Source organism: Cryptomeria japonica, chromosome 8 (assembly GCF_030272615.1).
Source record: "Cryptomeria japonica chromosome 8, Sugi_1.0, whole genome shotgun sequence".
NCBI lineage: Eukaryota > Viridiplantae > Streptophyta > Pinopsida > Cupressales > Cupressaceae > Cryptomeria > Cryptomeria japonica.
Window position 1 is genome coordinate 376,855,311 of NC_081412.1, and position 72,089 is coordinate 376,927,399.

General features: G+C 36.3%; 1 protein-coding gene across 2 annotated transcripts; it reads left to right on the forward strand.

Moving 5' to 3' along the window:
• The first annotated feature begins 2,732 nt into the window (after positions 1-2,732).
• Positions 2,733-45,253, forward strand: LOC131062653 (protein MANNAN SYNTHESIS-RELATED 1). Of its 2 annotated transcripts, none has more exons than XM_057996362.2 (6): positions 2,733-3,282; positions 3,357-3,486; positions 7,822-7,892; positions 23,622-23,707; positions 42,616-43,207; positions 44,838-45,253. In XM_057996362.2, the coding sequence occupies exons 1-6, from the start codon at positions 3,169-3,171 to the stop codon at positions 44,871-44,873; spliced, it is 1,029 nt and encodes a 342-aa protein (XP_057852345.1). In that variant the 5' UTR covers positions 2,733-3,168; the 3' UTR covers positions 44,874-45,253. The 2 variants fall into 2 exon arrangements, with proteins under 2 accessions (XP_057852345.1, XP_057852344.1); XM_057996361.2 differs by having other exon boundaries at positions 2,734-3,282; positions 44,717-45,253.
• Positions 45,254-72,089: the final 26,836 nt, after the last annotated feature.

The window sequence follows — 72,089 nt, forward strand, 5'->3', positions numbered from 1 at the left end:
TGAAGTTGTGACTACCAACCGGTAGTCATACAAAGCTTCCATGTGCCGGTTCCCATAACCACATGTCGGTTCACCTTAAGCAAACACACCGCTTCACTTTGGCACAAATGCCGGTTCACAGTGTTATACCAGTTCTCTCCTCTTCAGCATATTGACATCAATGACAACATACAATGTCATTATGTCCTCGTACTGGTTCACATAATACCAACAATGACAACATATTGAAACCAACCAATTGAGTGTCAATTTCCAACACCTTTTGTTGGCCATATACTTGTATTTTGAAGTGTTCCCTAGTTGGTCATACGTTATGTATTTTGCATTGAAATTTGTGTCAAGCTTCTAAAAATCATCAAGTGTTGGGTTGTCTGTATTCCCCATTATTGGGCTACCCTTCTAGGGTTAATTTTGAGGTTGTTTGCAAGTTCCAACTTTATTTAGAGGTGATGGTATTGTTGCAACAAGATGTACAAGCTTTTCTAAGGTTGGATGTGGGATCTTTTCCAACATATAAGCGTTGCTTTTTTGTCAATGGTACATGACTGAAACTTATTTTCAGATTTTTGGGTTGACTCTTTTGCTTTTGGAGATTGTTGTGAGAATTTAGAATTGTGTGAATGGCGTAATGCTTTGATGAGGTGTCTAACTCAAGGATGGAGTGTGATTGAGAGAGCAATTTCATTTTAGTATTCCACTTTCTAGACTTGTTGAGTGTGTTTGAAGGCCTTTATGTTAGAGTTGGGCATGATTTCTGCTTATTAACTTAGTGTAATAAGCTAAAATTTGTAGTTTCAAACCCACTAAGTGTGTTTGGAGACCTTTATGATAGAGATGGGCATATTTTCTACTTATTGACTTGGTGTAAAGAGCCAAAATTTGTTGTTTCAGACTTGTTATTCATTATTTCTATAGCTTGCAACATTTTTAGTGTAGTTAGGTGTGATTGGAAATTTGCTAGTGTTGGGTAAACTTCAAGTAGTTTGGTTTCATTTGGAGGTGAGTTTGATGTGGTCGGTGAAGTTGGGTGCATGTTCTGGCCTATAATATAATTGTGATATTTTTCATGTGTATTGGAAGAGTGAAATTGAAGGTAGTTTATTGATGTCATAACCTACGAGAATTGAAGCAACAAACTTGCACATTCTTCACCAACTTTATTTTAGTATATTTTCATGTTGTGTTTCATCTAATTAGCCATGCCATGTAATCAAGTAATTATTTTGAAACTCTAATCCTTAAAGAAACCTGTAACGTTAGACATATGCTTATTGAAAATTAATATCTAAACTAAATGAGAAGAAAGTTCCATTATTTGCAAGTTCTTGTGTGATTTCCATTAGCAAATAAATTGAAAAAAAGGGGTATACATTAAATACTGAATGAACACATACAATGTAATATTACTAACTTTGGACACACATAGATGTTTCCTCTTTCGATTATAAAAGAAGTGCAAAAATGTTTTACACATAAGGTTCAAAAACTTACGTATATAAAATATGCTTAATAATTAAAGAGGGCACACACACACACACACACACACACACACACACACACACACACAACAAAAGAGATACCCTCCCAAACATTTCAAATTAAAACTTGTGTTCAATGGGAAGAACGATCCATCTAAAATTTGATGCCTTAATACCATTGCAGGTAGTTGGAGTAATCAAATTGGTGAAAAGTATATGGCCATTAATCTTTAGTTTCCCGCTTTGTACATACCAATATTAGGTAGGTGAACTTGTTAGGCTATGGTAGTGTAGGAGGAGTGGTAGTTGGGTAGGAATGCCAAATGGTACTTGTGGATTAGAATTTGAAATGTATGAGTCAAGACTCTCACTCAATGTGCACCCTACATGAGTAACTACTTTGAAATGCTTAGAATATGCCATGGACACCAAGATTAAGCTATTGGGTGTCATTGCAGTTTAGAAACACCAAGGAGTAGTCTCGTGCCCCACAAACTATCAAATTAGATTCATCATAACAAGATCAATTGGTTCATGCTACTCCTAGAGAAATGTATTCTTCCTTTTCTCTTAAACTTTTGAGAGCATGTCAAGTGATCCCTTTATGCAGTAGGGTGCATTACTTGTTTGCGTTAGCATATTAGGAGAAAGTATCTAATAGTTGAGCAAGTTAAATAGTTGTGGGTGCATCAAGACACTTACAAATCATAAATTTAATACTATACAACTATTAGTTGTGACCTTAAAACTCATATTATTGATTATTATTATTAATTAAATGAAAACACTCTTTACAACAAGTCACATAAAAAATGTAACTAATCATGTGATACCATATAAGGATACTTTAAAAACATGACTTAATCTACAATTATTAGACTAGCTTTTTGACTTTATGACACCTCAACAAAAACACATTAATATGATATTTAATGATATGAATCTAAACTCTAAAATACAAAATTTAATAGTAATAAACTTTTGTAATTTTTTTTGGTTTTGATAGTGTGATATTTTGCATCAACTTTTCGATCACACTCTTAAAACCAGAAACATCTACAATAGCTATTATAGATTGTGAAAAATTAATACATTCAATAATAAACCTAACTTAAAAAAAATTCCCCCTCCCATGCCAAAATAACTAAAAACTAAATGGTAATTGGCATATGTTTCACTTAAATTCCATTTAATTCAATTTCTTGACACTTAATTTGCATTTAATTCAAACTTTTTTTCTATTCTTGTATGACTGGTTTTTAAAAATCTATTTTGATGACGGAAATTCCGTTGGCTGAATAGAACGTCGCACCTGAATAAAATAGCAGAAATTGCGGTTAATCAATCTCCCTTAAATGGAGCAAATCCTTAAAATGCAAGTTTGGAAATGCGGTCCTGAACCAGGACCGCTACGTCAGTCGAAAGCATTTCCTATGCGCTGACGTGGCATGCGAACTAATGTGAGTGGCCTTGGTATGATCGGAGTCGGGCGTTTTAGGGACAACAATGGCGTCGGCCCAGGTCCTTACTTGAAGCGCAACCTTAGAAGGTTGCCAATTTGACAATTTTATATTTGTGGCGCCATTTTTCCCTTACCACGGCCTTTGCGTGAACACGATGAGAACCTAGCTCTGGAAGAAGGCCGATCTGTAGACATCATTGTGCTTTTTAAATTTTTTTTAGGGGAATCATGATCGATTTGAAGCAGATAGTTGCAGCAGTTTTAACATTAGGAATGTTTGCAATGCTTATAAATATGATCAATAATGGACCGTTTCTTGACACAGATCAGCTATCATCCCAGGTATTTCCTTATTCATCTGCTTGTAATGTCTTTTTTTTGTGAGGGATACATTATAATAGATCTTTGCTTTGAAGGGAACTTATGTAAAAGAAGCAGACCTCCGCCGAAGTTCCAAGGCAAGTAACCGAACAGACTCGAGATTAAAGGAACTGTGGGGACGTCCTGGACCTGTTTTACAACCTTGCTGGGACAAGCACATTACTAGTAAGTAACTCCGTTTTTGAATATAAGCTTTTTAATATTTTAATCACATTGTGTATTCTGTTTCTGTTGTGGTGTTACTTTTTTTTTAAATGATTGGCAGAGGGATTCTATAGAGCCATCACCCTTTAAAAACACAAGCAACATACAAAAGATTGAACAGAAAAGGCATGTAGCCCATCAAGCATACAAAACCAAGGCCAAAAGAAAGGCCTTCCAATCACCACCCATTCAAATCACACAGCCGAAAAACCGAGCAAACCATAAAAAAGAATCAGTAAACAACACTGAGAGACTAAGGGAGGGAAGAAACACCCCAATGACCCAAGCCTCCGCTGCACCCGGGCGAGGAGCTCACGTTAGGGACCAACATAATCATCAAAATTTTCCCTTTTAAAGCCCGGTTTTCCAAACTTTGCAGATTGAGGAAAATTTACACCATTCAAACCTCCCTTTGGTGGACAGAGTGATGCGGCACACCATCAAAGAACGGTGGCAGGGAGCTTGCATTCGTCTCCTCAAAGGTTCCTTTCGAGTGAGTTACCAGAAGGTGCTCAAGGAGAGAATTGAAATCCAAACAGAATGTAGAAAATAGCTTAAACAAACTATAAGAACCCGAAGTTTTAATGAAATAACATTATTCATGAATCAACGTTTAATGACATTGTTGCATTAATCATTAATGGTAGCAACTTCATATTGATTACTAGAGGTTGAAGTTATAATAACAATGATCTTTTTTTAAATTCACCATGGTGGTCTGATGCCACATCCCCTGCCACAAAGGATTATGGCTATGACCAGACGCCTTCCACTTATGAGTCATGTTTCAACAAGTGAGCATTGATGTCAATTAATATGTTTAGGAGTAAGTATCATACCCATCAGCATGGTTGCAGAAATATTGATACTGTCTAGTTTTTAGTGTACACTGTTGAGGGAGATAAATCCCATGACTTTTGTTTTCAATTTTAATCACAAACTTAATATTGAGGGAAAAGAATCAGTACTTGTGTAGTTTATTGTCTCCAATGGATATTAGTGGAGAACAACTTTATTTGTAAGATTCGTTTGCATGGACAATAGAACGATTGAAAAATAGGTAGAATATGATTGCATAACAGTGGAAGATGCGAAATGAGAATTAAGAGTTTGTTAATTGAGTCTTCATTGTTTCATGTTGACAGTGCATCCATTTAATTATATAAGCTATCAGTATATTTCCAATAAGATATTTGACCTTCTCTGGAATTTGGCAAAAATATTCAAGTTCATTCCATCTCATTTTGTTTTGTTGAATCGGAAGCATTAAATAGTTTTGTAGCTAGCAAAACATTATAAAATCAACTGTTCCTTGTTAAAGAAAGAAAGTGAACTTGAGAAGACAATACCAACAAAGTGGTCATGGTTTATGTATTACAGCCTGAAGGCGGCTAGAGCCTATTTAGACCTATAGTTTGACCTTTCATTGAATTTTTAGTTAAAATGACTGTTAACAGGCAGATGGCAGATCACAATTGTTTGATCTTGGTATGGAAATAGAAGTAAACTATTAGATTCTCCAGTCATGTCCTCTGGTCTTATTACATCTACAACCATCAGCATAGTGGTATTACTTGAGATTTAGAAGCAACAGGAATACTTGATCAAATAATGTTACGGCTGGTCTAATTATGAGCTCTGACAGCATTTTGTCTTGTTTAATTTTTGCTTCTTTTAAAAAAAAGGTGGATATGATCTCCAGGGATGTTTGATAGTCCTTGAGACAGTCAAATGTTATACTGACATCCCAGTGAGAGCAGGATGTTCCCTGCATTGGCATTAGGATTGAGATTTTACTACTGGTCCAATTATGAGTTTTGATAGCGTTTCTCCTTGTTTATTTTTTTCTTTTTTTAAAACAAAAGGTGCATGTGATCTCCAGGGATGTTTCATAGTCCTTAAGACAGTCAAATGATATACAGACATACCGGGGACATGAGGATGTCTCTGTACTGGCTTTAGGATTGGGAGTTTTGACAGTTGGGGAACATCCTGTGGGTGTCTTGAGATTTCTGAAGGTGATTGGGGTGGAAAGGAGATGTTCTGTATCCATTTTCATATCCCATGGCATTGCAGATGTCCTGGATGCAAGGCTGGGCAAGGAGCCATGCTGTCTCCATGGTGTCAGTCTGAGTCACTGTCAGAAATGTTTTCGATGTCAGGCCGGCCTTGAGATGTGCACTCGTGGTAACTACTGTAAGCTATCGATGCACGCAATTAATTTAAAACTGGCCAACTGCTATACAAATTGCTTGACATGATGGATTTTTACATCATTAAAATTTCTGCTTATAAGGGTTTTGAGTACAACCTAAGCTCCCTAAATCTGAAAAGGGAATCATAATGCTCAAAAGAAGATCTGAAAGATCTCCAGATTCCTTTGCGACCATAGGATGAAAAACACATGGCACAAAGGCATTTGCGACAAATGTGTGACAGTGATCCCTTAGAAGCATTTCTGCCATTGGATCATGCTATCATAGAAGGAGATTGATGACAACTGCCGCTTGTGAAAAGTTATGAACCTATGCAGATGTACCATGTGTCACTCCCTTTGTCTTTCCTCTCAAGGATATATTCCTTTGTCGTGGATCCTTTATTCCATGCTATTAAGTCAGGTGCTAATTGATGCTGGGTTGAACTTTGGAGTTTTCTCAGAACTTTTTTCTTTTTCTTTGAAACCTTGAGGGAGTGATGTGTCATTAGGTGTGGTTATTCTTGGTAGTTGAGATGGTAAGTAAACCACCCACCTTGTACCATATGTACCTGTCTGTCATACATTGATTGATATTGTGGGTGAATGATGAAATTATAGAGATTGCTGCTGTTTTCATGATTATTTCTGTGTAGTGGTTCCATACAAACCTTTGAAGCTACACCTCTTGGAGTTTGTAACTTTGTATAAAGGATTATATCTTAAGTTTTGGTAATGTAAGTTGTGTTGGGGAGTGCGGAGTTGGAGGGAACTCTTTATATGTTTGATTCCTATTCCTTCATAGCTTTGTCTCTATTGTGGTCTTGTTTCTTCTTACTGCGAGAACATGTGTGACACCAAGTCAGGTTTACATGCTCAAGTGTGGAGATATTTTTATTTAATGAAATAAAATTCCTAATGAATGAGTTCAATCTCTTTTATACCATGCATTCTAATTTGATATTGCATATTTTAGATTCTTCCCTTATAAGATGAATATTCTCATTCGCTATCTTTTCATTCAAATATCTCTTAGGATCTGGATTCATCTTTGCAAACCAAATTTGCAAGTGCCTTCTCTGACAGAGGGAAAATGAAATTTGATTCAAAAGATGGGATGAAGCATTGTTTGAATGGGCATGCAAGAACAGTGTTATTTGAATACAAAAGTCAAATAGTTTGTCTTTTGATGCCAAATATTGCTTTGAATTCCACATTTGCAGTTGCCAGACCCTTTCTTATACCCATTTAAACATATATTCAACCACAGGTTGAGATGAGCCCGTGTTTAGTTATATGAACTATGAATACCATGTTCTCAAGTAAATTACCAACCATTTTTAGTGTCTTGTCTACCAGAAGTGTGGGGAGATGTTTTGAGCTTAACCCATAAGAGGTTCAGATAAAAATATGATGTGCAGTTAAATTCTAGAGACTATGGTTTAATTAATAAGCTAGATGTGGATGTGTAAAAGGCTTCTTCTAGATGTCAAGTCTGGATGAATGTTGAGTAGAGACTACAACTATATTTTCTGGAGGAAGGTCTCTTGTGAGAACTTAAAGAGTATTTTGCCCAAAAGAGTGGATGCCTTTTCAGAAGTTTGCCAGGAGAGGCTGAGGGAGGAGGTAAATCTTTTCCCACAGCATTAGTGATAACTCGGCAATCCAAAGATATGATAGGGAAAGTGGAATAGCATGCTGCCTATGGGGTAGGAAATAGAAAGCAGACTCCATAAGATGTTCATAGCTCATCAGGTATTTCTTTGTTTCTCACATACCATTTCCAAAAGGCACGATCAATAATAAAGCAGATGAGGGTTTTACTTTTTGTAGAAATATACAATCCAATATATTAGGCATGTGGGAAATGCAAGAGTGAGAAGCTACGTGTTACGTGAGTCAAAATTAATTTTTTACATCCCTTTAAGCATATTTTCTATTGAGGCTTATCATCAACAAGGAAATTCCTGTGTATTTGATTAAATTTTTGACAAGGAAATTTGACTTCTCTCAAATTTTTGTTTAATATGAGATTTTGCTACTTTGAAATTTGTCTATTTTGTGCATATGCCTCAGCATGATTAATTTAATGTTTTTGACAGATCTTAAGGGGAAAACATGGGGATATATTGGAGTCACGCTTTCCAATGGTGCACACTATCATCGAGTACAGGTAAATAGTGCCTTTTACACAAGTTTTCTTGGATGCAGGGTGATGTTTACGGTTTGGAAATCATTTTCATGTTGCTGTTACATTCATCTTTTAAAATCTTTTTATGTTTTTAAATTTTGTAGCTCAATGTAAAAGTTTGATCTGTTTGGAGTCTGTCTGCTTCTTGTTCACATGGTTGTAACTTGTCATGTTAATTGATGAATTGTAAAATGCTGGGACTCAAGGATGCTGACTCGATTTCTTAAGTTAATTCAACAAATTAATTTTGAGAAATGAAAATAGGAGTTGACTTCCTATTTGTGTCAAAATATAATAGTTGTTCTATAGTGTTTGCATTCAGCTAGAAACGACCAGAATTTGCTTGAAGAGTTTCATTCAAAAGCAAATCTATATTCCATTGACAGCACAGATACCTGATTTGACTGCTTTATATATACAAAGAGCATATTGTTATTTGAAAAAATCCTATACTTATTCAACAAAGTGCAAAAATAATGTGTTTGCTGGAGTGTACTCGTGCTTAAAATTTAATTTTGAGTGAAATATTTGACTAGCAATTTAGAGATTTTGAAACACAGATCTAGAAAGGAATTTATGATACATAAAAACAAACAAATATTATAGCACAAGTTGCAAAATACTTTTACATGGTGAATAAGATTGGCTTTCATATTAAACTGGTCTTATTTTTTCACGCAGAAGATATGCTTCCAAATGTCAGGTTTCTTTCATTCTGTGCAAGTAACACAAAGTAAGGTTTTAGGTTTTAATTTTGGATTACGTTTTGTACAGTAACAGAGAATTTAAGATTGCTCTGTTGTCCCAGATCTGAGTTAAGATTCATATTATGCTGTTCAAATTCTGATACTATAAAGTCAGGATTCATAGTTTCTACTAAATTTTGAAAATTTAATGATATGCAACTCAACATCTATCTATTAGCAAGTTCATTCTGATATCTTGACTTTCATCAACTATGTCAACCAGGTTATAAACTGTATGCATCTGGGGACAACCTGCAACAATTCCACAATTTTAATTAAGGGGGATTTTAAACTTTTAATTTGTAACTGTCACATGGGTAATCTTCTCAGGATTCCCGTTCATAATTGAGAAGCATCCCTCCAATTTATCTTAAACAATAAACAGATTTCTATGGACATGCTAAATTCTTAAGCTCAGGTTGTTTCCTAGTATAATTGTTCTTATGATGTACAAAGTTGATCTTTTCAATCTCTTTCACAAAATTGCTACTTTTCTTCAGTGTTCTTTTTTGATAGTAAAGTGGAGGTTGTAATGGGTACCTTGGCTATAAAAAGGCCAGTCAACAGGCAGCAAAAACAGAAAAAATTGAAATGACAATCTAACTGAATTTGCTGGATTGAACTACAGTTTTTACAAAAGATGCTGTTATGTTATTTTGGATGTTATTACATTGGAGGTAGAATCGCAAGAAAACTGCCAAAATATAGGACTAGATACCTAATTCAGTGGAGGTGATTGAGCACTCTCCCATGGTGCCAACAGCATTGCATTAGCCACGTACTAAAGACTACCCACCAACCTTGATTTAACAAAGTTGACAAACGATATTCAATAGACACCATTAACTTGAATACAAGGTCAAGCCAACATAACACCAATCCTCCCCTAAACAATTTATATAAACCAGTTAGTCAGAAAGATCAAATACCACAACATTGCTGAAAATTGTGAAAACGATAGTTGCTACCTGTTGTGACCTATTTCTCACATCGCCCCATTGCAAATGGGGACCCCCCTTTTTTTTAGCTTTTTAGCGTTTTGTTTTGGCTTCGCATCTGCTAATTGCTAGTCATTTTACAATGAGAGTTTAGAGTAGAGTTTTGAGGTCATCTGGACTAGATTGAGAATCTATGCTCAGAATTAAATTTGAATGCTGCCAAAGTGTTCAGAAGGTTTGAAGGACGAAAATCGCAATTGCTTTGAGCTATTTCTAACAACCTGCTATTTTTAGAAATTTTTGCTTTTTTCTGCTTTTTTTGCTTTTATAAAACTGACATCTTGGTTTTGTTTTTTGAGCTATTTTATTACTACCCATTTTGTCGGAATTTGAAAATCTCACCTCTAGATATAAAAAGTAGGGCTTCAAAAATTTTGCTTTTTTTTGAGATTAGGGTTTTGTTCTTTAGGTTATTCTGATCCTACCCATGTCTTCAGATTCAAAAAAAATTGCTTCTAAGTGTAAAAAGCAAGGGCTTGAAAATTTTGCTTTTTTCTGAGATTAGGGTTTTGATCCCCATGCCAAATTATTCCTACCCATGTTCTCAGATTTCAAAAATGAGGTCTCCAAGCGCAAAAAGCAAAATGGAAATCCAGATTAGGGTTTTTGTCTAGATGAACCAGCAAGGTATGAACATGGCATGAACACTGTTGACCAAGTCAAAAGAAGGCAAGTGGAATGGCACATCGAAAATTTCATCCAGGTTGAAGAAATAAAAATGGCAAACAAGTTCAACAAGGTTCAAGGGTAGAATGGCATACGATCAGTTAAAATGTGGAAGAAATTTGAGCAGGATCAATTTAAAAATTGTCCAAGGAAAAATGTCCGACAAATATTAAACTCTTACCGAGGGTTAATTAACTCATGGCAAGGGTTACTTAACTCCTGCCTAAGGTTAAGCTTATTCATGCACGAAAAATGTCTGACAATTTTTAAAGTGCACCTCATGTCCAAGCTAGAAATTCTTTCCAAGTCCATTTTAAAAACATGGCACAAGCTAGAAATTCTTTCCAAGTCCACTTTAAAAACATGGCATAAGGAAGATGTGCAAAATTCGCCAAAGCTTGAGAAAGAATGTAGGGCCCACTTGAAGATGGCATAGAATTAAAAAAAAAAAAATAAATTTTTTCTAGTTGGCAATAAAAGATGACTTGGCAATAAAAGATGATATGGCATTCCAAGAGAATTAAAAATGGCAAGTAAGATGACTTGCCAATGAAAGTCAAAGAAAACAAAAAAAAAAAATAAAAAAAATAGCACAAAGAAAAAATAAAAAATAAAAAATAAAAAATAAAAAATTGTGGCATGCCTTCCTCAAATTTGAATTTCTAGAAGGAGATATAAAACAAATAAAACTCTCTAAAACATGATGGAAGCTTCTAAGGATAAATTCCAACTTCTTAGAGGGAGGATAAAACAGTAAAACTTTCTAATTTTTGAGAATCTTCCAAGCTTCCTTCTAGAAGAAGGCAGAGGGTTTCAATTTTCTAAAGATAGAATAAAACACAAAGCTTCTAGAAATTGCTAAGAAGCTATAAAGACATGATGCCCATTCATTAATACTTTGTTTGCCAAGAAGAAGTTTGTATAGCAAAGAAGGAAGCATCAAAACTCTGTCAAAATTCGCTAAAGTTGAGAGAAGCTAGTAGCTTCAATGCATGATCAGATTATCCAACTTCATAATCTGCCATGTCTACAGGTTTGGAAATCAAAGTGAACAGCTCTCAGGCATAAAGATTATTAGATTCATGCCAAAATCTGATCATATTATCAGATTACCTTTGCAGAAGTAAAATAAATTCAAGGGTTTGAAAAAAAAAATTCAAATTCTTCAGAGGAAGCAGCTCCAAAATCCAACTAGATTATCAAATTTTCAGAAGAATTTGGATGAGAAATAAAGCAAAATCAAGGGTTTGGATAAAATAAGTTTGATATTCTCCTTAAATTCGCCATTGATAACAGTTTGAAGGAGAAAATTCTACCTTGAACATCTCCAAAGGAAGAATAAAGTAAAATCAAGGGTTTGGATAAAATAAGTTCGATATTCTCCTTAAATTTGCCATTGATAACAGTTTGAAGGAGAAAATTCTACCTTGAACATCTCCAAAAGGAAGAATAAAGAAGGTCCAAGGGTTTGAAAGGGACATTCAAAAGGTTCAAGTTCGCCATCACCAAGGTTTGCTGATAAAATTCTGAGTTCACCATTGATCATCCTTGAATCCACCTTGGGAAAAGAATTCAAATCTGCACATAGATTTCTCAGAAATCTTTCAAATCTGCCAAAAAATAAAATTCCTCCAAGATCGTCCAAGACAGCAAATTGAAACTGGACTTGCCCGAGGAAGAATAAATTTTGCCCTGTCAAAAAAAAGTAATTTAAATTTACATTGTCAAATTGCTGCTATCATGGTCAGCAAGGAAGTTCTAATCATTTCCAAACCCTCCTTGGAAGAGGAAGATTGTTTATATCCGATATACATGTGATAACCTTCCAAGTTTGAAGTGAAGCATCAACCAAAATCTGTCCAAAGATGTGGAAAGTCTGCCCTTTCATATCCAAGGAAGAAAGTCATCCAAAATTTGCTGAGGAATAAGACATGTCCAAAGAAACTAAGCACAAAATTTGAGCAAATAAAAAATTGTCCAAGGATATGTGAACTTCGCCCTGCAAAGAGGGAAGCCTTCGAGCATGACAAACAATCCAAAGCATGAAATTTTTCTTTCCAAGAATAAGATGGCCTGACAAATTGGAAGACAATTTGTCCGATCATACTTTTGAAGCTTGCCAAGATGACATGACAAAGAGCAAGACAAATTGTCTGATTATAATTCCGAAATGTGCCAAAGACAAGAGGACATGTGACTGTCAGAACTTTTCCGATCCATAAAAAATGAAGGATGATTGTCCAAGAATATTCCAAGTCCGAGGACAAGCCAATTGACATGAAGCATGCCAAGACATAAAGACTGACACAAATTTGTTCCAAGACACAAACCTTAATATGTCAGACACATTCAAGTTCTTGGTTTAAGACAACCTAAGAGGGAGAAAAATAAATTGGCACATTCACAGTCAGGACATAAGACAAGATTGAAAATTGTCCAAGCCTTTGTCCAACCAGGTTGATCAAACTCAGACATGAATTTGTCCAGGGCATAAATGAAATATGTGAAGATGTCGGATCAGGGACCTCAAATTTGATCCATTAGACAAGAAGACCATCAAGCTGGCATGCCATGAGGAAAGACAAATTTTGACAAATTCACATGAAATCAGACCAGCAATCGAGCAGGAAAATAAATTTGACAAGCACATGAAATCAAGGGTCAATCAAACGAACGGGTGGATAAAGGTTTGATACATGAAAAATGGTTGTGTGGAATTTTCCACAACCAAAAGAATAATTCTTCTCCAAATTCAAGGCACCTGAAAGAGTCTTCGGGCATCAAGAAAGAAAAGTCTTCAGACTCGGCGAAAGTATGGAAAGAAATTCCAGATTTCTTGAAGGATTTCATTTTTGAAGAGTCAAAGACAAGCTCCCACGTGCAACATAAATTGGTGGCAAGAAGAGTATTCTAGACAAATTTCCATACTTAGGCAAATTTTTTGATACAAATTGGGGAATTCAAGTCAACATGTCCAGGTTCATTGAACACACTACCTCTCAGCAGAAGAAGGGGGTGCAATCCTAAAAGATAGCATCTTGTGCCACTTGTCTCTCATCCGACGGATATTTGATATTGTAAAGCGAAAAAATCGAACCCTAGTTGTTCTCCCCTCCCCAACTCCAAGGAGAGAGAAGGGAGAGTCACTAGGGTTGATGGTTTTCACTTAGGAGGGACTTTACATTCAAAAGAGGGGTTGAAACCCACAAGATCTAATCCCACGCAATGCAAGATTGGATTCTAAATGAGTTTCAAGGGTTAAGACATCAAGGATACCCTCTTTTGTAAAGAAATGTAGATAGAATGATTGAACTAGGAATGCATGTAAAGTAGGAAAGATTCGCTTATAAACGGAGATAGGGATATGGGATGAAGCTGCGGACCTGGAATTAGCAGTAAAATGTCGAGACGATGCTGTTCTGCAAATTTGAGCGAAAGTTGACGGGACGATGGCGCCCGGCGTGCACACGGTCCTCCGAAAAATCCGCGAAACGAAGGTGGATCTGTTCGTCTCTGCACAAGGATTCCAGATCTTCAATTACAGCCGCGTACCTGCAACCTACACACAGAAAAGAGAGGACGATTGGGGGGTTAGGGATGAGGGGTTTGCCTTTAGGTCAAACCCCGGTTTTGGAATTAACCAAGAAATGAGAATGCTGTAAATGTAAATGTTTGTAATGTAAACAAGTACTGAAACCTTGTTGTAAGAATGTTTGTATTCTTACATGCGAAGGTGTGATGTATGTAGTATGTAATGTGTTGTAAGTGATCTCCTCTTCAATGGTTGAATCCTTGTCTTGAATGCAACACTTAGCCTTGAATGGAGACTTAGAATGATCAATTGCTTGAAGGAATGCTTGAATGCTTGAATGTTTGAATACTTGAATATCGTTTCCGCCTTTTTCCATCCTCTTAAAATGGGAGAGGAAATGTCGTTTATATACTTGCCAATTAGGGTTGATAGACTGACTTTCCCGACCTTAGGCCGACCTAGGAAGATTATTTTCCAATTTGCAAACATAAAGACCCGAGACCCAAAAAGAGACCGGGCCCCAAAAATAGGGCCAGGGACCAGGGCGCTGGGCGCCATGGTCCCACCTCCCGGGACATCAGGGTGCAAGGAGGATCAGGCCAGGGTGCTGAGAAATGCAGTTTTTGATGTCATGAACAAGTTTCGGGGTCTCCATTCAGGTTCCGTGTTGTATCGCCATCGTGAAGACCCAAATGCAGTCAAAATTGCAAGTGTCGCAATTTTAGGACGCTATAGATATATTTTGGGAAACCCTAATTAGGGTTAGGTTGTTTAAATCTCGGCCGTTGATTAGAAATCAATCCTGGCCATTTATTTGTAATTGGGAAGCCTATAAATTGAACTCACCCCTCATTTGTAAATCATGGGAGCATGTTGCAAAACATGTTGAGATAAGCAATTGTTGCATACAATTGCCAAAGTAATAAGTAATGCATTGTTCGAATTGATGGTGATTACCTCTTTTATTTTGGAGTTGGCATGGTTCCTATCCCTCATCATAGTTTAGATTTTATTTCATGTATGTTAGAAGAATGAAGGATTTGATAGTTTAGATTGGTGAAACTTTTTGCTCATACTTTTGTTGGATGGATGATTTTCATTCGATATGTAAAGTTAGCTTGAGCTTTTAATGTGGATGCTTAACTTCTACTTTGAGTAATATTGTTCAATTGTTGGTGTTATTCGTAAGTGTGAAAATCTTGAGCACAACCTTAGAAGATTGCACATGCTTTGCGTAGTTGTCCTAAGTGTGGCGAAACAAAGTGTTGTTATTAGTTTCACCCAGTCTTTACCGTCTCCTAAATTCTTAGGAATAGATTAGAATTTCTAAACCATATCTCCTTTTCAATTTTCTTGAAGTCCACAATCCAAAACCCACAAACGATAAACCTCCATTGTGAATTAAACGAGCCAAGCGTAAGTCCCTTTGTGTATTACCAGCATATCACAATGCCCATTGAGCTTATCTACACGTCAAGACCTGACCAAAGAAACCTTGGAATCGCCATATAGTCTTCTTGCAACCTTATTAGCATAAGTGGTGGTTTTTCAAGAGAGGATAGAGTATCCTTGGGTATTTTATTCTAATGTTCGGTATATGATAAAACGTACACCAACACTACCTTATTCCATTCTAGGAGCTCATTCTATTCTGAACCAGGTCCACTTGAATTAGTTGCTGATAAAGTCATGTTTCCAGAATTTTGGATATTTTTATTCAACAGAGGGGTGAGGCATAATTGTGGAAAGCCTCAGCTGCACACTCAGTTCCTGAATTTTGAACTTCTTTCCTGTGGGGTTCATTGCACTTGATTGCTTCAGCACTGGAAAGGAAAGTAAGCTGCCAGCTGGTTAAACATGGTAATCCTTCATGAACAATTTTAAGTTCTTTGACACGTTGAACCAAAATCCGATAGCGTCATTTTAGGGCATCAAACAGATCATGCACCGGAAATATCTCCTTGGAGAGTACTTTCTTCCTCACTTCTAAAACTCATTGTCCATCTTCTAATTGCCTTGCTGTGGAATGCAGGGCTCTCCATGTACAACTGAATCTATAATTTTAGTTGTACAGCTCCATATTAGTGACGGGGACAGCTAACTTTACCTAAAAATTGACCTCAATGAGGTTCTTGCGCATTTGGCACCAGTTTTACTAGTTCCTTCTTCACCTAGGATGCTTCTTATCATTGCTAGCATGTCTTCACTATCAATTGAGAATGTCCTCCTCAGAGTTTGTCTGAGATTGCATCAATGTACTTATAGTACTTCAACCTATCTTTCACCATTCTAATCTTGGACAAAAAATTCTCACACCCCAGTGGTGGAGCCCATTCTTTATCACATGGAAGAAGTAATGAAAATTCTTAATATCAAAACTGCTGCCGGCTATTAATAAGCTTGCCTTCCTTAATTCCGTCTTTCCTTGGAAGTGGCATTTAAATGATTATCTCGTCAGCTGTATGTGTTCAGCAAACTTCGAGCTGTAGAATGAACACCCGCAGGCCACACTTATTGCCTGTGGTGTTGGTTCTTTAGCCAAATTCCATCATACATTTTATTGTGATTTAACTTTCCAATATCTTGAAACTGATTGAGTTTCTTTAATATTGTGAGATGGTCAAGTACTCCTGTATTTTGTTGGCAAGTCAGGCATTTAGATCCTTTTCTAAGAGAAGAGGGAATACCTCTCATCCACTCCTCATGTTGACAATGAAGCTGTTATGGACAAATGGGTCAGTCTTGATGTTTGTTAGCAATGTGCCACCCTGTTACATTCTCTAAAGCAATGCTGAAATGGTATGTTACCTCTTTGAATTTACTTAAAACGCTATCCATTCCTAGCTTGGGATTTTGTCTTGCCTCATCTCCTCAATATTTACCTTGGAATTACCCTTGCTATAGTCTTTCCTAGATCCTTCAGCTTTACTATTTTCAGTCCTTTCACAAAACCAGTGGCTCCATCTTTGTTAGTTGTAGCCACAGTGATGAAGGTCACTCTTTGCTCTAAAAAGGTACTGGTGTTATCCCTTAGTAGCAAATCAGCTCCCGCCTTTCTGGGATTTCCCCTTGACACCCTACCAAAATTCAATTCTTCTATCCCATTTTAAGGAGGAGACTACTTGAATTACCTTCTCTTCAATTTCTTGTCTCGTTTTACTTTAATGGGAACTCTTAAGAACATTATTAATTTATTACTAGCAATTGATGTTGTGGCATGGTACAACTATAGCCCTTAGTTTGGGTAGTTTCTTACCAAAGGATCCCTCCCTTGATTGGGAAATGACTTTGAGCTTAAAGATGCCACGCTTTCTAAACCAAGAGTCATTTTTGTGCTATTGTAGATCATGCACATGACACTGCTCAAGTAAGGGCTTATGTCTCATCTTTCATGTCAGATATCCATATTTTAGATCATATTACCTGATAAGATTGTTTAATTTGTCCTAAAATTGAATAATAAAAACAAGCCCATATAGATATATATTTTGTTGTTTCTGAGTTTTTTGGTTAAGGCCAAGCTCCCAATAGATTCCCTCACCCTAAATAGATTCCAAAAAAGAGGCCAGGTGTCAAAATATTTAAACAATCCCTGCTTTAGAAAGCCAAGGGAGACATCCTACTCATATTTTTTTGTAATATATGGTATTTTCTTATATGTATGAGTGAGGGAATCTATGGGGGACCTTGCCCAAAACTAACAAACTTAGAAACACCAATCCAAAAAGAGGCTGTCTCAAACATTTAAATAATCCCTGCTTTACAAAGCCAAGCGAGACATGCTATTTAGGCATTTTTAATATATTATATTGCCCCTTTTTTGGGGATAACCTTTGACTTAGTTACCATTACTGAGGTGTCCCTTGTCAAATTATCCACTACTCGCACCTGACATCATTATACATTAGAATTAAACAAGCTAGAGTGATAATACATGCATGTTTAGCTAGATACTTTGGGTAGTTGTCATAGATAGTGAAAATAAATACATTGGGCTGGTCTCCGTGAGTTATAATTATGGGACATTCTGCTAAAATCACAGTAGAATATTATCCTTCATTTGCATATCTAACCAAGCACATTAAAATCTCACAGAGACATCAAGTGCAACATCTATTATGTTTCTATTATTATATTACAATGCACAAGCCATTTATAAATCTGCTAAAGTGTCCTGGTAGTATTTAGATGGCTTATTAGAGGCCAAAGTCCTGAAGCATTTAAAAAATCCATTACTTACAAAGCCAATGGAGACATTCTAACATTTTTTTTGTCATGTACCAGTCATGACACTCAACCAATCCCTAATTGTCTGGGAAATTTTCTTACAACGTAAGACTTCACAATTTCCCTCAAATATCGGCCCAGATATGATGTCTTCAGATTGGTAGCAAGTCAGGCAGGATAGAAGACAATTACACATAATAATCAATGCATACTGGCAGTGATTTCATTAATAACAAAATACAATCAAGACAGTGAAAGGAAGGGGTTAATCGATTAGTTAAGAGGAGGCACCGGTTAGCAAAGGGCACCCCCTTAACAACTCATGACATCCATAAGGAAGGGGTGTGATTCATCGGCTTCCAAGATAGATATAAAAAGATCAATCCAGCACACTCAAAGGGGATCATCGATCAGATTCAGAAGAACAGACCTCCATCATAATCACATCAGCAATACAGGCAGATTGCTCAATAAGCAACTACAGCATCTTGGTATGAATGCATAGTGGAATTCTTATGCACATATGAAATAAATACAAATAGATTAATATGTAGATTTGATACGTTCTGGATATTATAATGATATACTGAATACAAATAGATAATAGATTAATGTGCAGAATTTATATATTTGGATATCCATAATATAATAAAGACAAATGTATAATAGACAGATTTATGTTTCAATATGTTAAGATATTCATAATGATTATATAAAGAATGGTTATGTATATATGTCTATGTATTGATAACGAACAAACCTAAAATAATCAAACATGTTGGGGCGGAGAGGAAGAGCAATAAAGGAGAATGGTGAGGGCTCACTAGGTACACCACCTCATGGATAGTTAAGGACTGCATGAGGCCAAGAGGGACATAGGCTCTGCTCTTGGGCCTAGGGTAGAGTTAGGACACCCTATTGCAACTCTTCCCTACGTGCCCATATGGGTTAGTTGTTGGAGGGAAACTAGGTAAAGGTACTCAAACATAAGAGGAGAGAAGGATGGTATGATGTAGGAGAAGTAGAATGTTGTACAGGCTCCGCCAGGTATAACACCTCATGAGTATGGGTAAACCCACATGGGGCCAAGGGGGATAGAATTCCGCCCTTGGGCCTGGGGCTGGGGATAACTAGGTCATCACATCTCCCCTATCTCAACCCTCGCTATGATTGCGCCCTTAAGATCAATTAGATTTATGGGTATAAGTGTATTTCTTCCTTAACCCTAAAAAGGGATATATTATATGTACAATGTCTATATTATCATCTAACCCGATTGTAGGTTTCCAAGATAAGTTTATCTCATCCTTATTTTGGGTAAGGATTATATTTTTAACTACACTGTGTTCTCTTTATGTGGATTTTGTGCATTTAGGGCTAATTACAGGATAATCCATAAAGGGGACATTACATTTTTAATATAAACTATATGCTCTTTTTTTGGGTTCAAGGTTCAAGATCTCAAAGATCAAAGTTCAAGTACAGATGTAGAAGGAAATTCAATATCAAAATTCAGAAATTTCAAGTGTGAAAGATTTCAAGAATGATAGAATTGTTGACAAGAGAGTCCAATCCATTTCAAGAAGGTGAAATCCCAAGCAAGTAGATGAAAGGAAGAAAATGATCAAGGAGAGAGAATTTCAGATGAGTTAATCAAAGTTAGAACCTTGATCACAAAGTGATGCAATTTGGGAGTATACTCCATCACAATAAGTTAAAATGCAACAACTATTTCATATCAAATCCACATGGAATCTAGTATATTGAAGTGGCGCCTACTCACCTTCACTGGCCAATCACGTGTTTCCGATTTGACATGTCTAGATTCAATGAACCTGACCTATCTAGGAAAGCTTCTAGAAGATACATTTCACGATGCAACAACCTTATATTTTATTATTTGAAGGACAAGTGTTCCTCAATGTTATTTTCTGATTGGTCCACTTGGCCCCACTTTTTTGTGCCATAGAAGCTATTGTTAGTAAAACCCTAATTAGGGTTCCATCTTTTAATCTCGGCCTTTGATTTCAAATCATTCTTGGCCATTCATTTGTGGGAGGAGCTCTATAAAAGGCACTGCCTTCTTATTTGTAATTCATTAGATAGCTCATTAGTTCAAGTAGATAGCTCTCGCTCTTAGAGTAGAAATAGAGTAGGAGAAGGAGAAGACATTGTTGTAAGACTTGAAGGAATAAAGCTTGATTTCATTGAAGTTATGATGGATTCTTGCTCATTTCATCTTGTTGCATGGTGTTCTTCCAATTTCTCAAAATTGTTAGCTAAAGTGCTTTGATTTCAATGGAGAATGTAATGGTGTTTGATGAATTTCCATGGTTCATTCTTTTTGCATCTTGTTGATTATAAGTTGTAGTGTAAAGTTAGTTTGAGCCACTAAATTCGTGCTAAGTTCAATTGTGGATGGTCATTTGGATTGTGCCGTTTTGGATATTCAAATGCACTTTCTCGATGTGAAAATCCTTCAACATCCTTGGAAGATTGCACCAGTTCTTGTGGAGTTGTAGTTGATCTTGGTGAAGTAGAACTTGGTTATTTGGAATTCGTCCATTGGAGCACTATCCATTGATATCATTGTCCTTAGGAGTAGAATAGATTCTCTAACCCTCTCCACTTTTTACTTTCAGTATATTTCCATTTCGTTTGAAGAGAGAGGCATCACGAAATTGCAATATTTGATGATCTATAATGTCCCTAAACTATCAGTGTCTAGATTCTGCCCTAGATCACAAGTTCTAGTTAAGAAAAGGTTTTAGAGAGTACCTTAAATTCTGGTGAAAGTCCTTCAAGCAAGTTAGAGATAGTTCCATAATTATAACTCAAAAAAAAAGATAATTTCATTTAGGAAGTAACAGCAACATATATATACATATTGAAAGCATAACATATTGAAGGCATAAATTTGACCATTGGGAAGCTTAGAGAGGGTGAGTTGATAGGGTGCCCTAGAGACCCTCTAACCCAAGCCCAAGGGCAGACCTTGTCCCCCTTGGCCTCATGTGGCCCTTGCCATGAGGTGGCATACCTGGTGAGGTATCCTATCACCGTTCCCCTCAATCTTTTCACCACAATCTTACTCCCTAAGATTGAATATCAGGCATTTACCATGATAGCAAGGGTGGTTTACCACAGGGTGCCCAGACAGTCCACCCTTCACAGACCCAAAGGCAGTATCCTTCATACCCCTTTGGCCTCATGGGACTCTCCGGTCATATACCCTGAGGTGGCGTGTCTGGAAGGTGACCCCAATGCTGTTCCCCTGCTGGTATTCCTTTCCTCTTATATCATGGCTATGATACATTCAGATTGTGAGCAAATATATAAGTCTCAGTCAAACACAGAACGTGCATAATCAGAATGCTCAGAATATGTATAAACAGCAATATCAATAACATATGATCTGACATAAATATGCAGAAGTAGATATATACAAATATTTGTAAACAGCAATATATTAATTCTGGAAAGTGCAGATACAAACATTATTACTATGCATCATACCACCAAGCAGAATGTGTAATCGCACAACTGGAGATAATATTGCTGTAGGCTTTTTGTCTAACATCCGATTTCTTGATCATATGAATAAATTCTCTCCAATGTGTTCTCTTCTGGGTACCAATGCTGATTGGAATGATTTCCTGATTTGTTTATATTTGTTCTGGTTTCTATTTATTAGTTCTGACTCCCTAAATTTCTGAATATTATCCTTCACTAATTCAATGTTGTTTGTATAAAATCAGATTCTGTACTTATTGGGTTTAATATCTGATTTCGGATCGCTTATCTCTGCTGTTATTGCCCTACTTATTAAATTTGCTTTTTGTGATAACAAAAAATGTTTCTCCATATCCCCTAAAATGAATCCCATTGACCTCTTATATATACCATTATACACACCTTTCATTGGTCAGTTGCATCTCCTTAAACAGGTCGGCCAACATTTAATTTATTATTTAATTTAAATTCCTAAATTGTGGGTGCAAATGCCAGCGGTCGGCCCTAAAGCAATTTCATTTAGTTTAAGTCCCAAACAGGGCAGCCCTAAGTCTAATTTTATTCAACTTGATTTGAGTCAGCCCTCTTTATATTATTTATCCTTATCTTGGTCGGCCCCTTATATTTGTTTAACCATTTGTACTTAATTGTATAGATCTGCGGCTGGGTTTGAACTTTGAACCTGCTGCGACTAAGGTTTGTGATTAGGGTTTTAAATGCTGCAACACATGATCAAGTTCCAGCCACAGCAAAGAAGTGAAAGAATGATCCAAACATAAGTCCCTTTGTGTTACCAGCATATTACATCAAGCCAAATGAGCTCATATCCTACATGAAGTCGCAAGTTCGCAGTAGGAACCTTGGAGTCGCCTCTATGATCTTCACAATCTTAGCCTACGAGGGATCTTTGCTCAAAAGAGGATAGAGTGTCCTTTGACACTTTATTCTGTGTTGGCGTGGTCATAAAACACCCATCAACAAGTTGTAATAGTTTTTTATGGGTTTAGCTTACAAATTGGAGTTTGAAGATATTAGTGTTGCTGCTGTAATAGATCAGTTTCAGACTTGATTATAGGATGCACATATCAAAAAAATCATTTTCAGTAATTCCATAGAGTTCCATTTCAACTTGGCCCTTTTTGTGCAAGAGTAGCTAACTTGTTTGGGTGCTTTGGTGAAGTTTTGCCTAACATTTGTGAATCTATTTTCCAGATCTAAGAGTAATATTCAATTTTTGGTTGAGGACATTACAGATTTATTCTTTTCCTGAGGATTCCTCTATATAAAGCAGAAGTGACTCATCCGAGTTAGGATTTTTATAGAATCTTATAAGTAAATCAAAATTTTTATATGCTCTTGTACTTTATTTATTGTAAGAAAGTTGTGTTTCTTTATTCATCTTCAGAATAGTTTTGTCCCTATCTGCACTGTTAGTGTTAAGTTGCTTGTCCTACCAGGTTTTTAGTTTGATAATTTGGAATTTTTGTCATGATGGAAGATTCAATGTGTTCATTGTTCCTAACACAAGACATATGCTTACTTCCCAAACAAATTGAATGATTGTAGTTTATCTATTTTTTGTGGTTTTCTAAAATTATTCAGATCTTTGGCCTAATGGTGTCCATTTCCTCTTTTCTTAGAATTTTGTTTACTGTTTAATAGCTATTTGTGGAATTGGTTCAGAGTTTGGCAAATTTACAGTGTTATCGCATTGAGATTCTTACTCCATATCAAATTTTCCTTTATGAACAGTATTTCCATATCTTATTTTATGTTTCTAGTTAATTGTCTATGCTTTCATTCCTCTTTTAGTGAAACTTGTACTGTGTTTTTATTTTTTGAAAACCTCAATCCTGGGAAATTGAAATCATAAAGAATTCTAATAATGAAATTTAATTGATGGGTATCTACCCTGGCCTACATAAGTTTAGGCACCGACCTATCTTTGCATATTTGATTGAAACAGGAAAATAATGAAAATAGGGAGTTTCACTCCTGAACCTGTATACTAACCTGATTTCTCTGATAGATTGCAGATGCTGTGGTGATAGCCAAATATTTGGGGGCTACGTTATTATTACCGACCATTAAAGATGGCTACAAGGAACCAAATGGGTGAGTTTAGCATCAAGACCAACAAATATTGGACATTCAATATAACCATATTTTAAGTTGGAGTTCAGAAAATACATGGAGATCGTACTCGTGTGTGTGTCATATATAAATATTATATATTCTTACTGTTGTTTTGACGAATGGATATTAATTGCATGTGTTTAGTTGTACAAATCAGTAATGCGCCATTAACTTCACATGGCTAATCTGTTTGCAAACTATCAAGGAAAGATTTGTTTGGAAAAGATTCAGTAACAAGTTGGCATGTATTTCATCGACATTGCTTTGTGGCATATTTTTCTTAATGTGGCAACTTAAGTAAGATCAGAATGCTGAAAAGATGATGTGATGGTATTCGTGTACTCTCAGGAGAGGTAGTAGAACTCTTATTTTGTGGCCTCAACAGAATTTCTTTGTTATTGCTCCTATACCATTTAGTTGGTAGGAATATGTTTATGTTATTTTGGCTGCTTTTTCTACTACCATTTTTAGAATAGTCAGAACAGATTTTTTGAGGTTTGCATGGCAATTCAAAGTCATGGTATTTGAAAGCTAAAAGTATGGTAGTCCCCAAATTTGAGACGGAACAAAGAACAAAATTAGAAATAGATCAACAAGACATTATTACAAAGAAAGAAAGAGTAAAAGAGGGTAACAAATGTTTGTAGGGCCTACCAAACTACTTTTATTAAATATAATTTTCTTACCTAATACTGGACCACAAAGCATCATTAAGCACCCTTTCTTTCAACACCTTCCCTTTGGTCTTTGATTGAGCCCACTTTTTCCACTCTCCACAAACCATCATGGATTGTAGAGCATCCTGCACCTCCAACATCCTCTCTAGCAAAATAAAATAGCTAGCATATCTAGTCTCAATTGGTTTGTAGAATTCTTTCTTTGAATAAGATCGGAATATTGCAAGTGAAGTGTGATGGTTACATACAATCATTTTGTACGTCTTTAGCTTTTGGCCACTGCTATCTTCTCCCAATCTATTTTGCCAATGCCTTTTAAAGCATTTACACAGCATGGAGTCCAAAAATTATGTAAGTGCTCTCAACCATTGAACTGACTAACTTACAAACACAAGCTGGATTTCATCACATCTTGCACAATATTAGAAGACCCAACCACCTCTATGGCTTCCTTCAAAATGGCAAACTGGTAATCAACATCCTTATGTGTCCCAGAACAAACAATAGCTCTAAGAAAGTATGAATTGGTATGGCATGTAACAATAATATCAATGAGTGGCTGATGTTGAATATTAGTCCACCCATTCATGCAATGGAACAGCCAATTCTAATCTATGTTTTCCTCATCTCCTCCATCAACATGTTCACCACCTTTGAAATATATTTTGTTGAGGGAGGTACATAGCATAAGAGGGTTCAGATGCCTTGCCAAATGAAGTGGGATAGCATGGGCATAAAAAAATTGGCTATTGAATTATCAGCTTGCTCGTATTTTTGCAAATTCATTAACCGTACGACTGCATTTTTTCTTACCTGTAGTAGAAGTGGCCTTCCTCTTCTCTGTATCACAACACTCTCCAATTGATACATTGGAATAGTCATACTGATCGGTAGACTGCAATGTTTTGGATGACTGTTTCTTACTTTGAGTAGTACTAGTAATTTTTTCCTCTCCAACTAACCTTGACATTTCAACTTGTTGTTCCAACGTTATATTTGCACGTACTCTAACCCCATTCCCACTTTCACCCTATAGATGGTGTGTAACCCTACTAGAGCTCCCATGGTTATTAGTTTTGCAAATATGACAACCAATTCCTGCTGCTTGAAGCAAGGGGTATTTGTGGTTGAAAGGGCCTTCTGTGAATTTTTGAAGAGAGGGTGAAGGGCATGCAAACCAGTCTTGTGGAGTTCCAATAGAACACGTGTGTGGATTTTCAGAATGAGATGAAAGGTCTATTCTGTCTACTTCATTTTCTTCATTGCCCTCATTCACATTGTCATCACTACTGCTAGTGCTCATTTTGTGGCGTTTCTTTGTGATAACAAACTGAAACCAAAACATTTCAAAAGTTTAAATTTAAAACTAGTTACAAAGCCTCTCTAACAAGCTAAAACAACTAAAAAAATGGCAAAATGGCATACCATTGCTGTATACCTTTTGAACTTTCCTCACTGCTAAACTTCAACTCAGGCAGCTAGGCTTCAAGTTTTCAACTATTATTTAGGCTCAAGTTTTAGGGCTTTAGTTTGTAACTGGTAATACCAATGGCATAGCACTCAGCAGCATTGCAACAGTTACTACGAAAAGTTAAATTTTAATGTTTTTTTCATTATCATTTTATGAGGTTTAAGGGGCGTGTGAGGGTTTTTGGGACTCCTACTTGCCTTTACAATCTAATGAAAATGATTAAAAAGATAGTTTTTTCCCTAAACAATGTAAAACTTTTCCTTTGCTGTGGGGGACACTTGGTTGTCCCTGAGACAGTCAGAGGATATCTTAGATGTTCCTGATCGCCTTTGGGATGATCACGTGTCCCCTTCATGTGTCTAGATATCCTCGATTTTTGAGATGCATTTCAAAATGTTTGTGATATTTGGTAGTTGAGGGGGGATGGCGATGGATGTTTGATGGCTGGGAATGTGTCCTTGTGTAACACAAACTATAAGTAAATGTGTGTGACAGCTTCAGGATAAATAATCAAGCATTTCTTGCTCTAGATTTAATCTCTAATACGAAAGGAAATATGAGAGGATTTGTTCCTATAATGGACTGAGTACCTAGTCTTCATCGAAATGCAACTATCAACACATAATTTTTCTTTTATAAATCAATGTAAATGATCATGTATATAATTCTATCCCAACTATATTGAATTGTGATTATCAATCAGATGTGTGATAAACATTAAAATATAGAATTAAAGAGACATATTTTTTTTAGAACACACATCTCTATCATATATCATATAGCTTTCACTCTATCTATTAGCTTAACACGAGTAAGATTCCATCCATTACATTTTGTTCAATTTTATCTCTTTTCATGATCTTAATTTTTCTGTTTTATATCATAATTTATAAGTATTTTTCTTATCTTTAAGGAGTACACATTCCTTTTCACTCAAGATTTTCATACCATGTTACTTTTAAGATGAAGAACCCTAAATCATTGTAAATGATCATTGTACATTTTATTCATCTCACTAGAAAGATAATTTATATTGAGATGAATAAAATGTACAATGAGCTCTGCTTATAAAGACAAGAGTGAGAGAGATGAGAGCACCAATGACATGTGAGGGTAGGTAAAGAGTAGATAATATGCAACTACCCAGCACAAATATTAATTCAGGTAAACATAATATGATAATAAAGTTCACCTAACACCCTTATAATAATTAGCCTAAGTTAAACTTAAGCATAGAGTAAATATTATTTACTCCAACATTATAAAAATTATATTATAGAATTAAAGAAATTTATTCTTTTTAGTAGAACACATATCTCTATCATATATCATATAACTGTCATTCTATATATCAGCTAAACGAGCAAGATTCTTTCCATTATATTTGGTTCAACTCTCTCTTTTCACGATTTGTAGTTTAGCTATATCATATCATAATTTACATGTTTTTCTTTATCTTTAAGGAGTAAGAAAACATTCCTTTTTACTCAAGATTGTCTTACCATCTTTACTTCTAAGATGAAGAATCTTGAATCACTAGTGTATTGATTTGACTCCACTAGACATCTTTTGTCATCAAGACCACGCGTAATTTTCCCATTGTGTCTACCTCTTGATTAGATTAGATGGTTCATAGTTGAACTACTCGCCAAAAGCAAAAACTTGTCAAGACCCGAAAAAAAAGCCGGCGAAAACTCAACAACTATAAAATTTGCTTAAATTTAATTAGAAATACATTTTTTTTTGCAAAATTCAATGAGGAGATGCATCCAATGAGTCAATAAACGAGTACACAAAAGAAACAAGCCGAGTCTAGATATATTTGATTGTTTTAAATGCAAATTGGGTACAAAATGGCATCCTCATGTGGAATGCTGATGGCTGATAGTCTGAAACAAAATGAAATAGCAAATTGTTTTTGTAAAACTAAAAGTGAATACTACATCAAAATATTTTACATCATCCTCTTCCCAGCTCTAGTGAAAACTAGGGGAGAGGTAGAACTAGAGTGTCTAGCCCGAGGAGTCTGATGTGGCTCCTTCACCTCGTGAAAATGAGGTTGAGGGTAGCACCCCTCACAGGGTCTAAGGGTGAGAGAGAGAGGTAGAGAGATAGGTGTAGATCTTGGAGGAGAGAAGAGAGACTGAGATAGAGAGTGGTAGAGAGAGGGGATGGAGGAAGAGTGATAGGGAGATAGATAGGTCTAGAACTCAGGGCAGATAAAGTGAGTGAGATAGAGAGAGCTAGAGAATGCTCATAGGAGCCTATTGATTACTGAAATTTGACTAAGTCTGAAAATTTAAAAGATCTTCTAAATCATAGAATTTGCATTATAACTCCTAGAGATTTGAAATAACTCTCAAACATTCTGCCAATATATAAATGAAATATAACTTCAAGTGTAAGAAAGGATTTATACTTAAATGTTATATTTCATGTGTATATTTTGATGAAGAGAATGAGACTGACCTGAAAAAAAAATTTAGATAATTTTTTGACGTGTTTGGGCCTCTATTTTTTTTAATGCAGCCAAGGTTTTGCCAGAGACTCGCTGAGTTTTTGTGAAAAACTTGCCAAAAACTCGACAAGATTTTTTGCGAGTTTTTGTGTGAGTTAATGGTGTAAATACTCACCAAGCAGAAAAACTTGAGATTTTTTCAAGACTCGGTGAGTACTGTGCGAGTCTTCCATCTATGTGATGGTTTGTAATTAGAAATCCCACTAAGTGTTCAAAGATTAAGTTTATCAAATTCACTTTTCTATCACGTATCTATATTGAGTCTCTAAACTCAGAGAAAGTCAATTATTGAATTTTTGATTGACAAATTTCAAATTCTGTCTCAATGGAAAAGTAGATAACAGTGTAAGCCTATCTAAATTTTCAGATTAATTCTAGTAAGGGAAGTACTTGTTTTACGACAGATTTAACCTGAAATCAGAAATCAGTCACCTGGGACCTAAGAGCATGCATTTTTAGACAGTTATGCAAAAATTGCAGTAATGACCTTAATGCAGATAAGACCAGGAAACACCAACATGATGTGTTGATCTTTGCAGCAAAACAGAAACTTAATCTCACAAATAAAACTTGCAGACAATTTTATTCATAATACTGAAATTTCTCATTACATAAAATTTCATAGAATAAATCTATGGATTTCAAAATATTTCAATCTCTTTACAATCTCCAAAATGTGTACATAAAAATCTGTATCTGTTAATTCAAATAAAGCACCTCAAATCCTTCATTTTTCTCCAGCATAGGGCATTATAATTTTTTCTTTTTAATCTGCAAAACAAAAAATCCCAAAAGCTGGCATTAAGGTAGGCTTAAACTCCTCTTTAATCTGCATCCCACTACCCGGATGCAATAATGATCATGAAAATTCTCTTTCGAACCTGTATTTTTCCCAGGTCTTCTCATTCCCTCAACCTTCCTGTTCTACCAGCATTCTCTATGTCTTTTCATTTGTTGTTCTGATCTTGTATTCCTCCCAGAACAATTCCCCTTCCTCTTTCTTACTACAACATCACTTCTCACAAATTAATCGAGCATTTTTCCGTCTTTTTTAAATTTCAATTCCTCTCTAGAATACGGGGGCCATTCCCATTTTTTAAACAACAGTTCAAGTTTGAAAATATTTGCCACACCTCCTTCCATGGAAATTTCTGGATTATGAAAATAATAATTTTAATTCCTCCTTGCCTCTGATCTATAACAGCAGCCTTTAAATAGTTGCGACTAAAATTAAAATGAATAGCTTTGCAACAACTAAAGTTTTGTTGACAGTTTTGGAGAGAAATTACATTATGCAACTTTGGCTAGAGTGGAAAAAAATGACTTTCAGCATAGCTTTTGACTGGATGCACATATTTACCTGAAAATTTGTGATATTGTGTAAAATAACATCTTGAACTCCCCTGCAAAACCATTTGATCTCAACTTTTGTAAAACTCCATAATTAATTTTTTTCGTAAACTGCCAAGCAAAAACAGAGATTTTAAATTCTCTCAATTGGTAAGCATTTCGGCCACAAAAATTTGCCACACTAGGAAAAATATGTCCATGAACATTCCTGTAAAAGGATTTTGCACCAGCTTTCATGGATTTTCATAATTAATTGTTTTCATGAAAATGCCTGCAGAGTGAAAACTTGAAAATTGCATATTTGATCAAATAAAAGTTTTTCAGCCGTTAAGAGACACCAAACACGACCAAAACAAACCCAAACTGAAAATAAAACCTGAGAATGTTTTTGGTTTATGGCGATTGCTAGTTCACCCAGATGCTCTTGCATCAAACTTGAATAGTGAAGTCTCAATCTATATGTTGTGGTCTTGATGACCTACTAAACACAACCAATTGTTTCCTTAATTTTTGAAAATTTACAAATTGGGTAGGGCTAATTCTTGGTGAGAATGTTCTACCTCTAGTTTATGACTACATATTGAAAGACCTCAAACACCCAGATCATCAACTGTAAGATATGATTAAAATAATATTTTCTGCATTAGAAAGTTAGAAACCATAGAAGCATTAATCTTGAAAAAATCGCGACTGATTGCGATTAATCGACGATCATTTGTGGTGCCGATTTTTTCCCCAAAAGTTCATGGAAAAATCGGTCAACGATTTTCCACAATTTCTCTAGGGTTTAATCGCGATTAAATCAGGTGATTTATTGGGGAAAATTGTCCAAAAAATCGTCATTTGCTAGGAAAACCCTAAAATGTGCAAAAACCCGAAAAAAATGCTTCAAAATTGTCGAAGATGAGGTCGCTTGCAAGGGTTAAAACGCATTCCATCGGCAAAGAGCAGATCAAGCCGAACGTGAGGGCAGACCAGTGAGCAGTGCGGCAATGGCAACTGGGTCCAAGGATTCCTCATTTATGAAAGGCCAAATTTTTTTTTGAATGTTCGCAATAATTCTGAATGCATAATAAATTATTGAATTTTTTTCTGAATGTTCATAATAATTCATAGCGAATGCATTTTTTTTTTGATCGATAACATAGTGTATTATATAGCTTAGAATAGAAAAGTATTACATCCAAGGAGCAGATAGACAATCTGCAATACCAAGGGGTCACGCCCCTACTACAAAAAAGAACCCAAGCATCATCCTACCAAGACCCAAAGCCACAAAAAGGGTCGCATACATATACAAAAAGAAAAAACCACACATCAACCCCAACCAAACCAACCTAGCAACGAAACCATCGCAAAGCTTCTTCTCTTGAGAAATTGGGAATACGCCTGCTGGGACCGGCCTCCTGCGACACGCTCCCTCCACCTGGCACCGTTCTAGGCCTGCTTCCACACAGCGACCCACGCTCCACCACCTTTGCCAATTTCTTTGGAAGCTGGTGCCGCACCAAAGGCCTCCCATTCTCGTCCAGGGGGGCCTCGGACCGAATGGGAGTCACCTTCTCGCGGATCTTAACACGTTCAGTCGACCCCAATTGGCGAACAAAGTTCACGATCTCAGCCCAGCCATTTCTTGCGTCCTCCTCCTGCAAAGCGACCGGCTGAGAAGCCGACCAGATGACAAGAGGCTGCAGCCCCCCAACGGCCACACCAATGACAGCTCGGGCCTTCCGCCATCTTCAGCCCCACACCAATGACAGCTCGGGCCACCCCATCCTGCAAACCTCCTGCCTATTTGGGTCTTAATACCAGGGAAGTAACCTGTTGCACTTCCTTAGTCGACTTCCCCACCTGCAGGGCCAAAGCAGTAAAAAGTGACGAAATGTCGAGATTTGTTCGAGGTCGCCAATCCTGGGTAAGAAATTCCTCTCCCAACAGAAGCCTAACTGCCCTCCAGAAATCGTCTCCATCCACTCTGAAGATGTTCGAAAGCCTGATCCTCGAGACCGGCCCACGAAAAGCAGGCAATTGTCCATCCGATTCCAACAAAAAATTCGCTTCCATCCTAACTCACTGCTGCACAGAATGAAACCTTGAGTACTCCGCCAAACACCAAATTTTCACCACAAAATGCCAGGAATCAAAGCACAAGGGCCTTTAAAGCCTCCTCCATCTCATGTCATGAGAGCTTCACACGCTTCGCAAAACTCAAAACATCATCACCGGTCACTCACCCCGCTCGCCTCCATCATCATCCAACACCGCAAGGCCACTTGCAGCAAAATTGAAGAACACACACCACGAGGGACTTAAATTCCCACAAAACCAAGGTTACGAAAGGACAAATCAAATCGAGCTTGGGTTCACTTTTCCAAAAAAGCCATCTACTCAATATCATACTCAAGAAGACTACAATCTCTAAAGTCCTCAAACATACTAAACATATTTTCCAAGGAACCATATGCTCCCATGTTGGAAAGTTTGTCAGCTTCCAAATTTGCTTCCTGAAGGACATGAGTTACCTTAAAATCTTCAAATTCGTTCAACAGAAGTTGCATTCTACGCACCTGCTTGTCTAAAAACCACGCTTCCATTTGCCCTCGAGCTATCCCATTCACCACAACCTGAGAATCACCTTCCAAATGAAGTTTCTTGACTCCCAACTTCCCAGCCATTAGGATTGCTTCCAATGCTACTTGACATTCAGCAACATTGTTCGATCCATCCACCAATCTTTTGGCCGCAATGGCCAGAATGTTTCCCCGATCATCGCGAGCAATCACCCCAACACCCGAGGTCCCTGGGTTGCCCCTCGACGCTCCGTCAAAATTGATCTTAATCCACCCCTTCTCAGGTGGAGTCCACTCCGGGATTGAATTGCCCTTACTCTGAAGATTAGCCCTCAGCAGCCCATTAACAGGCCATAGCGAATGCATTTTTTGAATGTATAGATATTTTCATTTTTCTAAATGTTCTCAACTTTTTTGTCAGATTATAATATATTAATAATTTATTATATTATAATTATTTAAAAATTTAAGAAATTTTTAATATAAAGTTAATTTTTTTAATATAGATTATTTAGTATTAGTAATTTCTTTAATTAATTGTAATTTTTTAAATTGTAATATATTTTAACAGATATTACTGATTGTAATTTATTTATAATTTATTTAATTATAATTATTTAATAATTTAAAAGAAAATTAATATAAAGCTAATTTTTTAATATAAATTATTTAAAACCACTAATTTCTTTAATATATTGTAATTTATTAAATTGTAATATATTTTAAAATAGATTACTGATCTTAATATATCTTACAATATTAAATAAATCTTTAATCTTCGTTTGAGTTCTTGAATGTCCAATTGACCCTCTAAGCACGTGTGTCTACACAAAAGCTTCTAGTGCCTTTTAACATTGGTTAAATTCTATTTTCATGCAGTTCACTACCTTGCTTCTTTTCTATATTTTCCATTCTAGTAATACTCTAATTCTTATCATCAAATCTCAACCACCAAATTTTTTAATAAATCCATCTATTTTATTTTTATAAATTTTCAAACAACTTTTCTACTAAAGATGGGATTTTTGAATTATTAATCATTTAATAATCCTCTTTTAGTTTAAACTTCAAAAAAAAAAAAAAATAGTTTAGTCATAGATATATTTACTTTTTTTAATTTATTTAAAAAATATTGCTTTTTATATTAGTCTTATATTCCTCTACAAAATTCATGTAACCAATCTTCCATTCATTTTATTGTGAGGATTTATTTATTTATTTATTTTTAATATAATTATCAAGTTTCTAAAATTAACAATTTTGTTTTCCACCAAAGTTCTTCCAAATAAATAATTAATAAATATGAAGCATATCTTTAAAACATATCCTAGATAATTTTGTGCTTCAATAAATATTAAAATAGTTTTTTATCAATATCTAGGTGTGTAAAAAGTTACATTGCCCTAACTATTTTTTTTCTCCACAATAAATTAATAATCAAATAATTCATATGCTATAATTAGGCAAGAATATCAAGTACTCTATAAGGTGGGCGTTACACAAGGTGCCATCAACAACTACGTTGGATACTCCTTTCCTGTCAATTCCATCTCTATCTTTCTTCTCCATATTGAAAAGCCTTAAAGGAAATTCACTGCTACTTCTCCAACAGAGATCTCCATGGAAATATTAGAATAGTATTGGCTTATCTTATTATTTAATGGTCAATAATGTATATTTTGGTAGATTAGATTCTTTCTAATTTTGCTTTCAGTTCTTGATGGTTTCTTTAGGAAACATCATCAATGTAATTGCCTATATGTACATTTCATTCTTTCAATAATAAACAAACAATTACCATTGTAACATGGTATCAGAGTGAGACAAATTTTGAAATTTTTTTATAATTCTAAATTTATTTTTTGGCAAAGGAATGTTTAGTGAAATTTTTTTCGAAAGTTTTTTTGAAAGCTTCGTGGGTTTCTGTGAGCAAATTTGTAAGTGTTTTTTCTCTTATTTTTTTCATCAAGGGTTTTATAGACTCGTCGACATTTTTGAGAAGACCATGGATCTGGTTCGCAAGGATTTTCGTGTCATTTTTTGGATGCATTTTCTTTTGCAACTCATGTGTGAGGGTTTTTTTGCACAACGAGCGACATAGCATTCCTATGTCGTGTTTGGAGGGCCGGTTTTTTGCTCGTCTGTGACTGCTCGCACCATTTTTTTTTCTGTGCTTGCGTGTTCCTTCTGTGGCGTGTATGCCCTCATTTTTGGTGTTTTGCGACCTAAGCAATGAGACTTTGGAGTTTTTTTGTGTGTCGGATCTCTGTGGCCCACATTTTTTTTGTAGTTCACACCTCGCATTTTTAGACGCATTTTCTCTGCTTATTTTGGGTTGTCTCTTCAAGCTTGCACGATTGTGTTGGCATTTTTTTTCTTGTGTTGGGATTCTCTACGACTCAAACGTGTTTTTAATTTTGGGCATTTTCTGCAACTCAACCTTGGGTTTCTAGGTTTGCAATCATTCTTGCATTGGGATAAGTTCCTAGAAATTCGTGCCAAGGTTTTGAGTTTGTTATACTTCTTTTGCCTTGGTTTATGTGCCGGTTGTTTCTATAATCAGATTCTAAATCTGAAGCTTTTGCCTTGATTGCCATACCTTCACACAGTTGAATAGTTTGACCTCGATGTATGTGATGGCATCTTTGACCAACATAAACTTGGAAGGCAGTCAGAAGTTCAATGGCCACAACTACAACACCTGGAAGCAGCGAAAGGTGACGATTTTTGAATATGGGTGCCTTGACTAGATTGTTTTCGGCAAGTCTACTTGTCCTACAACGATGAGTCAAGATCAGGACAAATTTGATGAGCAGAATCGAGAAGCTGTGATGCTCATTAAATTGTCGGTCATCAACAATTAGTTGCCTTAGGTTCCCTCAGGAAAGACAACTACTGAAATTTGGGATCATTTAAAGAAACTACATGAAACATCCAACAAGAGCCACACGTTCTTTTTGAAGAACATTCTTTTCTCAATCATGATGGGTGAAAGGATTTCTTTGCAGGAGCATCTCACGAAAATCAAGGGCATCCGTGATCAGTTGGAGGCGATTGGTCGGAAGATGGAGGAAGAAGACATGGTAGTCATCACTTTGAAAAGTCTACCAAAATCTTATGAGCACTTTATTGAGACGCTGAACATTACCTTAACTAATGTTGACTTGCAGTTTCCAGATCTTTGCAACAAACTTCTATAGCAGGATAGTTCGTCCTCCGCTGAACATGCCTTCATAGCTAAATCCTTTGCTAAGGACAAAGGGAAAAGTCAATCCTCTCAGCAAAAAGGCCCAGGTAAAGCCCAGGACAGCTCCAAGAAAAAGAACATTTAGTGTAATTATTGCCACAAGTATGGTCACATGAAGAAAGATTGTTAGCAACGCTTGACTTCTGAACAAAAGAAGCAGGGAGGGTCTCAACCAAAGGCTAATGTTGCAGAGCACATTGAGCAAGAGGAATCTGCCTTTTATGCCTTTATGGTTAAAAGATCTGCAAATCATGTTAAGTCCTCTTCCTGGTACATCGATTCAGGTGCTTCTTGACACTTCACTCATTAGAGGGATTGGTTCACATAATACATGCCTTTCACTGATTTAGTGATCTTTGGAGGAGGGGAAGAGTATGCTGTTGTCGGCAAGGGCAACATGCAGATTCAATCTGGTGGGAGGAATTTAATTTTCCTCAATGTATACTATGTTCCAAGCATGGAATTCAACCTTCTCATTGTCAGTCAAATTATGAGACACTCTCCTCGGGTGGATGTTTTTAGTTCGCACAAATGCAGTATTGTTGATCGGGAGACTTGCACTATAGTTGCTGTGGGTATTGAGGATCATGGTCTTTATAGACTTGTTGACACTGGTGATTCTCAAGAGCATGCCATGGCAGCCAAAAGTTCTTCCATCAGCAATCTCTGGCAACAACGATATGGGCATCTGAACATTCACTATCTCTCTCAACTAGTTTGTCAGGTTGGAAAGCAGCACCAAACTCCATTTTCAGATGGTAATTCATGGTGAGCTTCCAAATTATTACAATTGTTCATGCTGATATTTGTGGACCATTGAACACTCCTTTAGTTATTGGGTCTAAGTATTTTCTGTTATTTGTTGATGATTTTAGTCTCAAATTGTGGGTGTATTTTCTTAAACAAAAATTAGAGGTGTTTAGCATGTTTTAGAAGTTTAAGGCCTTAGTAGAAAAAGAGTCATCAAGCGTCAGCTTACCACACCTTGCACCCCTCATCAGAATGGTGTTGTTGAGTGGAGAAACTGCACAAAAACTGAGATGGCTTAGTCTATGTTGGAACATAGAAGTGTTCCAAAGAAATTTTGGGCAGAAGCAGTCTATACTGTTGTCTATCTTTAGAATCGGTCTCCCACACAGGCCGTGAAGATGAAGACTCCAGAGGAAGCTTGGTTTGGCAAGGAAGCCCAAAATCAATCACTCGAAATTCTTTGGCTCTACAACTTATGTCTGGATTCCAGATGCTAAATGTACAAAACTTGATTCCAAGAGCCAAAAAACCATGTTCACAAGATACAACGAAAACCACAAAGCATATTGGTTGATTGATGTAGACGTTGCTCGTCTCATATTTAGTCGGGATGTTGTCTTTGATGAAGAATGAGGGCCTTTTCTGCTCTCTTCTCTTGTTTTGAGCCTTGAGGATCAGCCATTGAAGGCTACGAATTTGTGTATTCATCTTCCCTTAGGTCCACCTGATGGGAGGGATTCAACAAACTCTGACTTTGAAGTTGTGGAGTCTCCCAGGTATGTTATTGCACCACCTGACTTTCCTCAGGAAAATGTTGATCTTCATCCTGATGAACCTGTTCTAGCCATTCCTGAATCAGATGTTGGTACTTCTACTCTCTGGCCAAAATGGTGGGCCAAGACCATAGGTGATCTTCATGATGATGAGCTCATTGAGGGTAGATAGTCTAGAAACAAGAGCAAACAACAACATACAATTAATTTTGCTCTCATGGCCAACATTCATAGTGTTTATGAGCCTTAGACATATGCAGAGGCTAAAGGTATACCTGAGTAGGAATATGCTATGGAAGCTGAACACTATAGTCTTTTGAAGAACAACACTTGGGTCCTCTCTGATCTTTCACTTGGGAAGAAGCTCATTAGTTGCAAATGGGTGTATAAAGTTAAGTATAAGGCTGATGGAACCCTTGATAATTACAAGGCTTGACTAGTTGCTAGTGGGTTCTCATAGAAAGAAGGCATTGACTATGAGGAGACTTTTTCTTCTGCAACCAAATTGAGTACAATTTGGCTCGTCCTTGCCATGTCAGCCTAGTTTGGATGTAAAGTCCATCAAACGAACGTCAAGAGTGCATTCCTCAATGGTGAGTTGTAGGAAGAAGTCTATATGATGCAACCTTCAGGTTTTAGGTTGTTGGTAAAGAACACTAGGTATGCAGACTGGTGAAAGCACTCTATGGCCTGAAACAGGCTCCTCAAGCTTGGTACATAAAAATTGATAAGTACCTCAATCATCAAGGCTGATAGAGGAGTCCTTCTGATTCCAATCTATATGTCAAAACTAGTGGTGATGCTATTCTTCTACTCGTCATCTATGTTGATGATCTGATTATCACTGGTAGTTTGACACTTTTGATTCAGCAGATCAAACAGAGTTTGTGCCAATCCTTTGACATGATAGACTTGGGACTTCTGCATTACTACTTACCTATTGATGTTTGTCAGACAGATGGTAGTATCTTTATCTCCGAGTCGAAGTATGCCAAGAGTTTGCTAGATAAGTTTTAGATGCATGATTGTAACTTGCATCCACACCTATGGAAAAAAGGGTTGAAGTTTTCAGCCAATTCAGATTCACTTGTGGTGGATGAATCCGCGTTCAAACAACTAGTGGGCAGTCTCATCTGTCTCACCTCTGCTAGACCTGACCTTAGTTATGCTATGAACTACATCTCTCGCTTCTTGACAGCTCCTAAAGTTGAAAACTGGGTTGTAGTGAAGTGTGTGCTGAGATATGTGAAGGGCACTTCTGACTTTGGCATTTTGTATGGCAGAAGCAAAGATCCTAGATTCATTGGTTTCATAGACTTAGATTGGGCAAGCTCTGTTGGTGACAAGAAGTCTACATCTGAGTATGTCTTTAGTCTTGGAACAGGTGCAATCACAGGGACCAACAAGAAGCAGTAGGCGGTAGCTCTTTCCTTGATCAAAGCAAAATATTGGGGAATTGTTAAAGCAACTTGTGAGGTAGTTTGGCTTTGAAGGATGCTTTCTGACATGCAAATGTCACAAGCAGGGCCTTCACCCTTTTTTGTGACAATCAAGGGGTGCTCAAACTTGCCAAAAATCCAGTCTTCCATGAACGAACCAAGCATGTGGAGCTTCATTGTCATTTCATCCGTTAGCTTGTAGAGGACGTATCGGTTCAGTTGCAGTATGTTCCAACTGAGGATTAAACTGTAGACATCCTCATCAAGTCTTTGAGCTCGAACAAGTTTGTAAAATTTAGGGGGCAACATGGTGTAGTTGACTGATTGACCATTAAGGGAGGGTATCAGAATATATTGGCATATCTTATTATTTAATGGTCAATAATGTGTATTTAGGTAGATTAGATTCTTTATAATTTTGCTTTCAATTCTCGATGGTTTTTTTAGAAAACATCATCAATGTAATTGCCTATATGTACATTTCATTCTTTCAATAATAAACAAGCAATTACCATTGTAATAGGAAACAATCATAATAATGTTTGAGTGATAAACAAACCTCAACTTGGTCCTCTCTTGCTCTTGACTAGTTCTTCAACAAACTGCACAAACTAAGAAAACATGGTCTTCTCTCAATCACCAATTGCGTTCCCTCTAGGAGCAACCCTATCTTTGACACCATGTTTACTTTAGAAGAGTACAAATTGACATAGTTTGCAAACTTGGATTCAAAGAGTACCCAGAAAGCCAAAAAAATTGACTTGGAGGTGTAATATTCCCACAACTTTTTTTGGATTTTTTAAGCAAGATCACAATCACACCAATCACCCTTCAGGGCTAGAACAATGTAGTCCAAACAACTGAAAGGAACTCTACACCTTTCGATCACCGAGAGCCCAAACTGGGAGGGTGAGAGCATACGGTAGCAGGGGATCGTTAGCCACAAACTACTGAAAGTAATGATTACAATAATGGGCGGCAAGCCAACCCCTTGCGCTTATCCAGCGGGTAAACAAGATACTTGACGGTAAACCAGGCAACGCAACAAGAGCACACTCAACATGAATCACTCTACCACAATGTTTCAGCGGGAGGACTGAACACAACAATAAAACTCAACTCAATTGCTTATGGAGCGGGAGGATCATTACAAACATAATATCACTCAACCACTCACTTAGTGGGAGGATAGAGTAACAAAACTGAATTACATAACAAGTAGGCGGCTAGGCCAGCGTCTTCCACTTATGCAGTGGGCAAGCAACACTCCAGAAATGGTTAGTAGTACTACTACTTAACCTTACAATATAGAAAGGGAAGATTAGAGATGATATCCAATGTAGATTATAGCAATAAATAACTATCAAAATAACTCAAATCAAACCACACCTGCTGAACCGAAAAACTGAAGTCAAGACAGGCATGACTAGCCTCAGCCGACAACACCAAAATGATCATAACTCACTCAAACGAAGTCAGAAACACACCAAATCAAATGCAAATGAAAGATATAACCTGGACGATGATACAAGAACACAAAACTTGCAATCCAGTCGCCTCAAAACAGAAGCACACATCCCAATGCACCTCTGGAATGGTACGACCCAGCTAGATAGTACGATTTGCAACTAAAAATCTAATTCTCCAAACCGGCAGCTATAAAATTGCAAACTATATCGCCTCAATGCCACGATTTGATGGAGCAAATACCCAGAATGAAAGATTCACTTGGCCAAGAGGTATGAGGGAAATATGGTTTCAGCAACTCCGCGACCAGCAGCAAGAAAACACTCCAAACCCACACAAAAACACTCCACAATCTGCAAAACACTCTCTAACAGCACTAGAAATACAAGAACACAGCTAGGTACTATCTCCCAAGTACGAAACTGAGACTTAGCTAGGAAGCCACACTTCGAAGCTCAGATTTCAATCACCAAACCGGCAACATAACGGTGTAAAATTATCAAGATGATCCAAATGAGAGCCCAAGGCTCTTATTTATAACACTTTCCCTCTCCAAATTCAAATTCATCTTCACCCAAATTCCCCCCAAAATCAAATTGCATTTCATTCCATCACGCCTCATGTGTTTGGCGTCCCCTTCCTAGGCAAGAAGTTCAATATTTTCCTTGGTGAAGAACTTGCAACATAAAATGAAGTTAGCACATGAAATATGCCTCCTTTTTAACGCCACTTAGGAAAATAACAATATAGATGGTAGATAAATATTTTCCCTTAAGTTGCCCATAATACAAATAATCAGTAATAAAAATAATTAATAATTAAACCCTAGGATAAGGAAATAATATTTAATTAAATAACTTATAACTCCAATACTGATCAACACCAAAAACACTGATGAAGCTGTGTGATGAAGACCACTGAAATGTGCTGGCTCAGGGCCTTGTCCGAGACTGCTAAAAATAGAAAAGCTCAATATTGCCACTTACTAAAAATAGTAAGTCATAAAATACTGTTCCGAAAAGCGTGATCTTCGCACCCAGAGAAAGAGCTTGGAAAGCTTAGTAGAATTGCATCATCCAAACAGCCAAACCCTAACTTACTAAAAATAGTAAGTTCACACTTCACCGCAGAGTCAATTGCATGTTATGCCAACCTGGAGTTCATGGAAAACCCAAAAGGAAACCATAGACAGAACTGAAGAATTCCCTCTTGATAAACCCTAAAAAGCTCGTGCAAAACTCCACAAAAGTTGGAAACCCTAATTTTTCCTTTCCAAATAGCCTATGGGTCTCCGGAATAGGCCAATGGACCACTGATTGCACATCACTGAGAAGGGGACATTACAAGAGGGTACTCGGAAAATCTTGGCAAAACTTGGTTTTAATGTGTTTTTTTTTGGATAAAAGACATTTGTTTGAAAAGAAAATTTTATGCAAAATATAGCTACAAAATGTATCAAATGAGTTTGGGAGGGCTTTGGGGGGAATGCCTCCAAGCTTGTCTCTGACACCATATTTACTTCAGAAGGGTACACAGACAGTTTGCAAATTCGGATTCAAAGAGTAAGTGGCAAGCCCAAAAAAAATGTTTTCGAGGGTGCTTGGAAAAACTTGGCAAAACTCAGCACCTTAAAAATCATTTAAATTTTTTTGAAAAAAGACAATTTTTTGAAAAAAAGCATAAATTTTATGCAAAATATAGCTACATGTATCAAATGAGTTTGGTTGGGCTTTGGGGGTAATGCCTCCAACAGGGTCAAGGGGTTGTGTCCCTTGCATGTTCCTTGTGATATAGGATGGGGTTGAGGGGTGGAGCCATGGCCACCAAGCCCTCATGAAGACCTCCAAAACTACACAAACCTTCATGGTGCACACCATTTTCATAATTTTTTAAAAGACAAAAATCAATGCTTATAAAACCAAACAAATAGAGTATTTGTAGTGCCTTAACACGTTTTTTCCCCTCAATTTTTACATGTTAAGTGGAAAAATTTGCAGATTTTTTTGCGAGTCTTGTCAAGTACTTGCTAAAAACTTGGCGAATTTTTCAAAAATCTCAGTAAAATAACTCAGTGAGTAAACACTGATAGAACTTGTGGGTAACAAAAAATGGTGAGTACTCAACGACTCGCCAAGTATGGAAACAATGCACACAGCAGAACATAATTACTAGTACCATTGCATAATTCAATATTTGGACACCTCGAGAAAAATGGAAAAAGAAGAGACAGACTCTGAATTGACTAACAAAATTGCTTGCACTTCATTGGCTTCTTTCCTTAAAAAATTTATTTCCAACACAATAAATTACAGCAGTTTTCATCAGTCTGGAAGTCTGCCTTTATGCATTAACCGAGACAGTGAAATTATTGTTGAAGCTTATATTTTCCTTATTTTGCTGTAATGTTTTTATGATACATTTTTATTGTTCAGGATGCATTTTCATGTTTTCATATTATAAAATCCACGTGGATTTTTCTTTGCAGATATTATAATAATTACATTTTGACACTGGTTAGATATATGCTTTATTGAGGATTTTCTCTTTATTTCTTGTTTAATTATGTTTTTTTTCACATATTTGATTCAAAGTTCTTTCCTAACCGTTTAAAGTTTTGTATTGCAGACAGTTTGAGAAGATTTATGATATAAACAATTTCATTATAAGTTTACAGAATATTGTGCGGGTTGTTGGCCGATTACCTGATGATATGACTTCTGCTAGTCCAGAACTAATACATGTACCTTACAAGGTAACACTTGATTACATTGATAAACATATTCGCCCTATCTTCAACCAGAAACCAGTGATTTTTCTTGACAGTTTTCCTCAAAGTGTCAATTCAAAAGAAAATGAAGGAGAAGATGCTGGACTTGATGCAGTCAGGTGCTTAGTTATGTACAAAGCTTTACGATTCCATTCCCAGCTTATTAAGCTTGGAGGTAGGATACTTAACCGTATGAGAGAAGCAGGTGATATGTCAGATGGGCGTTTCATTGCTGTGGATCTACGAGTCGGAGTGTTACAGAGGAAAGGTTGCAATAGCAACATTAGCGAGTCTAATAAATTGAAAAGCAAATGTGTCAATCCTTTAGAATTTGGACAATTTCTGAAAGAGCTTGGCTTCCCAACTAATACAGCAATATATTTGACACAATCACGATGGGATCCTACCCTGGATCCATTAAGAGAGCTTTTTCCAAATATATACACCAAGGTATGGTTTTTCTTCATTCTTCTTTGAATACTTGCTCCATTTCATGAATTATTATAGTTTGATGACACCAAATTTTTGGCATCTAGTCTTTTGACTAAGCATATTGCTTCCATAAGTACAGCTGTTAGCTCTGAAAGAGTATGCTATTTTTTTGAGCTCAGCTTTACCTTCCCGTTTCATTGCCAATGCAGTATACCTTTGATCCAAATTTGCATCCCTCAAATGTATAGTTTGGCTTTCATGAAATGTTATTGTAAGCTGTACAACCCTAGTTAGCTTGCTTAGATGTGTATTCTATTTCCCTTAGGGTTGCTTTCTTTCTGGCTATCAAACATCTAGGAGTGGCAACTTCTTGAGCACCTGGCATTCATGGCATACTAAATTACTCATTTGATGTCTTATCACATCAAAGCCATATTGTTTCCTGATCCTTATTTTGCTGTTTTAATACCTGGAGATTCTTGGCTGACAGCTGCACAAGATGACTGCAGGTGGGAGTTCTGTGATTACTGTCAAAACTTAGAAATATTTCCTTACCCATGGCATTTGAGGTCTCATCATGTGATTATTCAATTGTTTTAGGATTGCATTAATATCTGACAATACTGTATGTGGCATTATATGCTGGTATCAATAAGGAAACTCTCAGTTATAAATACCTTAGACCTGAACTGTCATTAGGAACCAATACAATAATTAATGGATATATTTTCAATCCAAGGCCAATCAGATAGGCCAGATCCTCTCTTTGGGTACACAGAGGTGAGATGATTGGCCTGTTATCATTCACAGGGCTTAGTTGATTCGTCCTACGATTATTCTTATTCCCTGGATTAATTGTATTGCCTACCTATAGTTACACTGGTGTGTATCCTCTGCTGGAAATTTCTGTGTAATCAAACTTTGATCAAACATCCTATAAAGTGCCTGATAGAATTTGAGCTCTAGGCTTCACTAGCGCCATATTTAGAAAATGACACAACTCTTGAACATTGTTATCATTCTTATCTCCATGGCATTTTTGTTTCAGCTAATGTGCATCGTGTACAATGTAAATCACTAATGCTTCTTGTGTTCATTACGGATAAATAACAGAATAATCAACAGCTGCTTACTTAATAAAAGGTTGTCCACTGATGGTAAATTGATTCCAAAGTCCTGTCCAAGAGTTAATTACATCCTTAGGAGATGGAACATGAAAAGCATCCATGAAATTTGCATAAAAAAGAAATAAAAATATGTGGAAAAGTGCTAAGCTCTGAAGTGGGTATAGACATGCTTGTGAAGCGTGGTTACTTTGAGGGCAGATATTTTTCTTTTATTTCGTTTCGTGGTCTTCTAGGATTTTAATGAGGGCTTAGATGTATAAGGCTTATATGCACAGGCTGACTGCTATTGGTGTTAATTTTTCTTAGTTTTGGATTTTCAAATTCTAAACCTTGATTGGCATTTATAAAAACATAAGTATATTATGAATCATTTCATTTTCCTTATTTTTGGTCCTCGCAGGAGTATAGTATGCCTTTCAATGAAGAAAGGCAAATTCTTTACACAGGCAAAACTCAATTTGAGAAAGCTCTGGACTTTTATATCTGCAGCCAGAGTGATATTTTTATTCCCGTGATTCCAGGCATGTTCTATTCAGTTGTTGCTGGGGAGCGTATAGCATTAGGGAAGACACAAATACTTGTTCCAAATTTAAAGCATAATTCTGCATCCAAGTTAAAACTTGCGGACAGTCTCTCAAGATACATGACAAAGAAAGATCATTCTGTATATTCATGTTTCTGTTAAAGCTGCATATTCGTGCAGCTAAAAATGTCACTATTTTTAATCATTTGGAGAGATTTTGATAAGCAATTCTTCTAGCAAGTAGATTTGTTCAAGAAGCTGAACGAATTGTTTAGCCACAAATCATATGTAACAGCGTTCTTTCCAGTCCTCTTTTGCAATTAGGGTCCCAATTGATTACACTTAGTTACTATGCTACATCTTCAAAAGTGAATGCATGTTTGAAGAGTACTTTAATAAAAGAGTTTTCCTTTATGTTGTTGCTATCGCTGCAAAATCTCGTAAGAGATTGGATATTATAGTGATCTACCTATGTGTTTCCCTTCTTTGTGTATTTGATAACAGGTTTCTCTGGCATAAATTTGTCTGGACTGAACATCTGTTCAAGTCTATGGGAAAATAATTTGACTGTTTCTTTTGTAACCCAAGTCTTTTGGAGACCAATCATACATTTGTAGGTCTTTTTAAAAATATACTAGTATATTTCTTGTAATGTTCATGTCAATTAAAATAGCATAGCATCTCTTAAAGTTGGCATATAGATCTGCATTAACTACTTTTGATGATTCTACGTGATATAGCAAAGCACAGAAACCATTGTTTGTTGCTTGGCAGTGTTAAACAGGGATGTGCCCCCCCAACCAAAAAAAACCTTATGTTTCTGGGACTAGGACATTTCCGGGCTCCGGGACTTGGAGGGGACGTCCCCCATCACCTTGCCACCACCTCCGTCTTCCTTGAGTTGTGCTGAGATGTCCAGGGGACTCCCAGGAGTGACTCGTCTTGGGGATGCTCAAGAGTCTTTCATGGCTGGATGGTGAAAAAGTTATTTAAATTTTTTTTCAAAAACTTCTTCATTCTCTGTGCCCAAGGTCGAATCCTAATGGCTATGGGCCCTACCCAAACCCCACAAACTCTATAAAATTGCTTCTATTCCTCATTTTTATTCAAAAACAAATCAACAAGAAGTTGATAGTGTGAGAATGAGAGTGAGAGTTGCAAGTGCAAGGTGAAAGAGAGAGCGAAGAGCAAAAGGGTGAGAAGGAGCAAGAAGAGGAGTGACACCAAATAGCAAGCATTTTTTAAGCAAGAGGTAGGCTTCTATGGCTGATTTTTTTTCAGTTTCATGATTTATGTTGATATAATCCATAAACATGGCTGTATATTGTCATCATTATTGAAAAGATCATATATCAAGTTGCAAATTTCAATTCAATAGTAATTAGTTTTGTTCTGAATTTTGAATTTTACAAATTTTTTTGGTTAGTTATACAACAAGAAGCTGTCATATTATTTTATTTATTTATTTTTCTTAAAAGTTTTATAATTCACTTTTAGCCGTTTTCAATTTTTTTAATTTGTCAAACTAAGATTATAATTATTGTGTATCATTTGCTTCTTTGATTTGCGCTTTGTGTGACCTGAAGTAAGAAAAACAAAAACAAAATCCATCTTAATCCTTCACATCATGAATAGTTTGAATTTTAATTTTACAATTATAAGCTTATTAATTTTATATTATTTGTTGCAGTGTTAGTATGAGTTTTCATGGGACAAGTGAGGATGAGGTTAAACTTGAGTCTAAAAAGTTGAAGATGATGCAAACATACCACTAGTTTCCATTGTGAGTGCAAATAATAATTGCCCTTTTAAAGTATTGGCAAAAATTGCTAAGGGTTGTCCCTTTGACCCAAGTCTCTGTAATACCCTAAAAATGGTCATCTAAACGATGAGCCCCTAATCTCGACAACGTCACCAATGTCTTAACCAAAGACAATTAAATAAATCGTGAGCACACAATTAATTTCTAAAATCATCAATGTCACATGGCAAAATTAATCACTCAATATTAATTAAATATTTATTTAATTAATTAAATAATTCCAAGTAAATCATTTTAAACAATTATCTTATTTATTTTAATTAAATATATTTTGCATATTTAATTAAATCAATTTGCCATTATATCATCAAAAAGAGGAATTAATTTGAAAAATAAATAAAAATTGCCATAAATTTTTAAAAAATGAAACAAATCAAGAAAGAGGAATTGGAAATTATAAGCACAAATCTTCAAAAAAGGAAACAAATAAAAAAAAGAATTAATTGACAAAAAAAAAAAAAATTAAAAATTGAGAAAAGAAATCAATTGGAGATAATCTTGAAAAACAAATTAAAAATTGATAAATAATTTCAAAAAAAACAATTAAAACATTAAATATTAAAATTGAATGAAAGAGAGAATAAATCAGTTTTTTCTTGATTTTATCTTAATTTTAGTTCAATTTTCTTTAAAACTAAGAAAAACATCCAATCACATCAATTCACCTGGATTGTGCTTCCTCTTGGAAAATTTTGACTGCTCATCATCATTTGATCTCAGCTGTTGGTTTCTTTCCTAATTTTCTATAAATTTAGGTTCTCATCTCCTAATCAAGGAACCTGGAAAATATATTGTTATTATGCTGTTTTGGCTCTAGGTTCATTGAGAAATTGCATTGAGAAATTGCATATTAGTTATTTCATATTGCTTAAATCATTTAGCTTAAATATTCTTATATTGCTTAAAACATGTTAGATTAATTATGCATATCTAGATTAATTTTGCATCCATCTAGCTTAAATCCATGCTCATATAGATTAAAAATCCTTCGTTTAGGTGTTGTCTAGTCACTGGACAAATAAGCAATCTAAACTCGCATTTACTAGAAGGCAATGGGTCGCTTTGTAATAGTTTATTATTCATTGATTATTGATTTACTAACCATACATCTAATGACTTAATTGAAGTGTTGTGTATTCTAGATACAGATACAGGTCCACTTTTCACACACATTTTTGGCGCCCACCGTGGGGCACGAAATTCGATACTTTGGCCTCAAAATTACTTTTTAAAAATTATCTTACAGGTCTCGTCCGTACAGTCATTGCTAAATATCGTACAAGTGTTATTACTGCATCGTACGACATTTTGTCAAGGTCTTTGTTTTATCGTACGAATCAGAAAAGGGGCTCGTACGAATTTCTGCTCTGAATATTTGATTCTGTATTTTGTCATTCGGCTCTGTGGGAATAGTCGTACGAGTAATTGCTTTGTCGTTTGCTTCTGTGTTTACTCGTTCGGTTCTATGAGAATTCTCGTATGGTCAGGTGAGAATACTCGTACGAGTTACTGTTTTGTCGTATGAAAAACAAAGAGTTTTTTTTTAGGAGTTTGCTTGAAATAAGGCTTGTGGAAGGTCAATATATATATGGAATATAACATTTAATATAACATTTAAGTATAAGTGACATTTCCTCTTCTCTTTTCTTTCTTATACTTTAAGTTATATTCCATATATATTGTCAGGATGTTTGAGAGGGGTTTCGAACCTCCAGGAGTTATAATGCAAAATCTAGTTTTTGGAGGATCCTCCAAATTTCAGATTTAGTCAAATTTCAGGGCATTTCAGCATTAGGAGGGAAAAATTTGTAACCAAGATTTGAAATTAGGCTTGTGTAAGCCCACTAAGAGATTTGATATTTCACTAACTTTTTCTTCTTGCAGGTTTCTAACAATTTCTTGCAGGTTGGAGGAGTTAGATTAGGATTTTTTTGAAAAACAAATTACTTTTGAGGGTTTTTCTTGAATTAAATTTTGATGATACCGACGCTAACCTTGAATTGTCTTCTGTCTGTCTGAGATTTTCACAGCCTAACCAGTTTCTTGCAGAACGCTTGTCAAAGAATTTATCAATCACACATATGCCTGTCAAAGAATAAAAACAACATGACTACTGATGCGTTGTTTTTGTAGATTGCCTAAAGAGAATCGACCAAACGTCGTGTATTCTTTAAATTCATTTTTAGGCACTTAATTTTTTTTTTGGAAGACAATGGAGGCATGATAGGGGATGGAAGAAGGACCCCATCGTCTCGCTTCTTTGGATGGTACCCTTGGAATATGAGTTGCAATAGACCATGGCTATGAAGGTATGCTCAAAGATGTTGGCAGGATAATGAAATGACAATTTGCAACAAAATTAAAGTCCAATCTAGGGCATCGGGGGGTACTAGGTTGTGGAAGTGCCACTTTTGTAAGCTTGCCTTTTAGAGCAACATTATTAGAGTTAATGCCCAACTCCTTTATATCTAAGGAAATTGCGTAGAATCATGTGAGACCTTGATAGAAAAATTGAACTATAGGGCTGAGATAATTAAGTTATGGAGTGGTCCAAGTGGTGAAGGCAATGTACCTACATCTACTTTGTCTCTAATATTGAGGAATCACCAAAAACAGGGTTCTCCTTCTACTACTTTGTAGAGGCCATTGTAATATATGCCAGTTTCTTCTATTGTAGAGGTAGTAGTAGAGTTTAGGGGGAAACACAAGATGCAAGTGATGATCCTAAACCATTAACAAACTAAGCTAATACATAATTGAAGGATGAGGCAAATGATGCCATTAGCAAATTCTTCTTTGCCAGTGACATTCCATTCCATGTCGTTCGCTCTCTATATTATAAGGAGGCGATAACAAAGGTAGCAAGGGCATGCCCATCGTATGTACCCCCAAAGGAGACAATTGAGGGCCACAATCTTAGATAAAAATTATTGCAAGATAAATTTGCTAATGGAGAAAATGAAGAAAACCAGGGTCACAAGTGGATGCAATGTAGTCATTGATGGGTGGACGATTATTAGAGATTGTACACTCACAGATATCATGGTTACATGTTTAGAGGGCCCTTATTTTCTTAAGGTAGTTGATTCTTCAAGACATTGCAAGGATGCCAATTTTCACTTTTAGATACTCAAAGATGTAATAGAGGAGGTTGGGCCACAAAATGTGGTCCAATAGTGACAAATGTGACCCATGTGTGTAAAGTTGTGGATAGGTTGATTGAGGTAGCTTATAGACATATTTGGTGGACTTCTTATTGTGTGTATGCCATGGATACCACACTCAAGGACATGATAAATATTGATTCGATCAAAGTAGTGGTCAATGGTTATAGAGATGTGCACATGTTTATTTGCAACCACCATACTTCACATGCACTCTTTGAGACCTTTTCTAAGAAGGAATTCTTGAAACTTGACAAGACTAGATATGCATTGTACTTCATTCTATCGGAGAGGATGCTTGAGCTACAAGAGGAATTGCAATTAATGGTATCAATGATTGGAGTCCAAGATAGAGTAGGGGAAAAGGATTTAGTGAAGAGATGTGTTTTGGTGCGATGCAAAATAGATTGTTTCCATCATTACTATAGTCTTCCAGGTGATCAGATAGGAGTATGCCAATGCACTTAGCCTTGGAGAGACGTATGAGTGCATTGATTCTATGCTAAACCAAATGAAGATTGTCGTGTGAGATGACCCACATTAGCATTCTTCAATGAGCACATTTGGCAAATCATTCATTAGAGACGGGAGAAACTCAACACTCCCTTGCACCCATACAAGATGCTAAGGTGAAGGGAGGGTTCATGAAGGCCATAAAAAATGTATGATTTAGTAGAGGCTAACATCATTTGTACCGAGTGGACAAAATTTACCATTTCTAGGGGTTATTTTGAAGTAGCCAAGATGGATAGGGAAACTATGGCACAAGAGTCCACCCAGTTTTGTGGTGGACTATGCATGGATTGACTTCTTTGACTACTCTAGCCATTAGTTTGTTTTCTTAGATTTTTGTTCTTCTGCAGTTGAGAGGAATTGGTCTACTTATAACTCCGTTTACTTCCTTAAGGAGAACATGCTTACCTCTAGGAGTGTAGAGAAGATTGTGGCTAAATATAGTACCTTGCATCTTATTAACCACAAAACACTTATGCACAAGGAGAGTCCATCATCACGGTGAAATGTAGAGCTAGATGGGCTAGCATAGGTTGATGATGATGCTACATAGACATGGTTGGTTGGTATTAGTTTGGAGGAGCTTGACTTGTGAAGTCCAACAATTCTAGTGATGAGGAGTTTGGGGATGATTAAGGCCTTAACTCCATTTTGTTATTTTCAATATTTGCCATTGTAATCATCATTACAAAATCTTGAATATAATATAATTTTCAAATTGAATATTTGCATTGTTGAATTGTTTATGTTTACTTCAAAGTTTAGTAGTTTCTAAGTTTTACTAGTTTGCAAAAGTTTTATTTGTAATTCTTATACACCATTTTGTAACTATTTTTTCTAGTACTATATGTATTGTAGCATCACCCACTAGTGTTGCTTCCTTGCCATCCCTTCATCATGCACCCATTGTCCCCAAACTTAGGCCTTGCTCCCCTTGTCTTTGAAATTTGTCCCCCATCCCCTTGTCAAGAAACTCCATGGAATTGTGTTGTTTGGGAATGTAAATGTTGTTTCAATGCATAATCACAACATGCACTAAGATGTAAAAATTTAGGGGTTTTCAAGTCTATAACATTGTAGAATGAATTTTTGAAAAAGCTCCTTCTTTTTGAAATTACGCCACAAGATAATCACGAAGATAAAACATTTGCAAGCATTGTGGACTAGTAAAATACAAATATCTGTTGGGCTCATTTAAAAAAAATAAATGCAAATTTGGCTATTAAAATCATTAATTTGTAAGCCATTAATTACATTGGGATTCGTAACCTACAATAGTAGCAAGGGGGTGTTGAGACATGGACCAGCTAGGACTCAAACCTAGGACCTTCCATACGCTGCTGGAGTGCTCTACCACTGAGCTACTGGCCCCTCTTGGACCAATCCATCGTCGATCCGGGTGTGGCTTATTCCAACACCAATAGGGAGTTGTAATGGTGTGAGTGTGTTCAGAAATATACTTTGATTGCCAACTTTTTTTTTTTTAAATATGTATAAAAACAAATAACATATAAAACTTGAAAAACTATAATGCCAAAGAAGGTGTAGAAAGACAAAAGCACTATGAAGCAATAGAAGATCAAATATTGTTGTGAAGGTATTTTTTAATACAATTAAATGAAAGTATGTAGTGAAAGAAAAATATTGGCTTGAAGGTTTTTTTAAAAGTTTATAATAAATTTAATGTAAGTATTTCAAGGTTCCATATTGTTGTAGAAATAAAGAACATTAAGGGGTGACATTACATTAGCATATTTTATCTTTACATTTCTAGAAGTACAACTAATACTTGCCATGTCTCCTAGATTGAAACAAAAACCAAGACGAAGTGGGAATTCACTTTCTATTGACCTTGTACAATGCAAGGTGTAGGAACAATAGCCTTTTGCATAGATGAAATAGATGTTACGTCAAGGAGGACAACCGTTAATGAATCAATAGAAGCCTATGCTACCTTAAGCACTAGATGAGAGAAAGAAGCAAGGGGATAAGTGGTGTCACTAACACCATAGAAACATCCACAACAATTCCCAATATCACATACAACAATATTTGATTATACTATCTACAACAGGTGTTACACAAGGAAACATTGACCCAAACAACTTAGTTGATCATGACCAACTCTCCCATTGCCTCTAACGGAAGATAGTGCCTCATCCATTCCAAATTTGGGTTCTTCATGTCATCATTGAAATCGGAAGCTAGAAAACATGATGTGGGATACAATCAAGTGGTTATAACTAAGATTGAAGAACCCCACCTCCTCAAGCTTACATTCTTTTTTGCATGTAATACAGAGGAAATCATTATAGTGCTAATGCATGCTTGCATATCAAGTCAATTCCATACGTTCCACACTCACATGTGAAGTTGTGACACTTGTGGCCTCATAAATCTTGTTTGAAAATTCATAGATCTATGACTACAAGCAAAATGATTTCTTTCTTTCTTGTCTAATATTGCTTGGAAGTGATGTACTCATGCTAAGGAACACTCTTCATTGGAGTGGAGGATACAAAGCTAAGCTAGAACTTTGATGTCAAGGAAAATCTCATTTAAAACATTTTGGAATTACTTTCGAAGACTAATTCAAGTTGTTATTTGTCAAGCAATGCCACAAGTTTGTGTTACACACAATAGTGGTCATAGTTCACCTAGATACACGAGCAGTAGAGTGAAGGAATTTGCAACTTAATAACACCACATAATTTTGTATCAACATATCAATCATTTTCTATAGTAATTCAAATAGGTCTTTGATGAGACCAATGACATTCCAACACATTGCATGGTGAAGCATCACATTAACTTTTTACTAGGGTAACTTATTCTAAATAGTCCACTATATTGTAGGCCCATTATGGAGAATGCTAAGATTCACCAACACATGTAAGATCGAGAAAAGGTCAAGCCAAGCTTGTCTCCATGTTGCAATTTAATCATCATTTGCATTGAAGAAAGATGGTTTGTGGTGCTTGTGCATTGATTGTCCCACACTCGTCAAAAATTGATATACATTGTCAACTATTGACGTGATCTTGGTAAAAAATAAGGTGTATAATACTTACTAAGATTCATTTATCACGTGTTTACCATGACAATCTTGTAAATTCTAAAGATGCTTAAAAAATAAATTTGAAGCAAAAAATGGAATATATGAATAGTTGGTTATGTCTATTAGTTTGACCAAGCACTAGCTCTATTAGTGCTCCTCATAATTTTTTTGTAGATCCTTCATCAGATCCATCATCATCAACTTGGATGACATTTTAATAGTTAGTAAGACTTGGGAGAAACATGTTTAACATATTATGTACATGCCGAACATATTGTAGAAATTTAGTTACAAGTCAACTTAAGCATTGTGCATTGTGTGTTGGCGTTCTATATTCAAGATACATCATTGAATGGGAAATCATTTAAACAGATACAAAAAAGATCAAGGAAATGCAAGATTGGTTGACTTTATACAATCTTATAGAGCTACTGAGTTTTCTTCGACAATAAATTTTCATTGTAGGTATGTCCTTGGGTTTTCATACCTATTTAAGTTGCTAGATCGAATCCCTCATGTCCAATATTTGTTTGGTTGGAAAATTGCAAAAAACAAAAAAATCTTTTTGAGGACATAATTTTTTTCTGTATTACTCCAATCATGGCCTTGATAGACAAAACTACTTTATACTGCTGAGATTGATGCGTCAAAATATGCACTTGATAAGTTTTAACATAAAGTGGACATATAGAATCATATCACTCAACTTAGTGGCATAGTAAAACATGATTCCACCTACTAAAAAAGAGTTGTTTGTCATTGTACGAGTTTTCAAACATTGAAAACATTACATTCTTGGGAAAAATACTATCATTCACCTAGATCACAAACCAATTTATTTTAGCATGCACAAATCAAGTTGGAGAATATGTGGGCCACATAAAGTGGATGATCTAATTGTAGGAATTTAATATTGTAATGAAACACAAAGAAAGAGAAGACAACCATGCAGATTGCGTCATTGACCTTTTTAGATGCTAATCACATTGCTTGACTTGAGAGGTCACAACTTTTCATGATGGTTCCCCCTTTACTCAATTGGTGTAGATTTCTCACAAGGCTATACTACTCTCACACAATATGAATATGTTTCTAATCATCATTTTCTTAACAAAGTTCTCTTGAAGCTTGAGCATCTTTACATCCTTGTAAGGACTTCTTGCCAATGGCTCATTTGGAAGGCATACCATTCCAAGACACAAGACACTTTGAGTAAGTCAAACAATGTTTGCACTCCAACAAAATATTTTTGGCCTCGTATGCACAATGATAGAGTTCTATGTTAACTCATGCATACCATGTTGCATTTCTAAGCTACCCAACAAGAAGCTTGTAATGTATAATGGATAATTCCAACTAGACCATGATAATTTATCAACATAGTTGTCCTATTTGATCTACAAACAAAAACGCACCAAAAGACAATTTTAACAAATTGTGTCTATTTCTTAAAAATGACTCATGATTGCATGAAAAAAAAACATTATCCCACTAGAACCAATGATCTTCAATCATTTGTGAATATACTTCAGACTCCTAAAAAATATTTTTGATTACAACAAAAATAGGTTTTGAAGGGACCCAGAACCCTTTACAATCAGATTTTGAAAGGATCTGAAACCCTCAACCAGAAAGTTGTCCAAACATAGGAACATGAAAGCACAGACAACCATGGGTAAACAAGATACAAAAAGAGCAGCTTGCAGCCAACCAACCTAAAACAAAGATGCAAAAAGAATAGCTTGGAGCTAGCCTAAAACCAACCCCCAACTAAGAACCATCAAGATTTATATTTAGAGCTGCTCTTATGGGAGCAGAGAGTCATGTCAAAAGAAGGCTTAGAGAACTTTTCTTTCTTGCCCTTAACAAAAATCCAACCCTCTTCCACTTGCGCTGCCTTGTCATGCCAAACCAACACACCATTATCCTGAGAATGAATGCCTACAACCACTGTCTCAGAGATTTCATTTGTATTCCTCCCTGCAAGCATGGGCTTATCAGAAAAGCCACCAGAATTGATAGCTAGATCGCTATCACTAGAATTAGCAGCCCAAGGCCCATTCTCTCTCACTTTAGGGGTTCCAACAAAAGAGTCTTGCATAGTTTCAGCAACCCCACCATTTGTGACATCCAGAGAGGATGCCCCTAGATCTTGTGATTCCATGCAACCACCTAAGAAAAACTCCTACGCTGATCAGATTTCTTCTCAATCGTATAATGTTGTTGAGAAGCACCTTTCCGCCATATAGCCGTCATTGCCTTTTTCTCAAATCCACATTGTGCAGTTGCATGACATGTTTGCAAACATCTTCTACAATGGAAGGGAATCCCTTCATAGTCCAAAGATTGAACCCAAGAACCCTTAGAATATTTGAGTAAAATCTCAGCAGGCAACCCTTTTGAAACATCCATATCAACCAATATGCGGACAAAGGTGCAATGAAAAATATCAGAGGATTCATCATCCACCATCAAAAAATCTCCAAGGGCATCACCCACTTCCTCTAAAAGAGAATCAATCCATAAATGAAGGGGGAGATTTGGAAGCTGAACCTAAATTGGGATTTTATTAAACATTTCAAAAGAAGGGATAAAATCAGAGTGTCAAGGTTGAATCATTAACAAAAAATTGTCCTCCCAGCTAAAAAAATGCACATAAGATTTTGTTTCTATCCCGAGCATGATCAAACTTAGCAACAAAAAACCCCTTAGCCATGGAGAAAATATGAACTTTACTAGTAATAAGAGACTCCCATTGATTTGAGATCGAGAGGTGCAGCTGAGGGAGAGAAGGCCAAAACCCTCTAAACCGACATATCACACTATGTAAGGAGAGAACATAAGCATTATGATATATTTACTCTACCATCTCTGCCTTTAGATTAATGGAGATGGCATTAGCTACATGAATGAATCCACCATATGGCTATCTCCCTAACTATGACCTCAAGGCCTCACCAATCCACCTCTATCCAACAGATGCAATCACATTCGATAGCTTACCAGAACCCAACAAAACACCAGCGATAGAGGCATAGGGAGAGATAAAAAATCCACATCGCCCACAGGGGAAGAGCCCATGCCACCAAAATCCTCCGCAGGAACGACAGAGGCCGAGGGCTGAGAACTCCTAAAAATTGTTTTACCTAACTACAACATAAGGTTCATAGGTCACTTGTGTAAAACCTTGTGGAACATGTTAGATGTTCATTCTTTACACTAATTGATATTCTAAAGTAGTCAATCCTACTATTGCCCAATTCTTACTAGTGCATGCTCATGCAATCAAAACATTTGAGAAGCTAATGATCTTCCATTCATGTAGGAAGCTTAGAATAAATATTTGTAGAGTCTTGTGGGGCATAGTCTATTTCCCACATTACTTGGGTTCTAGAAAGCTACCTCTTCAACATCTTCTATCATGCACCATTGAGCCTTTTATTGTGCTGTTTAAAGAAAGAAGTGGGTGTTGCAACACATCCAACATATACACCAAGAAGTTAAAAAAATACTCTTGAAATAATGAAACTAAGGGATTCTTGATGCCCACCACACACCGCATGAATTCAAGGATGTTGAGAAAGTTAGGTAGTGTATTCAAAAGGAACAATTTAAGATTCCACACTAGAAGATTAAGCCTCTATATTATGAAGCTTACGTTATATTAGCACATGTGGATAGAACATATTCATTCTTGATCTACTACCACATTTGGGTTTCTATAGAATATTTAATGTGAAGTTCTTAAGCCATACTTTCCACCTTTCCTTGAGACAACATTTATTTATTATATTTTAGGAGGATATAAGATTATCTCATTCCAAATGATCAGATCATTAAGACTACCAACACATAGTCACCACAACACACATTACTTGTTTGTAGTGGTGGAGGTAGGATAGTACACTAATCAAGCAAAGTAATACAACCTTTAAAAAATTTAAATTTAGTTTCTACTACCAACAATGAACATGATGGAAACCATTGATATTGAATAAAAGGAAAATAATTAGTGCCAAGCTATATCATATTGTTTGCTTACCTTTGTGATGTTGAAGATGTGCACATAGTTCCACAAGGTATATTACATTACCCCTACACTTAGGTGTCCAACCATTTGTAGATGTGTTTATCACCACAACTAATCTAAATTTTTTCTCAAGAACATAATCATAGGTCACAAATGTTGAAGGTTTATGCTGATATATTAAATCTTGATGTAGTCTTTGGTAGAGACAATATGGTTGTATGATTTGTTGTGGTTACCATTGAATTTTTAAATGTGATTGCACGTTGTAGGGGAAAATAATACTTGTATAACATCAAAAGTTGAAAATTATTGCATATTTGGATTCCCCTCAAATATTTATTCAATTTTTAAAAAATACACCTTATTTTGAATTTGTTTACAAAACTTATGGCTTTCAAAATGACAAAGAGGATTGCATAAAGTTGAAGACATTTTTTTGATTTTATAAATAAGAGAATTATTTTCTTTAATAGAATCTACAATATCCATGATAAAAATACAATCATCTCTATGCTATAAGTGACAAAATTCTCACAGTGAAAATAAAGCATGCTACCTGATCTGTTTTGTCTTTGTTTCTTGACTTTTGGGATTCCAATTTTGCCCACAATTATTTATGTTTTATGTGACTATTTGAAAAACATCAAAAGGGATCAAGAAGTGATCTAAGCAATGTTAGGAACATTTAAATAATTTTTCATCATTCTTTGCCCAATCTCATTGTAATTGGATTGAGATGTGCATTGCTTGAGGGTTGTTTTATCTAGATAGGGTGACCATAGGTGACTAAAATATTGGTGATTATCAAAGTACCTTCTTCTATTTCATTGTAGAGAGGTTTTATAAGTGCAATGATGTCTTAATTAATTTCATATCAAAGTTGGCTTAGGAGAAGTTGAGAGTTCGTTACATTACTACTATAATTTTTGCTAGAGTTATCTCCCAAACTAGGTTTCTTTAGGGTAAATACTATGTTATTGTTTCCATTTTGATGTGTGTGGATGTTCATATCTTATTTTTCTTTGTTGTAAATAGAATAGTCAATTTGCATATTTTGCAAAGTAGGAAGAGCATTTATATAACATCATTTGAATGGAAAATCGAGCATGTTGTATGTTTTTCCAAGTATGAAGCATGTTGTTTGAGCATAAAAATAATTACAAGTTTTGCACAAGTTGATAGTGTAGCATCGTGAATTGTACACCCTTAATAAGGGTTGTCCAATTTCAAGCTTTGGTTAACACCCGCCTTAGTGTGTCACATTGCATCTTGCATTATAGGGCTTCTTTAGGAATTTGATTATTAATTTAATTAAATCTAAAGTCTTCTCTCATCAATTTACACATCATAAAATTGGGCCCTTAACCCTAGGTGTGCCCCTTTTTATTTTATCTTAATTTAATCCTAATAATGTCCTAATTTCAATCTTCAAGGCACATTTTCACATATCTACACATCTTGGATTGACCTACCGTGCTGTATTTAGCGTTAGAATCACAATATCTTGCATCCCTAGAAAATCAAAATTAAGTTGACCGGACCAAGTAGTATACTACCTGGTCTCAAGTTTTTTTCCCTGAATTTTAGGAGCTTAATTTGGAGGTATTATAATGTCCAAATCTTGTCTGGTGTCAATTTTTATCAATCCTAAGTCGACCTTTTGTCAAATTTAAAATATAGGGTTTCATATATAAATCCTTTCTTTCCCTCATTTGAGGATCCAAATCTAGCAATTAGAAAGGAGATCCTTGTGAAGTGAAAGAGCAGCTTTGTGTGAAGTCTAAAATCAACAAATTTATTCATTAATCAAGTTTTCATCAACATTTCATCAATCATGGAAGCTTTAGGAGGTATTGAAGAATGATAAGGAAATCACCAACTGTTGATTGGCTTGTACCCGTTCCTTAGGATTTGGTATGATTTCATGTTATTTTCATATCTCTATTTAGTTTCAAATCTTCTTAAAACTGATTTTTCAGATTTGCATTATTTCTTTAGATCTACATTGAATTTGTGATTTGAAGCATTTACATTATACTCATTTTAGGGCTTCGCTCAAAACATAAGGTAGAACTTTAGTTTGCATTTAGCTAGTAGGAATGTTACAAATACATGAGATTATAGGGAACACACACTTTTCAATACAATATCAACTATTAGTGGAGGTGAAAATCACTAAAACAAGGGGTTTTACTAAGGCAAAACCCATATAGCCACAAAACACCATTTTCTAGGTTGTTGGTGCAGTTATAGGTTTCTGTTAGAGCGGTCAATTTTTGGGAGATCTTAGCAAACATGCACAGACCCAGTATCAGAATTTGGACCTAGATCTCAAGGAGTAGGGTGTAGAGCGCTCTAGTCCTTCATAGTTAGCTTCAAATTTCAAAAACTTAGCTTAGACAGACTCAAAAACCAGTTCTCTCATTTGTAGGTTTTCACTATCTTTGAGACTAGGGCGTACAACGCCCCGGTCCTATCACATCAGGCTCAATTTTGTATCATAGGTGCACATCGGATCCTTATTCTTAGATATATAATTTTTGTCTTATTTTTGTTATTGCATCAGTTTATAATCATTGCTGTTATAGTTACTTTCATTAATTTTAGCATAACTTTGCATTCTACATCTACCATATTCCCTTTTCATATCAGCGAAGGAATAGAAACCCTAAAATATCCCTTTACTCTTTCACAGGAGTTAGTCAAAGAGGATCACTTCTTTAGGTGCTTTCATATTCCAATGTTTGGATGAAAGTGGGATTAGGTCCTAAAATTACCCGATTGCATTTTTACTAGTTCATTATTCCTTGAAGATTCTACCATGGATTATTAGTTCATTATTCATTATCTTTCCTCTCCTGCTATTACTGATAGTCCTAACAACATGGCTTGTTGTTATGCTTTAGATTATGATGAATGGTATTCTCATATATTGCGATATTTGACTGATGGTACTTTCCCATATTCTACAAGTAAAAACACTAGAGCTAGAATTCATAAGCTCGCTACGCAATATATTATTCTCTCCAATGTCCTTTATAGAAAGGATTATAATGGTCTTCTTCTTTGTTGTCTCAATAAAATCGAGATCCCTATTTCCCTTGAGGCACATTTAGGTGCTTGCAGGGGGCATTTTGGTGGTAAATGTTTGGTTCAAAGGTTGCTTTGAATAGATACTATTGGCAAACTATGGAAAAATATTCCTTTGCCTTTGTCAAAAAGTATCATCTGTGTCAACAACATAACAATTTGATTCACACTCTTGCACATGAACTTAGGTCACAAGTGGCCTCTTGGTCATTTTCCTTGTGGGATTTGGATCTCATTGGTAAAATATCCCATCCTTTTTTGCAAGGACATACCTTCATTCTCACTACCTTAGATTATTTTATGAAGTGGATAGAAGTCGTTCCTCTTTGATCCACTACTGTTGATGTAATCTATCAATTTATTCTAGATAACATTATTTATCAATTTGGTATACCTTCCACTTTTATTTCCGATAATGGTACCTCATTTAAGAACAAAGATGTGAAAAAGTTCCTTGAGAAATATCACATTCAACATTGCTTTTCTACACTCTATTATCCTCAATCAAATGACCAAGCTAAAGCTTCAAATAGGATCATTGAACAAATTCTTCATAAAATATTAAATAAGCATGGTAAGGATTGGCATACTCTGTTGACCTATCCTCTTTGGGCCTATCAGACAAGTGTTCGCATAGCTACTGGAACTACTCCTTACAATCTTGTTTATGGTGTTGACACAATTATACCTTTGGAGTTGGAGATTCCTTCACTGAGAATCTCCCTTAAGGGTATGATTGATGATGATTCTTATTGAGAGAAACATCTTCAACAACTTGAAATACTTGATGAATAGTACGTACACGCTCTTGAGCATATCCAAGCTTATCAAAATACTTTACATCGAAGCTATAATGACAACATTATTCAATGTTCCTTCTCTGTGGGTGATTTGTTACTTTATGAGAATTAACGCAACATGAATGCTTTGCTAGAAGAAAAAGGGAATTTTAGTCTGAATTGGATTAGACCATACATCATCACCGATGTCTACGGGCCAGGTGCTTACAAAATTGCAGATATGAAAGGTAGATCCCTTAAGGAACCCATACATGCTATGCATCTTTGTAGATATTATGCTTAGAATTTTCCTTTCCTTTTCTTTCTCTCTTTCTTTCTTTCTTTCTTTATGCTTTTCCTTTCATCTTAGTTGAATGATATGTTAACATGTATTCATTAAAACATATGGTATAGATAAATGTTATTTAATATGTATTGCTTCATTCTTGACAAATATCTTTAGTTTTGGTTGTCTTGAATTTATTGTGTAATTTCTTAGGAATTTACATTTTGTTATGGTAGCTTATCATTCAATTTCTTAGGAATTACCTTGAAGTTTTCTTGACTTCAATGCCTTATCAAGCTCAGATTTAGACTTCTTGCTGGGCTTTGTTCTGCCGGATGGTTTCTCTTTACAGATCATAGCGACCTTAGCAACTTGGGCTTTGACCACCTTGACTTGTTCATCTAACTTTGTTTCCTCTTCAGCTACATGAGTGAATGTTTGAGTTTCTCCTCTCTTCCTTTTTCCCTCACCGTTTGGTTTGGCCTGAGGCTTAGGTGAGCTTGTAAGTTTCTAAGCATTGGAGGAGGGTGCTGTTTTTTTAGGCTGCTTCGACTTAGGAGCTTTTGGTTTGGCCTTCTTTGATTTGATCATATCTTCTTCCTTCGAGATGTTCTTTTCTTGGGCTCTCCGGATCGCTTCCTTGGAAATCCCCATATTCTCTGCTAGCTGCTCCACCTCCTCCCTCACTTTCTTCTGAATCTCAGGTTTCTTGAATTGAATATGCAGACTCAATCTCTTCTCCTTGTATGTCCCAAACTTCTCCTCAGATTTGTCCACCGATTTTCTCAATAAGTGCTTAGCATACATTTCAAGAACATGTCCCTTTACCTCATACCCCATGCGCATGATCCATGATGTCCTCGACTCCAAGACTTCCATAAGGCATTGGTCGGTTTCAACGATGAAACATATAGAGTCTTCGTATTTTTCCATAATCTCCTTAAGAATCCTTTCTCTTCTCTTCATCATACTTTGGAAAGTCTTAAAGTATCCCCAAATAATGGCTTTCTATGTTTGTGCATCCCCTACACTTTGAAGTGTTTGCTTTATCTGCATAGTCACCAACTTGTCATAGGCCCACTAAACTTTGTCTACTCCTAGAATCTCATTCATGAAAAATAAGTAGAGACAGATAATCAAAGTGCCAAATTTGAATACATGCTTTTTATCTTTCTTGATTTTCCTCAGGTTGCTCATAAGCTCACTCCGGAGCACCTCACATAGATCATACAACTTATCTTCTTTCAAAATCTGATAAGCAATGTAGATAGCTGTACCAGATACTGAATTATCCCTGTGGACTGATAGACCTGGTATCCTGTCACCATCGATGCAAATCTAACATCATAATTAATTATATCACTAATTTTCATTGATCTCTTATCAAATTATGAACCAATTGCTTCCATCACCATTTGGTTCTTCATATTTCTTAGGCTGGGCACCTCACTGGTTGCATTCAAACATGTCATGACCTTGATTGATGTCTTGGTAATCTTATGCAGCTTATCAAGCCACATGAGTTTGTCATGTACTCTGCTCAAGACATATCTAACCCATTCAAGTTCATCAAAATCAAGGAAATTGACAAACTACAAGAAACCCTTCTCCTTAAGTGGTTTGGATTCTGGTTTCAAGATTCCCATGTTATCAATCATGTGCCCTAAGTAAAGTTTAAACATTTGTGTCCTCCTGAGTTCCTCAATATTGCAATGCACATAAGCCCTAATATCTTCCACATGCAAGACTCCATATGGGAATGATGAAAATGCACTGTTCGGATCATCTTCCATTGATTTGAAAGGACGTTTCTTGAATTTTGGCCTAGCCCTCTTAAATACATCTATAACTAGTGGAGTCGCAACACCAAATGATGCCATATAAAAAATTTAGGTTCAAACTAAAAATGGTTCTAACTTAGGGAAATACCTATTAATCTTCAACCGAATGCAAGATCTCTTCACCAAATCTCTCTTTCTTTCTGAAATCTCTTGAAAATTTTCTTCACCACACTCTTAATCTCTCTCACTTCGAATGCAAAGTGAGAAATGAAGGTTTAAGTTGCCTTTTATCCACCACAAACTTAACCTTTAGGTATAATAAATTCTCTTTAACACTAACTCTTCTGGATACCCTGCATTAATAGAGTTCACTTCTATGGACCTTTAGTTCAGCTCAAATATTGTAGAAATATATTAGTGACCATCACACACATCTTTGCAACCTACAGGGGGTTTGTAAGCATTTCATGAAAAATTCCCCCTAAGTTTGGATGCCTTAGCTTAGTTATCGGATGAGGTTCCAACACTGAAATCAGGTGTGGATCCACTTCCTGCATCATTATCACTCTTCTTCACCCAAGTCTTCTTCATTTTCTCTCTTATCTCTTCAATTTTTTCTTTTTCCTTCTCATCTGGCTTCACATTCTTGTTTTTGTCTTCTAGACCTCTTTTGTTAACATTTATGCTTCTGCAAACACTTCTGCAATACTTAGCAATGTGACTGGATTTGTTGCAAGCATAGAAAACAACATTGTTCCTTTGTTTTGGTCTTAAATTTTCTTGATTTGTCCTTGATCTACATTGATTAGAAATATGTCCAAACATACCACATGCATAAAATCTGAAATTTCTTCTATTTTGAAAGTGGTTTATCATACTTCTGCACACATTTGCCTTATGACCATACTTATTTCATTTGAAACATTGACTGGTAAAAGATGGACCATTATTGTTCATCGTATTTTTGCATTGACTAGCCATATGACCAAATTTGTTGCAAAAAAAACAATTACCATCGAATTTTTGAGCATTAGTTGCCTTACCAAAGGTTTTCTTGAATTGTTCTTCTGCTATTCTAATTTGGAGCTTTCCCCTTTCTCATATCTGAGACCTTGAGTATCATTAGGATTATTCTAACTGGCAAGCATCTCATCAGGCTTGGCTGAGCTAACTCTAAACTTCTCTTTGTATTCATTTGCAGCTTCAAGATCAACCTTAAAATATAGGATCTTCTTTTCAAGATCTTCTTCATGATCTTTAACATCTTGTAGATTTCTTATCAACTATCCATTCTCATTCTCAAGTTTGCAAAATTCTTCATATTTGGCTTTCAGTGACTGAGCAAGCTTTTCCTCATTCTTCTTTCTTCCTTCAATCTCCCTTATCAATTTCATCACAATGACTTCCATCTCATTCTTCTGGACTATATTAGCTCTAGCAAGTTTCTCACATTCTTCTGTCTTCTCTTTCATGGCTTCTTCATCAATGCTTTGATTTTATTTTTCCTCCAGCTTGTCAAGAAGTTCCTCTCTCTTATCCCTTGCTTTGTTCAACTAATCTTTCAATGTATTCCTCAACGTCCTTGATATTTTCTTTTATTGGTCAGATCTCAACTTGTGTATCATCAATATCCTCAAGAGAAACAACCAGTTGATTTCTAAGACTACCAAAATCCATGGATTTGCTTACTCAAACCTTCCTCAAGCTATTAGGCATCCTCCGACGAACTAGGCTTAGCTACTAATTGTTGGAATCAAGGAACACGGAGAGGGGGGGGAGGGTGAATCAATGTTTTGCAATTTTTAATCTTCTTTAACCGTCCTTTAATCCACTCAATGCAAATGAACAAGAAAGGTAAGAATAAGCATAACACAGACAAAAATTCCACCATAACACAAAGATTTTGTACATGGAAAATCCAGTCAAGGGAAAAACCATGGTGGGAATCCTACCCACAGTAAGATGATACTCTGTTAAAAGTATGTGAAAAGTTTACATAGGAATGCACATGCATTCAGGTTCATTGCCTAATGCTCACTACTCAAATACAATAAGGGCTACAACCCCGGAAGGCTCACTACCTTACAAAAGAGTTACAAAGGTAGCATACATGAAGATGAACTATGAAATAGCATCTACAAATGTCTGGGATAGTTTCGCTTTAAGCACAAAGTACAACTATCTTTGTGCTCTGAGACTCACTGCTCTGATCTGTTGATCTGCTTTAATCCAGAGCAAAAATCCTTCAATGGCGCACATGAAACTATGCACAATCAAACATACACACAACTCACATACTTCCTGATATGTATAATGAACTTACCAATATCTTATATATATATCCACAACTTGAATTTCTCTCACTAACAAGTTGGCTTCAAAAACACTTGCAAAATATGAAACATGTAAGATGTGTCAATTGAATTTGTTCCTCAATGCATATGTGAACCAAAACAAATTGACTACATGCTACCCACATGTCTGCTAAACAACCTCAAACACAAAATCAATTACCAAAGTCATTCCAATAATTCCACATAACACAATACACCACTAGTCGACATAATAGCACTATTCTTTTCGGAAATGCCAAATACCGAATTTTCAGTCTTGCATGACAGACAACACTGGAGGCTAAGATTCTGGAATAAGCTACTCCAGACATCCAACCAACTACCTGAATCACCGCAAAGCAAAATATACAACCAAAGTGAAGTTCTACAGAAAATACTTCCGTACTGTCAAATATTGAGTTCAACCTTCTAGACTTAAGAAAAATGAATTTCATAGTTCCGGTAGGATGAAATCTATACAAAATAGATAAAATATCTGAGATGGGTTGCCATCAATGACAAATCCCATACACTTATCTATGAGAGTTGAGAAACACAACACCACAGGAGCCTAAAGATCTTCTGCAAGCTAAAACAATCTGTTACAAGGAGAAGCAATGAAGCAAAATAATCTGAAGAACAAAAACATAGGAAAATATGCTCAAAAGAGGAGAGCTCAATATTCACCAAAAGTGTAGTGAGATAATAATACAAAGAAAAGAAAAATAACATCTAATAGGTCAAGAAACCCTAAAAGGGAAAACCTCGGTTTGCACATAATAATTAATAAAAGAATTGATTATTATGCACCTAATGTTAGCTTAAGTGTAAAAAGATAATAGGGAACTTAAAGAATTAAACAAATACTATTTAATTAATCAAGTAAATACCCAATTACTCTAACACCCCCCCTTAAGATAGACTTAGGGAGAAGCTAAAACCTAGAACAACTACTAAAATCAAGAAAGATGGGTCCTGGCAACAAGGCCTGATCAGGTACCCAAATACAATGAAATCTCTATGAAACAGAGAAAAAAAGGAGAAAACCCAGCGCGAAAAAACTCCTCTCCAAAAAGAGATAAAAGAACATGCTGAAAGAAGAAGAAGGAAGGAAGGCCTCATAAAGACCCCCCAAGGACAACTTCCTTCACCCCAAGCATAGAGCGCAACTGAAGATATCACGACGATGCAAAAGGTTTCGTGAAGATGTCTACAACCTGCTCGGTAGTGGGAATGTACTCCAGGATGAGAACACCATCTTGAATCAACTGGCGGATGAAATGCATGTGAAGCTCAACATGCTTCATCCATTGATGCTCTACCGGGTTGTGGGAAATATGAATAGCACTCTAATTGTCACACCAAAGAACAGTGGGACTATCAGAAGGAAAACCAAACTCAGTCATCAACTCTCAAAGCCATAAGATCTCCTGACTGGCGAGCACAACAACTTGATACTTAGCCTCTGTAGATGATAATGCATGAGCAATCTGCTTCTTGTAAGACCATGTGATAGGACCAGAGCCAAGACATAAAACAAAGCCAGAAGTAGACTTTCGATTAGTGACATCAGCAACCCAATCTGAGTCAGTGTAGCCAACAATGTGAGGGTCCCCTGATGTATAGTGAATGCCATGAGAACTAGAGCCCTGAATGTACCACAAAATACATTTGGCTGCTTGCCAATGGCTCTCATGAGGATCATAAGAGAAGCAAGAGACAAGGCCAACCGCAAAGGAAATATCAGGATGGCTGTGAGTCAGGTACAACAAACTGCCAACCAACAACATGTAAAGTGTAGAATCTACTGAAGGAGTGGGGCAAGTGGGGATCAAAACAACCCTTGACTGAAATGGAGTGGGAGAAGGCTTGCAATCAGGCATGTCAAAGTGCCGAAGCATGCCAAGAGAATACTTCTGCTAATAAATGTAGATCCCAACAGAAGACTGAATCACCTGAAGACCAAGGAATTAGTGCAGAAGACCAAGATCTGTCATCTCAAACTGATCCATCAAGGCTTGCTGAGTATGTTGAATCATAGATGAGGAGCTAACTGTGATGAGGAGATCATCAACATAGAGCACAAGAATCAAGATCTCACCCTCAAGAAGCTGAATGTACACTGTGTGATTAGAATGACTGCGGGCAAACCCAGTGGAGAGCAAGAAAGAATCCATCTTCTCGTACCAAGCCCGAGGGGCCTGTTTGAGACCATACAATGAACGTTGAAGTCTGCAAACCAAAGAACTGTCCTGCACAACGAGAACATCCTGTAGAGTACCCCCATCCAATGAGACAAAACTTGAACCCAAGACTGAAAGCTGAACTAAGTCACCCACTACAATCTGTGAAGTACCACAAGAGGCAAGAGAAGTAACCAACTGCTGAGTGTGAGTCATATGGTGAGAAGCACCAGAATCAAGTATCCATGTGGACCCATAGGTCGAAGCTCGAGTGGTGAGAGCACGACCTTTCCCTGTGGAAGGAGAAGATGCCTGAGGTGAGGAGATGTGATGCTACTACATGGCTTCCTGTAAAGCCTCTAAACATTTCCAACACTTGGAAATGAGATGTCCTTCCTTGCCACAAAAACTGCAAGTATCTCTTGATTTCTTCTTAGTCTTGGAGGAGGACTCACCAGACTGTGAAGATTTCCCATGCTTGGGAGGAAATGGTTTTTTAGATTCAGACTTAGAAGTAGGCTTGGAGGAATGCTCACTACCTACAGAAGGCTTCTTTGGCTTCGGTTTCTGCTTTTGTTTCTCCTTAGAGAACTGAGCAACCAATGCTTTGTTCTTGGATCCTGAAAGCATATCCAACTAAGAAAGATGAGACTGCTCATGAGACAAATGCTCACAAAAGACATCAAAAGTAGGCATGTTGAAATGAGGACCCAAGCCATCCATGGTGGAGTAGAAAGCAGAGGCAAAAAATTGAAAATGATCCCAGAGCTTTGAAAGAATCAAGTGAATGCACTCTGTGTCTATCTTGATCTTGCCACATCCCTAAAGAATAGATCTGGTAGTCTTGAACTTGTTCAAGAAATCCTCAATGGTGGGAAAGGAATCAGGTGACAAAGAAACCAAATCTGCCTCAATCTGCAATGCCTGAATCTCATTGACCCTCCTGAAGAGAGACTCAAACTTTAACCACATAGCTCAAGGGGTGAGCAACTCATCAAGGTGAAACAAAAGACTGTCAGAGACATGGAAGGAGAGAAAACCCATGGCCTCATCCATCTTGTTCCTGTGCCGAAGAAGCTCATAAGGACGCTGCAGTATAGGTTGAACCTCATCCAAACAATACCACAAACCCTGTGCCCTGAGAAGCCTCATGATGCGGGGCTTCTAGGTGTGATAGTTGTGTGAAGTGAACAACTCAACTGAAGGATCTGCCATAAGAACAATACTCTGCACTTGCTCGTTGGTTTTTTTTATTATGTTATCTTTCAGAATAGACAGAAGATGCAGAAGGGTTTGTTTGTTTTGAGAGTTTTGGTGTTCTGGAATTCTGATATAAATGACATAAAGCAAGAAAAAATACCCCCACAATAGATAAATCCAAACCCTAGTACATACTAATGAGAAGGAAGTAGTGCATAGTCAAACAACAAACTTAGAAAAAAAATCTACCACCACGAGGTCCGGCTAGGAATCAGATTTCCGATGCCAATTCGTTTTCAAAAAACCGACTCCAGATGCCCAAGATATGACCAAAAAACAAACCCCCCCTCAAAAATGCTAGAGGGTGGTGGTCTGGTGGAGGAGCCAGGAGGAGGTGGCCGGACAACGACAGTGGTGGTTGCCGGGCAGAGCTAAGTGAGCTGGGTCGGGCGGAGCTGAGCAGAGCGGGCCAGGCGGAGCTAAGTGGAGTGGGGTGGTGCAGCGACACTGCTAGCGGGGTGACAAACTAGGTTGGGCAGAGCGGGAGGCACTATGGCCGGAGGGGGTCGGGCTGGCGGGGGCCGATGGGGTCGGACTGACAAGTCTAGTAGGCGCCGTACGACGGCTTGACTGTCAGGTCTAGTACCTTGTGCAGTAACCCAAAAATCAAATTTTAAAACCCTTTTTTTTGATATGCCTTTTGTGATTTTTGATTTTTTTGTTGAGTTTTTGTTAAAAAATAAAAAATCCGGCCTGCATGCCATAAAAAGGCAAATTTTTTTTTTGAAGATTTTTTTCTCAATTTGCATGCTAGAGTTGTACGACCTGGTTTTGGAAAAAAAATTCACCCAGATGCTCAAGAGTCAAAAATAATCAAATTTTATATGACTATATGGGTTTTTGGGCCTTTTGAGCATGATGGTGAGGTCCGTTTGGGCCCAAAGTGCTCAGAAAAAGATGCCTATCCCTAATTACACAAAAAAACTGCTTGAAACCCCAGATCTGCTTCCAGTGCAGAAATTCTCAAAACAAGAATAGATAGTTGCAGATCTGAAGCTCTGATACCATGTGAGAGTTGAGAAACACAACACCACAGGAGCCTATAGATCTTCTGCAAGCTAAAACAATCTATTACAAGGAGAAGCAATGAAGCAAAATAATTTGAAGAACAAAAACACAGGAAAATATGCTCAAAAGAGGAGAGCTCAATATTCACCAAAAGTGTAATGAGATAATAATACATAGAAAAGAAAAATAACCTCTAATAGGTCAAGAAACCCTAAAAGGGAAAACCTAGGTTTGCACATAATAATTAATAAAAGAATTAATTATTATGCACCTAATGTTAGCTTAAGTGTAAAAAGATAATAGGGAACTTAAAGAATTAAACAAATATTGTTTAATTAATCAAGTAAATACCCAATTACTCTAACATTATCTAGACTATGTAGTGTCTCTTGCCAACATAGACTCCACTAAAGTTCCTAATAAACTTTGTGTAAAAACTTTACAACCCATAGAAGATCTCTTTAACCATATTGTTTAAACTTGAGCATTCTATTATTGCCTTCACCTTTTTAAAGTCCATCTCCAAACCTTCTTGGAGGGTTATCAAACCAAAGTATGCTATTCCATCCTCATGAAAATAAACTTAAGATTTATCAATAGTTTATCTTCACACAATATTTGTAACACCTATATTATATGTGTAGGGTGTTCTTCCTTGGTTTTAAAAACCAAGATAACATCCAAATACAAAGTTATAAACCATGAAATAAATGGTTTAAGTATGATGAAGGGTACTTCCCTTTACAAATAAAAACACACAACAACAACAATAAATAAATAAAAAATGTGAGAGGAAAACAAAAAATGTGAGAGGAAACACTTGATTTATAATATCTTAATGAAAGGAAATTACAACATTCTAAATATGATATGCTACAACCACATGGGAATTCTCATTACAATAATATGCAAGCCAGAGCCACAATCTACACTACCGAGACTATCTTCTGCCACCTTTGTTCACTTTCTTTATTTGGAATGTAAAACCACCATAAAATGCTCTAGAAAGTGGAATACCCTATTTTTGGGTGCCAAAACCCTAACCGACCAACTTTCATCTTAAGAAAATATTTTTACTTTTCGTCCTCCGAAACTCGAGGGGCCATAATTTCAAACCGCCTGTCAAACTATCGATCAACATACATCATTGGAAAGCTTATGAGTAGACCTACAAAATCCATTCAATGCCACTAAGGTCCCAAAAAATGCATTTATATTTTTTATTGGAAAAATTTCCCATATAAATTGAATATAAATGACACTAGATATTGGGGTAATTCCTTCACCGTCAACTCCATTTCACCTTTTAGGAGGTCTATGTAAGATTTTGTACAAAAATGATAACTTAATAAGAATAGTAACACTACCAAAAATAGTAACCTTGCCATTATTATCCCTTATTGACAAAATAAATAATATTTTTGGGTGATGCAAGATTGCTCTTACAACTTGGATCAGATAGTCATGGTAATTTGAGAAGTGATCTTGTCAAATCTTGTAATGCCCACCAAAATACCCTAGAGAAACCTAACCATCTAATACAAAAATAGAGATTTTTTTTTTTACATCTATAATGGTCACCAAAATGTAATGGCGGGTGAAAAATGTGTGAATGAGCGATCAAGAGGAAAGCTACCCTTTCCCTCCAAGGAGAGATGGGAGTTTCACTATGGATTTCCCTTCAAACACTTTTCACGCATTACATTGGAAGAGGGGGGGGGGGGGGGATTTCACTAGATGCAACCTCCAAAGAAGAAGATAGAATTTTGAATGAAATGAGAATGATAAGTTAATCCCCTCTTCTGCTTGGAATGGAAAGGAATTGATTGAATTATGTATAGAGACTAAGTGCAAAAGTAACAAAGAACTGATTATAACTTGAGATCGAAGTGTGGGATGAAGCTGTGCACCTGGATCTGGCAGTAATATGTCAAGATGAAGTT

Excerpts from the sequence above, each read along its gene's own strand:
- LOC131062653 (XM_057996361.2), top strand. The coding sequence starts at position 3,169 with ATGATCGATTTGAAGCAGATAGTTGCAGCAGTTTTAACATTAGGAATG. Across the intron at positions 3,487-7,821 it reads CTGGGACAAGCACATTACTA|ATCTTAAGGGGAAAACATGG; the intron begins GTAAGTAACTCC and ends TGTTTTTGACAG. Across the intron at positions 7,893-23,621 it reads CACACTATCATCGAGTACAG|ATTGCAGATGCTGTGGTGAT; the intron begins GTAAATAGTGCC and ends TTTCTCTGATAG.